The sequence below is a fragment of the Panicum virgatum genome, chromosome 5N (assembly GCF_016808335.1).
Source record: "Panicum virgatum strain AP13 chromosome 5N, P.virgatum_v5, whole genome shotgun sequence".
Classification (NCBI taxonomy): Eukaryota; Viridiplantae; Streptophyta; class Magnoliopsida; order Poales; family Poaceae; genus Panicum; species Panicum virgatum.
Genome location: NC_053149.1, coordinates 509,646 through 580,217, shown reverse-complemented (window position 1 = coordinate 580,217; position 70,572 = coordinate 509,646). Strand labels below are relative to the sequence as shown.

The following is a 70,572-nucleotide window of genomic DNA, read 5'->3' as shown; positions in this document are numbered from 1 at the left end:
AGATGTTGCATATTTACTCAAGGTAGCCCCTAAACATGTTCCATTCACATTGAGTATTTTTTGACATGTTACTAAACAATCTGTCTTTGTTTGCAGGAGATTCGAAAGGTGGTGGAAGAGATTGGACCGGAGAATGTCGTGCACGTAGTCACCAACAATGGCTCGAACTACAAGAAAGCATGTAAGGAACTACTAAGTGAGGTATATGAACACATAGCTTGGACACCTTGTCTAGCACACACCGTCAATTTGATGTTGAAGGATATAGCTCGAAGGCCTGAACATGGTGTTATGATCAAGCAGTGCAAGCGAATTTCAAATTGGTTACACAATTATGGTCAGTGGAATACAATGATGAGGAATGCAATTAGTGGTGAGTTGGTCAAGTGGAATGCCACTCGATTTGGAACCAACTACAAGTTCCAAGAGAGCATCTATCGGAAACGTGATCGTTTCATGCAGTGGATGGCATCTACTGAGTTCCAACACAGCAAATGGGCGAATACCGAAGATAGTAGATGTACTCATGCAAGTTTTGCAAGTATGGAGTGGTGGGATGCATTGAAATATATCATCGACACGGTTCAACCAATATACAAGTTCCTTCGCTTCGCTGATCAGGACAAGAGGCCCAACATGTGTGAAGTTGTGATGGCCTACCAGACTATGAAACAGGAGCTGCGGTCTTTATTTGGAACAAATGTTTCCACACTGAAGGAGTATATTTAGGTGGTGGACGAGAGGTTGGGTGACGTGTTCATAGGCATGTATGTGGGTCCAGGTAAGCACACACGAGTCATCTATTTTTAAGCTCTATTGACCTTATGCTTATTTGAAGTGATTTATATTTTGTAGATGTTGTCCTAAATCCGAGGTATGCATATACGATGGATCCAACTCAAGAAATGTTTCGTGGACTCAAGGAAACATTTCCGCGCATGACGGATCTCCAGAGCCGTGCAGGCATTGTAGGAGTTTGACGTGTTTCGGCAGAAGGTTGGCGAGTTTGACAGTGAAATGGCAATGCAGATGGCGATGGAACCAAAGACATCCCCATGTAAGAGTTACTCGGTACGACATTGTAGTGCTGGTGATGCTGCTGGTGGTAGTGGTGGTGATCGTGGTGCTCGTTTCACAGGTATACATTGCACATATAAATGCACACATATTTCTGACAATGAGTATTGACTACTAATTATGATATATGGTTGATTGCAGGGGAGACTCAGTTCACACATGCTACTCAGGACACCGACCATGGAGCACCGCAATGGCAGAGGAGAACAGGTGGACCGACGGATTACGACACTCCACAGTACTCTTCTTCCTCCTACAGCGATTCCTCGCAGTCTTTTTACTACCCCATTCCTGACATCAATATGCAGCCACTGACGAGATGGGTGTACGAATGGGAAGACCCCCATTTTTACACTATGTTAGTTCAGGAATGACAGACAACATCGGCGTGGACGGGCCAAACTTGGCAACACTACAATGCTGAGCTGCTTAGAGTGCGAGGTATCGCTTTGATGTCCACCGCCGAATACCAAACCACATCCCAAATGGGGGTCTTTCCATTCCTACGTTGAACTTTTATTTGATGTGTATAAGTGTATGACTCGGTATTTGTATGCACGCTTATTACTATTGTATTTGTATGCATGATTATAAATTGTTGTTTTGGTGTGGTCATTTACATTAACATGTGCATAGCTCATGCCGAAATTTCTTTTTATTTCACACTGGGGAACCACTTTTAACCGTTGAAAAATATCATTAAATCAACGGTAAACCGGCCAAACCGGTCGGTAAACCGGTCTAACCGGCCGGTGTACCGGTACGAACCGGTTGCACTACGACTTTTGAATTCAAATTTGACTTCAACCAGTTTGGACCGGTTTCCGGCCAAACCAGTCCGGTATACCGGAACCGGACCCCGCCGGACACCAAAGGCCCTCAACTAACTGAACCCCATCTTGAATGACGATGGGACGGCGCCAGCACGCCAAGCAACCGCCGCGCCACTCAGGGCACGATCGCTGCACGACCCACCAATGGGAAGCAGCCCCGAACGGGGGAAAACAAGGTGTCCGCAGTACAACGATAAGATGCGATGACCGGCCTCGAGATTCCACGGCCCTTCAGCTGGCGCGGTCCGAAAGCTGAGGGCGCGGGCAGTTGGATGGGACACCCAGGTCAGGGGTCATCGAGACCGAATCGAGCGGCTCCATGATTATTAAAATCGCAGAGCCGCTCGGGGGGCCTTTGACGGGGGAGTAAATCCAGGGTCCCTGACAGGCCTGACTCATGTAAAGGGAGGCCCAATAAACTTACTGGGCCGAGAACGGGATAGCCCGCTAACCGGCACGGGGAGCAGCCTTCGCTGCTAAGCCAACGAGTCCGGGAGTCCGACCTCCTGGGACACGTGGCGGCCCCCGACCTAGCGCCCCAGGTCAGAGCCATGCCGACGACTCGGAATGTGCGCTCCAAGAACGCCGCGCCTCCTGACAGCCATGCCGGCCAAGACAAGCCTTGTGCGGGCTCCGGGACGCCAGCTCCCCTTATCTTGCGGCAAGGGCTTAGGCAGCTGGACTCCCTGACAAGGGGACAGCGCTGCTCGCGCAGATTCCGCAACACAACGGGATGGGGTGCCCACAAGCGCTGCCTCCACTCGTCGTAATGATAGTTGCCTCTACGCACCATTTCATTACGCCAGCGAGTGTGACCGAACGACTGACAAGGACGAACAGCACCCCAACGGTGTCAAGACACAGCGCTAGATATTTGTAAATGGGGGCCTCACCTTGGACTATAAAAGGGAAAGCCCCCCACGTAGGAAAGGGTTGGACTCCCAGGGGTTCGACACTGCTTGACCGGCTTGTAAGCTCCCCTCTGAACTTGGAGCACCCGGGCTCGAGAGCAATAGTGCAAGAACACCACCCCCATACTGGACGTAGGACACTTTCGGCCTGAACCAGTCTAAATCCTCGAGTCTTTGCGTGCTAGACCATATCCGATCAAGCGCACAACAAACGAGCAATCGAGTAGTTTTGTAGTCGCCCATTTCCCGCAGCGATATTATGCTATAGAAAGATTGTTGGTAGTTGATCTATAACTCATGTTATATCCTACATGGACATCACTATAGAGAGTATGATGCTATAACTATTCGGATGCCATTTTGCTTCGCTCGCGAACCCAAAAAAAAAGCTACCCCTAAGAGGAATATACCTTCGGATTCCGGGATGAGCTGGAGCTCGGGCGGTGAGGAAGGAGACAGAGCAACATGGGAGGGTGGCTACGCAAGTGAGCCCCGGCGGCATAGTGGGTCCGGGTGGGGGGCCTTGGCGGTGCAGGGGAGGTGGGCGGGTGAAGCGTAGGCGGCCGCGCGTGCAGAGGAAGGATAGGGGGTGGAGAGCCGCGGCGAACTGGGGCAGAGTGCACGAGGCCATGGCTGTGCAGTGTGAAGGTGGGTAGAGGGCGGAGGGACTTGGTGGTGGGGAGGATCGGGGGCAATTTGGCCTACTGCGGCGCAGCAGGGAGTGGGGCTAGGGAAGGGAAGAATAGAAGAGAAATAGTGGCTGATAGACGGATCCCATGTCACGAAGATTGTCCCTCTATCGGAACCTCTATCGGAACCACTCCATCCTCTCCAACTAAATACTCCCTCTGTATAGGAAATAAATGACGTTCTGCCCCACCTGTGGTTTGCGTTAAAAAAATGTCGTTTTGGAGCGCAGCCTGGAATGTGAATGTGTTTGCCCTTGGCTCTTGATTGCTGCACCGTGCAGTTACTCCGCGCCGCGCCCGCTCGCCTCTCACCTCTTGTCCGCACCCGCTCTCATGAGCCGCTCGCCGCGTGCCTCTTGCTGCTGGCCGCTCGCTGCTTGATTGTGTCAACGTTGCCGCTAGCGTCGCGCTCGCCGCTCATGGGTGACCCGCTCGCCTTGGCAGAGATGCACGATGGCGGACACCATGGATGCGTCGCCGGTCACTACAACACAAATCTAATTTAGAGACACTTTTGTATAGACATTTTACAATTTGTCTTTACAAATATGTCATAATGTATTATAAAGATACTTTTTGTGGCACTTTAGAAAATGTCATATGTATTAAGACACTATTTGAGAATTTTAAATTGTATAGACAATTTTTTAAGTTATTTCATAAAATGTCAATACATATTATTAGGGGCAAGTTTGAGACGCTTTAATTGTTGACGTTAGCCTCATAAAGGCATATGTTGAGTCCTTTCTTTTAATATCTTGAGACACTATTTAGATTATTTAGGCACATTATTGAATATTCATAAGAATCATACTAGTATATACGTAACAATTGTTGTAAAGTTGAGATGGCTAGCAAGTTGCCAATTATGTAATATGGTGTGAGATCTTGAGTTTGAAGCATAAAAAAAATCCAAGTATTATCATGTTTTTAATATTTTGTAGTGCACCTAGAGGGTAGAGATATAATAGTATGTCATCACAAGTTATCTTAAAGAACATCGAGACAATTAACAAAGTATCTCTTCAATCGAAGAGACACTGGATGTGGTGGCATCTCTACAACACAGTGAAAAGTGACTCTACGATTACGTAAAGTGACTACGATTACGTAGAGACAACGTAAAATACCTCTAGAAGCCAAAAATAATATATCTACAAGCATATTTTATTGCAATGTAGATTCCATGGATGCGGCGCATCGGCCAGCACGGGAATGGAGGTCGACGGCGCGGCCACCGGCCTCCGCGTCTGCCAGCACGGGGAGCGGCCGCCGGACTCCAGCAAGCAAGCAAGCGACGAGGAAAGAGTAAAGGGAACGAGGCGTTCTAAGGGCCCCTTTGGAGGGCTTCACCCGGACGGCTCCGGCTCGGCACTGTGTGGCACTGTAGCACGGAGCTGAAATGAACCAGCTTTGCCTGCGGGAGGAGTGAAGCCGCTGGAGCTAGGAAAGGGTGGCTTCACCGGCTCCGCGCTACAGTAAACGAAGCCGGAGCCGGTGAAGCCGTCTCAAACAGGCCCTAAGCGGTGCGTAGATGCACAAGCAAGCAACAATAGACCAAGCATCCAATGGAGCACTCGAAAAAACGAACGAAAATGAGCGCCAACGAGCTCGCACTGCGGACTGAGCGATAGCTCAGCTGGCAACTCCCGAGGATGGGAGGCTGCCGGCGGGGGCTTCCGACTCCCGTCCCGCACCTAGGTGCTGAGGCCGCCTGCGTGTGTGCTGGTGTGGGTAGAGTGTGCGTAAGCCTCGGTATTGCGCATCCCGAGAATACTCACGCAGGTTTGTTTGTGTTGAGTCCGGTTAGGCGTCCAAAATCTTATATGACTCCTAATGCTTTTGGGTGCTTTAAAAAAACAAAAAAATAGGGAAAAAATACCTTAATCACTCCATACAATTTAGAACAGAATCAATCTATGGCCCTCCAAATAAACGCTACGTGTTTGGTTGAAAACTATTTTGTGAAAATTTTCGCAGCTTTAATCACTAATTAGAAGTACTAAATAAAATATAATTACAAAATCACATCCGCAACTATGTTATGTAGAAGCTGTTGTATGTAACGAGGTCTTTGAACGTATAATTTGCGGATGACTACAGTATGGTTACTATAACACTACGGTATCTAATCACGGTTAAATTAGATTTATTAGATTCGACTTGCAAATTTGTATCTATATGAAAAAAAATTGCAAATAGATTTCGTGAAAGAATGGGGATATTTAGGGGGTGTTTAGTTCATTTTGCAAAATTGTGTAAAGATGTAAAGAGGGCATTTGAAGTACTAAATGAAGTCTATTTGCAAAACTTTTTATATAGATGGGTTGTAAATCGCGAGACGAATCTAATGATGCTAATTAATTCATGTTTAATTAATAATTAGCGGATGGTTACTGTAGCATCACTGTTGCAAATCATGGATTAAGTAGGCTCATTAGATTCGTCTCGCGATTTACAGCCCAACCATGCAAAAAGTTTTGTAAATATACTTCATTTAGTACTTCAAATTAATAAAATTCCGTTTCAATTTAATGCGTTTACGACTTTTTTTTCGTTTATATGTAAAGATAGCCTTACCTTAAACATGCCCCGATCGTGATAAATGAATGAGCGACGTCAAGAAACACACACCGACAGTCGGACGGACAGCCGAAAGCAAAGCGTTGAACAGAGCAGAGCAGAGCACAGCACAGCAGCGGTTTGACCCGTGGGTCCCACTTTCCTTTTCCCACCTTTTTTTTTGTTTGGAATGAGGGGTTGTTTGGTTCCAGGGACTTTTTTTAAGTCTCTGGAACTTTTTAGTATTTAGAGGTATTAAATAAATGTTAATTATAAAACTAACTGCAGAACCCTGGGGCTAAACTGCGAGACGAATCTAATAAGGTATCTTAATCCATGATTAGTGAATAGTTACTGTAGCATCACTGTAGCAAATTATGAATTAATTAGGCTCATTAGATTCGTCTCGCGAAAAAGCACTCAGCTGTCAAAAAACATTTATAAACAGATTTTATTTAATACTATAAAATAATAAGATTCCTTTTGATGTGATAGGGACTTCTAAAAAAGTCTTGTAGCCAAACAAGGCCTGAAGAGCGAAACACGACGCAGCGACAGACGGACACACACGCAACGCAGCCGTCAAACCACGGTCTCCGCCCCTACTATTTTACTAATATTTATTTATTTATTACGGCACCCTCACTGATCAGTCAATCCTCTCTTCGCTACTCTGCCCTACTACTCCCTACCAGCAGCAGAAGCCGCCATCCCCAGCGGAACCGGTTCCTCTGCAGTACTGCAGGGAACTCGGTGCCACTGACCTGCGGGCCTCGTGATTCAGGGGGCCACAAGTCAGTGGGAGAGTCTCCCTGCAGTACTGCAGAGGAGACTCATCCATCCCCAGCAGACAGCAGCAGGCTGACGGCAGGAGGCGCCCGCCCACCCAGTTGCTTTCTTCCTCATTCACTCATCACTCCTCCCCCATGGCCATCTCCATCCATCCCCACCCACCACCATCCCCAACAGATTAGCTGCAGACCGCCGATGCCGACGCCTCCTCCCTCCCCGCTTCGCCTTCTCTAACAACCAAAACTCAACCACCGTGTCCATGGCCGCCTCCTTCCTCCTCCTCCTGCTGCTGCCGCTCCCGGCGCAGGCCTTGAGCCAGGACGGCCTCCACCTGCTCGACGCCAAGCGCGCGCTCACCGTCCCCGCGCCCGCGCTCGCCGACTGGAACCCGCGCGACGCCACGCCCTGCAACTGGACCGGCGTCGCCTGCCACGACAGCGACGGCGCCGTCACCGTCATCTCCCTCCCCAGCCTCAACCTCGCCGGCTCCTTCCCCGCCGCGCTCTGCCGCATCCCGCGCCTGCGCTCCGTCGACCTCTCCGACAACTACATCGGCCCCGACCTCGACGTCGCCCGCTGCGCCGCCCTCCAGCGCCTCGACCTCTCCATGAACGCGCTCGTCGGCCCGCTCCCCGACGCCCTCGTCGACCTCCCGGACCTCCTCTACCTCAACCTCCAGAGCAACAACTTCTCCGGCCCCATCCCGGAGTCCTTCGCCCGCTTCCCCAAGCTCCAGTCGCTCTCCCTCGTCTACAACCTGCTCGGCGGCCAGGTCCCGCCCTTCCTGGGCCGCGTCGCCACGCTCCGGGAGCTCAACCTCTCCTACAACCCCTTCGCGCCGGGCCCCGTCCCGCCCCAGCTCGCCGACCTCTCCGCGCTGCGGGTGCTCTGGCTCGCCGGCTGCAACCTCGTCGGCCCCATCCCGCCCTCCCTCGGCCGCCTCACCAACCTCACCGACCTCGACCTCTCCACCAACGCGCTCACCGGCCCCATACCGCCGGAGATTGCAGGCCTCACCAGCGCCGTCCAGATCGAGCTCTACAACAACTCCCTCACCGGGCCCATCCCCACGGGCTTCGGCAACCTCCGCCACCTCAGGGCCATCGATTTCGCCATGAACCGCCTCCACGGCGCCATCCCGGAGGACCTCTTCCACGCGCCCAGCCTCGAGACCCTGCACCTCTACGCCAACGTGCTCACGGGGCCCGTGCCGGAGTCCATCGCCAGGGCGCCGTCGCTCGTCGAGCTGCGCCTCTTCGCCAACAGCCTCAACGGCACGCTGCCCGCCGACCTCGGCCGGAACACGCCGCTCGTCTGCCTCGACATATCCGACAACGCCATCTCAGGCGAGATCCCGCCCGGGATCTGCGACCGCGGCGAGCTGGAGGAGCTGCTCATGCTCGACAACATGCTGTCCGGCCGTATCCCCGACGCGCTCGGCCGCTGCCGGAGGCTGCGCCGGGTGCGCCTCTCCAACAACAGGCTCGCCGGGGACGTGCCCGACGCGGTCTGGGGCCTCCCGCACATGTCCCTTCTCGAGCTCAACGATAACCACCTCACCGGCCAGATCTTCCCGGTCATCGCCGGCGCGGCCAACCTGTCCAAGCTCGTGCTGTCCAACAACCGCCTGACCGGGGCCATCCCGGCGGAAATCGGATCCCTCTCCAAGCTCTATGAGCTCTCCGCCGGCGGCAACATGCTGTCTGGCCCGCTCCCGTCCTCTCTCGGCGGCCTGGCGGAGCTCGGTCGCCTCGTGCTCCGCAACAACTCGCTCTCCGGCCAGCTGCTTCGAGGCATCCAGTCATGGAAGAAGCTCAGCGAGCTCAACCTCGCGGAAAACGGCTTCACCGGCTCCATACCGCCGGAGCTTGGTGATCTGCCCGTGCTCAACTACCTCGACCTCTCCGGCAACGAGCTCAGCGGCGAGGTCCCGGTGCAGCTGGAGAACCTGAAGCTCAACCAGTTCAATGTGTCCAACAACCAGCTCCACGGCCCGCTGCCGCCGCAGTATGCCACGGAGGCGTACCGCAGCAGCTTCTTGGGCAACCCTGAGCTGTGTGGGGAAATTGCCGGGTTGTGTGGCGGCGATTCACAGGGAAGGTCCAAGCACCAGTCTGGCTTGGCCTGGATGATGCGCTCCATCTTCATATTTGCGGCTGCCATTCTGGTCGCCGGAGTCGCGTGGTTCTACTGGCGGTACCGGACCTTCAACAGATCGAAGCTGAGAGCCGACCGCTCGAAATGGACATTGACGTCCTTCCACAAACTTTCATTCAGCGAGTATGAGATCCTGGATTGCCTTGACGAGGACAATGTCATCGGCAGCGGGGCATCTGGGAAGGTGTACAAGGCGGTGCTCAGCAACGGCGAGGTAGTCGCCGTGAAGAAGCTGTGGAGCGCGGCGGCGGCAAAGAAGAATGGCGGTGGCGAGGGCTCAGGCTCAGCTGCGGACGACAGCTTCGAAGCCGAGGTGAGGACGCTGGGCAAGATTCGGCACAAGAACATTGTGAAGCTCTGGTGCTGCTGCGCCCACAAGGAGTGCAAGCTGCTGGTGTACGAGTACATGCCCAACGGAAGCCTCGGGGACGTGCTGCACAGCATTAAGGCGGGGTTGCTGGACTGGGGAACGCGGTACAAGATCGCGCTGGATGCAGCAGAGGGGCTGTCCTACCTTCACCATGACTGCGTCCCGGCCATCGTCCACAGGGACGTCAAGTCGAACAACATCCTCCTGGATGCGGAGCTGAGCGCCCGGGTGGCCGATTTCGGGGTGGCCAAGGTGGTGGAGGCCAAGTCCATGTCGGTGATCGCCGGCTCCTGCGGCTACATTGCGCCTGGTATGATGGATGATCGTCATATATACGAATATGATTGCTGCTGCTGCCGCTGATTTCCTTGTCCATGAATTGCTGTGATCATCAATATATTGGTTGCAGAGTATGCGTACACGCTGCGCGTGAACGAGAAGAGCGACACTTACAGCTTCGGCGTGGTCCTCCTGGAGCTGGTGACCGGGAAGCCGCCGGTGGATCCTGAGTTCGGGGAGAAGGACCTGGTGAAGTGGGTGCGCGGCACGCTGGAGCAGAAGCAGGGGGTGGAGCACGTCCTGGACAGCCGGCTGGACATGAGGTTCAAGGAGGAGATGGTGAGGGTGCTCCAGATCGGGCTGCTGTGCGCGAGCTCGCTGCCGATCAACCGCCCGGCGATGCGGAGGGTGGTGAAGATGCTGCAGGAAGTGCGGGCGGAGGGCGGCAGGCCGCGGGTGGACAAGGACGGGAAGCTGTCGCCGTACTACTACGAGGACGCCGAGGGTGGTGAGGTTCATCATGCCAGTTGAAATTTGAGAGAAAGAATTTCTTTTTTTTTCTCTCTCTCATTCCGGAAGCAAAGCAAGCTGGGTGACTGGGTCCGGCCGGCAATGGCGCCGGCGGCCGTAGTACCAAGGAAGTTGTTGGTACCAGTGGGGTTCGTTTGACGTTGGTGATTCCTTGCGGTGGATGCATCGCGACGCCAACGCTGATCGATCGGAATCTCATCAAATGTAAACAGTTGGTAGTCATGACTGATTGCTGGTAGCTGCTGATCCTTGCCTGCATCGATCGGCTCGGAGACTGGCAGACATGGGACACATGTTGGTGGTTTCGGGAACTCGAGATTCGTGTGGATGGATAGAGTAGTTCTCAAGTGAGTGAGCATCGAGGATTGGGGGCCTGCTTGGATTGGTCCCAAAATTTTGACTAGCCAAATGAAATTTTGACTAGCCAAATGTTGGGCAAAATATTTGTCCATATTTTGGTAGAAAAAATGTGAGAGGTGGGTAAATTTTGACACAAAACCAAATAGTGGTTAAAATTTTGACTTGCCAACACTTTGGCATGTCAAAATTTTAGTATCAATCCAAGCAGGCCCTGGATACTGGATACGGATGAAATTGAATAAGAATTCAGATCTGGATATCTTGTCGATTTGATTGATACATAACGCCAAATGTGTGTATTAATTTATTTTATCAACAAATTTTTAGTATATTGGAATACTTATACATGTAGAGAGTAAAAGATTAGAAGATAACTAATAAAAATATATTTATCTTTATATAGCTTTTATATTAAATCTATAAAACTATTTTAAATGTAAAGTAAATAAATATTTAAATACTTAATAATTAGGATATATAAAAAGGATTTTACCATTAAATAAATAAGTAAGTTGACTCATATAAAATTATTTTATTATTAAATAAATATATTAAAATAGGTTAGATTTAATTTTTATATCATTAATAATATTAGAATTAACATTATTAGTCATCTAGTTTTTTAAATAATTTAAATAATGTACAAGTAATTAAATATAGAGATTAATTTAAGATGGTTTCTCTAGTTATTTTTTTGCGGATGCGGATATAGTCGGATATTATATATTTATTTTGAATACGGATATGGAATCGGATAGAAAAAAAATACTGAAAAATGAATTGAGATACATCCATATAATATCTATATTAAAATCGGATATGAATAAGGATATTTATATTAGTGTTTTAAGCGAATATGAATTCGGATAATTCGGGGATGTTGGTCATCGGAATCCTTATTTTTAGAACTGAGGAGTGTCTTGTGTTTGACAGCCAGTCAGACTCTAGACCAGAGACATTGGGTCTCTGCATGACATGATGATAGTCGTACCGAATCGAATCGACTCCAACAAAATGAATGATTTATTTATTTTTCCTAGACTAGAAAGAGAAAATGCCATGGTTCCAAACCTGTTGGATTGTTGGGCCCATCAACACAAGATGTCTGTGCAAAATAATGAATGAGCCAGGCCCAAGATAAATATCTGGTGGTCTTGGGCTCAAGTAGGATTTATGTGGTCGGGGCTGCGACGGCCCAAAGCATCGCGTGATTCGATTCGGGGGTGCCATGCCATCCTCCTGCGGCCGGCTGCCGTTGCCGTGGCCGCCCGCCGGGGTGGATGAGGACGAGAACAAGACGACAAGCTAGAAAGGCTTCCTGCCCTGCCGTCGGTTAAAAGCAAAACCAAACCCCTCCCTGCTCCTGCCTCCTGCTGCAGTGCAGTGCTTCTTCATTCCATTCCTCAGGCGAGCGAGAACGATGCCGACCTCCGCGCCTCCTCCTCCTCCGCCGTCCTGGGTCATTCTCGGCGCCATCCCGCGGGTCTCCACCGACCTCTCCCTCGACCTCGCCGCGCCCCCGCGCGTCTCCCTCCTCACCATCCCCAAACGCATCTTCCCGGACCAGGGTATCACCGACACCAGCCCCCCCAAGATCCTCGCCGCCGACCCCTCCGGCCTCCTCCTCCTCCACGCCGACCAGGGACGCGCCACCGGCCCAACCGTCATCGACCGCCCCAACCACCAGTCCTTCTGCTGGCGCCAGTTCCTAGCAGGATACTTCGTCCTCAACGCCGCCGACGCCGCCGCCGCGCTCCCCCTCCCCGAGCCCGAACTCATCATGAACGCCGCCAACCTCGGCATCATCGCCTCCCCCACCGCCTCCGGCTCCTACATGGTCGCCGAGCTCCAGCCCTTCGTCGGCGACGACCACGCCACCCTCCTCTGCTTCTCCTCCGACGTCGGCGAGTGGGTCGACAAGACCGTCAACTACCCGCTCCCCGCCCGACCCTTCTCCTCCGACGCCGTCCTCTCGCTCCATGGCAGGCTCTGGTGGGTCGATCTCTCCTGTGCATCCTCGCCTGCGACCCCTTGGACGACGACCCGCACCTCGCCGTCCTCCCGCTCCCGCCGGCGGCCAAGGCGCTCAATTACGGCCAGGCTGCCGCCGTGCTCGACAGGTACCGCGCCCTCGGGGTCAGCGACGGCAAGCAGCGCTTCGTCGACATGTACAGAAACCGGGACCCAACCACCGGCGCGCTCCAGGTCACCGTCTGGACGCTGCCGGACCCGGACTCCACCCTGTGGGCGCTGGAGCACCAAGCCAGCTTCCACCACATCTGGGCTCACCCCACCTACAAGGCCGCCGGACTCCCCACCAAGATCCCCGTCCTCGCGCTCATCCACCCCAACAACCCCGCCGTCGTCTACTTCTTCCTCGACCACCACCTCTTCGGCGTCGACTTGCGCGACCACACCGTCGTCGCCTGCGACCTCTACAACCTCGTCAACCCGCCCACGGCGGATCTTGTCTCCACCAGCTTCGTCCACGCCTGGCAGCTGCCAAAACCTCTACCTCACTCCCCTTCCCCAGGCCCTGCAGGTAAAACCTTTAATTTTCTGCGTTGCATTGCAATAACTGTAGTTTAGGCATATATATCGGTCACCCATGGAATGGATAATCCATCTCTCATACAAATTTAACTTCTTTCTCAGACGACAAGTAGCCAAAACGCAACCCCAGCAAAAATAAAAAGTTTTTCTTCCTTGGTCTTTCATTCAGAAAACGGCAATTTTCATCATGTAAAGCTTAATTTGGCCTGATGTTATATATACAGCTGCCACACACATATATGTGGAGATGTTTCTCGGTAGTAGTAGTACAGTATATATATTGCTAGGCAGTTTTCTCTTGCGTGATTTTTTTGGGTAAAAGGATAATGGCAGGCATTTCATAAACATTGTGATTCCTGTATGCAAGACACGCATACTCCCTCCGTCCCAATTTATTAGTTGTTTTGAGTTTTTTCTAGGTGTGTAGATTTTGCTATGTACCTTGATATATATTATGTCTAGATGCATAGTAAAATCTATGTATCTAGAAAAGTCAAAACGACTAATAACTTGGGATGGAGAGAGTTTTCATTAATTACAAGTGAACAAATGAGGTAACTTTTGTATTGTCGATACATGTTTACTTGATGAAGAAAGGCTTAATTCTTTTGTGGATGCAAACATGGAAATTGAATTGGAACACTTTTGTTGCTTGCTCATATCTCAACATGTGTCATATCGTACATTTTTTCTCTTGAAATTAAATGGAGTCTTGTAGACTTATAGTATATATGCCCATATTTGAAATCAGCTCTTCTTACTTATCACCTACTGAATAGCTTGGTTGCATCTGAATAATTGAAGACCTCCTTGTAGGATGGATGCCTAATGTAACCATCTGATCTGATATGATGCAAAGTTGCTCGACATTATTATGCCATCTGATTAGTCATGTTAGTTGTTGGATATATATAATGCACTATAAAACAATTCTCACATAAATTGGACAATTGAACATTTTGGCTATACTTTGGCTGGCTTCATCTGTTCTGCTCTTGGGAAATCTGGCATGTAAATTACTGCTCATAAGATCTTACTGTAATTAGGATGCTTCCCTACTTTTATTATTGTTACTCCAATGTATTGCATCATATCAATGATTTCATATGCCTGACTCTGCTGAGTGAATTTTCTGAAAGCATTCCGGCCTTTTGACGTAGCATTCATTATATTTCGAGCTGATTTATTCCTGTATAATATTTTCGATTTGCTGGAAATTGTCGCCTTTTTCAATCTATTTGTACAGTTTGGTCATAAGCAAAGATCGATACTGTCTTCAGTTTGTAGCTGCAGCATCAATAATGTATAATTATTTTCAATAACATGGCATAAAACTCATATATCTATCCTGCATGAGTGATTTGCTGTGTCTGTTTTGTTGAATATATACATGCATGTTTCCAGTCGATCGGATTGCATTCGTAAATTAAAGCATGATTATTTTTGAAAATAAAGATGGAATGTTGTTAAGTTGTAACTAAGAAGATATCATTATGTGTTTGAAGGTTTTGCCAAGGAGGATACTGAGAGTGAACCGAATGACGTGGGTGCAACAGCGTCAGTGCAAGTCTGATATGAACACCCGAAGTTAGGGCCCGGCAGGGAATAGTGGTTATCCTTTTGTTCCTGCAGGTCGAGGATACATCAAGTTACTAGCTAGAGCAGTACGTGTGGCGCATTTCATGAGGCTCGCAGTAGACTAGAGACTTCAATTTTGTGATGGTTTGGCTTTGGCATGGTTTGGTGGTTGCTTTCATTTGTTGTTGGTAGAAGTTGGCAAGTAGTAAGCAGGAAGGCCTGAAAGAAAGCAGCAGAAACATTTGCCTCTGAATGTGAATTTGGAGTGATCGCTGTCGGCTTAATGCATGATGAATCTTGAAGGACCTGCGGTCAAACCAGTTTTGGACGTATGGCATTGTTTGATTGTTTCATGTTTATAATAATTGACTGGAATAATTGCATGTTACATACAGACAGTAGTATATTTGGAAACGGCTGAAAAAAAGAAGAGAGGAATGAAGAGGCAGAAGAGCAGTGCAGTGCAGGCCGAGTCGCGTCGCGGCGCTGGCAAACAGGCAAAGCAAAAGGCACGCGTGTTGTACATGTTAGTTGTGCTCTGAAACTAGTGATCATCCCTGGCTCGCTGCTCTGCTTTTCTCGCTGCAAAGCTTCCAATCCAACCTCGACGTGCTTTGTATTTTTAAGTGAATATGTATGGAAAAATTAAGTTTTTAAACTCCAATGCGAACCGGCAAATATTGGTAGGTAAGTACAATAAGACAAGTGCATGCATGATTTAGGAAATGAATTCGTCCATGACCGAGGGATCTGCATGCATGTATATACAGCTCATGTTTATTTTTTTTATTTTATTCGCTCTGGATTTATAGGAGAGGAGTCACGTAGTAGAGCATTATATAGTATCAGATTTCAGCATTTTTTATTTTATTTTATTTTTTGCAAAAAACAATAATCTATAGTTTAAAAAACATATATAAAACCCCTTCTCACGTTACATCATATCCATACTATGTATATATATAGCAACATTTAGGTGTGCATATATATATATATATATATATATATATATATATATATATATATATATATATATATATATATATATATATATATATATATATATATATATATATAACTGTCGGCCTGCAGGCAGTCCGGCCGGCGGCTAATAATTTGACAGCTAAGAATTAAGCCCCGGTCCGGGCGATCCGATCCGAGCATGGAATGGATGGAGCTAGAAGAACACTTGGTCGTCGGACGACGCCGGCTCGTCGTCGGCGCCTCTGACCATCATCATGCAGTTGGCGCGCTTGCTGCTGGGCTGCAGGAGGTAGAGCTCGTCGATGGCCTGGAACGAGAGGTTCCTCTTGATGGAGTCGAGGACGGTGACCAGGGTCGCGCTGTCCCCGCCGCCGGCCACTGCTGCTGCAGAGGCGCCGGGGTCCGGGGGTGAGGCGCCGCCATCACTGCCACCGCCTGCTGCTATTAGGTAGTGCAGCAGCTGGCCGTCGATGTCGGCGTCGTAGGCGGACCCTGCTGGTGGTGGTGGTGGGAGGACGACGTCGCGGCGGGTCGTTGGCTCGGATGGTGATGATGATGAGTTGTGGACGACGACCGCCCAGTCGTGGTGGTGCTTGTTGCGGACGCGGCAGAGGACCCAGTCGTCGAGCCTCATGGAGTTGGTGGTCGGCCTGCAGGTGTTGAGGCGGGCGGCGTTGGTGTCGAGGAGCCGGTACTCGTGCATGACCCACTCGGTCTTGGCGCCCTTGGGGGAGCGTCCCTGGTAGAAGACGAGGGCCTTCTTGACGCCGAGGCAGTGGGCGCCGCCGGGAGCCAGGATGGGCTTGTCGGTGCCGGTGGCCTTCCAGTAGCCGGAGCCGGCGGTGCGGTTGGGGCGGGCGCCGTTGGGGTACTTGCGGTCGCGAGGGCTGAAGAAGAACCACTCGCCGTCGCCGAACACGGCATTGTCTGCTGAGTTAAATTAATTAATTTGCATGCATATATATATATAGATATATATATATATATATATATATATATAGAGAGAGAGAGAGAGAGAGAGAGAGAGAGATCCAGCGGACAAGACAAAGAGAAGAGACGCTAGATAGATAGATAGATCGAGGACGCTGCTGGCTGCCTTGTTCTCAACGACGACGACGACCGAAAATCATGTTTAATATAATTAGTAGAGTACGTATTCATGCATCTTCTAATCATCAGCAAGCTAAGCTAGCTAGCTAGGGAAAATACTGGATCGGCCCGGCCGGTGAATGATCGATCGACGTACCCGGGAGCTCCCATGGGTCGAACTTGTAGATGTCGACGTCGGCGATGATGGAGGTGACGGCGGCGGCTGCGGCGGCGATCTTCTTCTTGAGGTAGTAGACGATGATCTCCTGGTCAGTGGGCTGGAAGCGGAACCCGGGAGGCAGCGGGCACCCGCGGAACACCAAAGACGATGCTGCTGCTGCTGCTGCTGCTTCTTCTTCTTCCATCGATCGACCTGCTATTATTTGCTAGCTATCAGATTTAATTTTGCAGCAATAGCTAGCTAGCTCTCGATCGATCTCGATCAGCAAGAATATCGATCTATCTAGTATCACATATACAAGCTAGCCAGGTGCTTGCTTGTATATATATACACACCATCGATAGCAGATACGTACATACATATATGGCGCGCGTGGCGTGTGTCGTTAAGATACCGAGCAAGCAAGGCGACGCGTGGCCAATCATCGATCGGCAATAAGCTAGCTGCTAGCATCCATGATCCTTCGATTCCATCATGGAGATATATATGCCCTACGGTTAGCTTAATTAGCTGTATATAAGTATAGGAGAGACGCGCCAATTTTGCTGACGCCCACCCGTGCGCCCAGGCAATCACTAAAAATTACTCCCATCCGATCCCTTCCTTCTAAAATTTACTTAACCCTCCATTTGCTTAAAAACTATATATAGTAGCACGTAGTTACTTAATTTGTCCATTATATCACCACCGGATTTAGCGGCTCTGCCGAGTGTCGGATACACTCGGCAAAAGCAGATATACGGGCACTCGGCAAAGAGGTTGCCGAGAGCCAGCGGAACTCGGCAAAGTTGCCACGCGGGGGCAACCGTTGACGGCGGCTTTGCCGGGTGTCTAACGGCAGGCACTCGGCAAAGTTCAAAACTTTGCTTTGCCGAGTGCCAAAATGCGGCACTCGGCAAAGTATTCCTTTCAAAGATTTCGAAATTTTGAACCACATCTAATTTAAAAATAACTTCAAAGAATATTCCCCGCTAACAGAAAAAATAATAGAATATAGTAAAACAATCAATAAAAGTATCATATGCTACCATAGATTAACTTTTCAAATTTGAGTCGAGAATAAAAAAGTTTGAATGCAAAAAAAAAAAGAAACTCTTTGCCGAGTGCCAGGTGCCTGGCACTCGGCGAAACTGGCTTTGCCGAGAGCCGGCTCCAGAAACTTGGCGAAGTTAAGTCTTTGCCAAGTGCCAGCCATGCAGCACTCGGCAAAGCTAACGTCCGTCAGCCGGCCGTTAGGAAGGTGCACAGCGGGCGCTCGTGCTGGGCACGTGCGCCCCCTTTGCCAAGTGCTGGCCCAGCGGCACTCGGCAAAGATAATAAATGATGCCGAGTGCCCTTTCTTTGCCGACGGCCGGCACTCGGCAGAGGTCGGGAATACCGAGTGCCGGGTGTTTGCTGAGTGTGGTACCTTGGGCACTCAGCAAAGAGGTACTTTGTCGAGTGCTCGTGTGTTCGGACACTCGGCAAAGCGTGGTTCCACTTCCACCAAGCAAATCTATAAAAAAAAGTAGCTATTAAGCTAAAATTAATTATCTAAAAAGTACCTTAATACCTACGGGTGGCACTCGATCGCCTCTTGTTGCATAGTGGTCAAATTTGGGATAAAAAAATCGAAAGAATTATAATTCGGAACAGAGGGATCGGAGCAGTGTACTCGGATCGCCGAGTGCAATAAGACCTTTGCCGAGTGTTTCTGACACTCGGCAAAGTACTCGGATCCGGTAGTGGTAGCTAGTCGTCTTTGACCTGCAAATAAATTTTATTTCAAATAGTGATATTAATGCTATATACTAGTACCTGGACATTATTTTTAACCCCCGAAACATTAATCCGGCCTCATTCGATCAGGAGTGGTGAGATCCAAGTCATGGAATATATATAATAATAATAATTATACACTAGCGGATGCAGTCGTAAGTCGTAACAACGTACGTCTACCTGGTTTAGGAATCTCCACTGACTGAGATATATACAATAATTATTAATATAAATTTCCAGAGGAAAATAAACCAGAACAACACAGGTGCCTGCAATTGCAATGGCTATGCATGCAAGCAGAAAAAACTGTGTAGCAAGCAGAGCTGAACCTGAATATACTGAATATATATATATATATATATATATATATATATATATATATATATATATATATATATATATATATATATATATAGTTAGTTCATCTTCAAAAAGAGCTTCAGTTGCCTCTCTCTCTCTCTCTCTCTCTCTCTCTCTCTCTCCCCTCTCCTGACTTGCCCATTCAAAACAATGCAAAAATGCAATGCAAGGACACATAATTAAAGTACATCGATAAATAGAGCTAGCTAGCTAGCTAGCTTAGCATGCATTCACTGATTATATTGGAACTTTGTGCATTGACGACTAAACTGACCAAATGCGACGGGTATACTAAGTAGGATTATATATATTGCAATTCCAAGCAGAGGCGACAGGTAGCTAGGTGAAAGATACGTGGGTCGTTGTTGCAGAGTTACACACGGGATGACTTCGTCTGAAACGTTCATTTGCATGGGATGAAAACGAGTTGCTCCCCAAAGTATGCTTTTCCCATTGACACACACCAGCAAGTCATCCATTTTGTTTGTCCATATACCATTGCTTCGTCTTGGTCTGGACAATTCTGTGACCTCACCTGTCTGACACGTGGAACCATGCAGGGAGTGAGCTAGAATTTAGTCTCATCCGCCTGCATTAATTGGGGTTGGTTTGCTTGCATTAGTTCATAACCTTGTCTGGTAATTAAATCAATTACTAAATCTCTGCAGGTCCACAAATAATGAAAAATCAATATAATAAATAATATATGCTGGGATAACAAGTGCCTAAGCATATTTGTGTGTAGTGATGTTTGTGAGGCATATATAGTTACTTAATGTATGTACATATGTGTGACCTAATAAGCATTACACTGATGCATATGAAGATAAATATGACATGTATATACGAAAGGCAACTCTTTTCCTTTTTTTTCTTTTGACTATGATGGGCATGTATGTATATTCTTCATCAGATTGACATGAAACAAACACTGCATGAAATGCATTCGAATCGCTTTATATTTGTTCCAAAAAAGATTATGATATGACGTTCTAAAACCATACTTAGAGATTAACATGAACCTCTAGCTAGTCGTCTAGTACTGGAGTAATCTCCAACTTGGTCTAGTACGTAGTATCAGTTTGCACTCTGCTGTTGAAATCTTTCCTTAAACAAACACGAATGTCGTACCACCAGAATCCAATGTCCCTGTCAAGGTATGAAAGTCTGCATGATCTCTGCTAGCATACCTTTTCTGATTTCTTACACTACTTGTTTGGTCATCACAAACCTCTCCTCACCTTCCATAGCAGAACGCACATGGTAATATGCTACAGCCAGTTTATCCAAAGTACAATTAATAACCCAGTGATGGTAAGATCCTTCCATGGATCGAACACCCTTTCTCTTACTGGTGATGTATCTTAGCAGCCACAACATATATCGTTTCTGATATCAGGAACATCCATGCCATCTCTCTGCCTAATTAATATACTACCCTATTAGAGAAAAATACAATGAGAAGTTTGAAAAAAAAAACTAGAGGCCAGAGCATCTGGAGTAGTAAATTAATAAACTAGGGAATACTACCCTTTTGTTTTATTTTTTGTGTTTTCTTGTTTGAAGTCTTCTTCCGGATTATATATATCGGATATCCTAATTGTATCAATTTTCAGCAAACACCGTTTGGACTGGGAAAACCTCACAATTCAAAGTCAATTTCTTCCACTTTTAATTTTTAGAGCATCCATTTTATTAATTCTTGATTATATATGCCATCATTAAGTAGAACTAAATCACAACATATAGTTTGCAGATTGAGATTTGATTGGTACTATTGTCAATAAACCAAATGCATTTATTGGTACTAGAGCAGCTTCAGCAAATTACTTATATCTCATATCCAGTAAACCTGTCTCTCCATAATCAATAACTAATTTTGCGTTTTTTTTGTAATGGTTGTTGCAGCAGAATAGCAGACTACCAAAAACCTAATCACCAAGGATATACAGTCTAGAGGAATGAATTCCCTTGGGGTAGGTAAGAGGAAGGTATGTTTTGGTAATTACCAAAAACTTTTTAGTAATAGGAATTGGATTGGTAATAATAATCTGCTGCTCCATGCACTAAATGGGTAATTTTTTGATATTAGGGCTGAAGATGCTCGTGATCGAGCAGCATGGTCATTTTCATGTATGACGTCCTTTTGAGCGCCAAATGTGCCGGGAAAGAAACTAACGCAACCCTGCCGGCGACCTGTCCTCTCCCTCACTAGTCAACTAAGAACGCCGTGTCAGATTATTCCAACCAAACTAAATAACCTGATGGGATGGGAATAATAGGAGGACACACACAACTTAGGCTGATCCGGCCCATGGATACAGAGTAGGAGGATTGACAAGCCAGCCCAGCCCATCAGCAGGAACGGATGGGGTCATCATCTATCTGCCGGCCTGGCCACCTTGATCATCCATCCATCAATCAGTCTAAAACTAAAATAATTAATTCATTCATGAATGCGGTCAACTTTGCAATGATCCTTCCAAAAAAAAAAGGAGACGTTGCAATGGTAGTGATGAAGCCCACGTGGAGTGAGTTGAGCGTACAAGCAAAGAGGCAGATCAAGGTGAAGAAGAAGAATAAGAAAGCGATGCGATATACTCAATCCATCCTACTATATCATGTAACATCATTACTTATTAATTAGCCCTCCATCGGCTTGTCTTGCTTGTCGTCTTAATTCAGGCCACATCAATCAGCAGGCACATGATTTCATATGCCTGACTCTGCTGAGTGAATTTTCTGAAAGCATTCCGGCCTTTTGACGTAGCATTCATTATATTTCGAGCTGATTTATTCCTGTATAATATTTTCGATTTGCTGGAAATTGTCGCCTTTTTCAATCTATTTGTACAGTTTGGTCATAAGCAAAGATCGATACTGTCTTCAGTTTGTAGCTGCAGCATCAATAATGTATAATTATTTTCAATAACATGGCATAAAACTCATATATCTATCCTGCATGAGTGATTTGCTGTGTCTGTTTTGTTGAATATATACATGCATGTTTCCAGTCGATCGGATTGCATTCGTAAATTAAAGCATGATTATTTTTGAAAATAAAGATGGAATGTTGTTAAGTTGTAACTAAGAAGATATCATTATGTGTTTGAAGGTTTTGCCAAGGAGGATACTGAGAGTGAACCGAATGACGTGGGTGCAACAGCGTCAGTGCAAGTCTGATATGAACACCCGAAGTTAGGGCCCGGCAGGGAATAGTGGTTATCCTTTTGTTCCTGCAGGTCGAGGATACATCAAGTTACTAGCTAGAGCAGTACGTGTGGCGCATTTCATGAGGCTCGCAGTAGACTAGAGACTTCAATTTTGTGATGGTTTGGCTTTGGCATGGTTTGGTGGTTGCTTTCATTTGTTGTTGGTAGAAGTTGGCAAGTAGTAAGCAGGAAGGCCTGAAAGAAAGCAGCAGAAACATTTGCCTCTGAATGTGAATTTGGAGTGATCGCTGTCGGCTTAATGCATGATGAATCTTGAAGGACCTGCGGTCAAACCAGTTTTGGACGTATGGCATTGTTTGATTGTTTCATGTTTATAATAATTGACTGGAATAATTGCATGTTACATACAGACAGTAGTATATTTGGAAACGGCTGAAAAAAAGAAGAGAGGAATGAAGAGGCAGAAGAGCAGTGCAGTGCAGGCCGAGTCGCGTCGCGGCGCTGGCAAACAGGCAAAGCAAAAGGCACGCGTGTTGTACATGTTAGTTGTGCTCTGAAACTAGTGATCATCCCTGGCTCGCTGCTCTGCTTTTCTCGCTGCAAAGCTTCCAATCCAACCTCGACGTGCTTTGTATTTTTAAGTGAATATGTATGGAAAAATTAAGTTTTTAAACTCCAATGCGAACCGGCAAATATTGGTAGGTAAGTACAATAAGACAAGTGCATGCATGATTTAGGAAATGAATTCGTCCATGACCGAGGGATCTGCATGCATGTATATACAGCTCATGTTTATTTTTTTTATTTTATTCGCTCTGGATTTATAGGAGAGGAGTCACGTAGTAGAGCATTATATAGTATCAGATTTCAGCATTTTTTATTTTATTTTATTTTTTGCAAAAAACAATAATCTATAGTTTAAAAAACATATATAAAACCCCTTCTCACGTTACATCATATCCATACTATGTATATATATAGCAACATTTAGGTGTGCATATATATATATATATATATATATATATATATATATATATATATATATATATATATATATATATATATATATATATATATATATATAGACCGGCGCGCGCCCCCTTTCCCTCTCGCGTCACCGGTTTTTCTCAGGCGCGCAGGGATGGCCCTTCCTTTCAGTTCTGGTCCCCTATGTTTTTCCGGTTTTGTAGGGTTTTGTTTTTTTCTCTCGTCGAGGTACGCAGCACCGTGGAGGAGCTGTTTTATTTTTTGTTCGCTGTTTTTTTTCTCGTGGAGGAGGTAGCACCGTCGCAGCTGTGTAGATGCTGTTTTGGCGGAGGACGTGAAAAGCATTTTCAAGCTGGTTAACTTCTCAATGGCTGAGATGAGTACTAGCCGTAAACAGATGCCGTCATATTATAAGCGGAAAAAAATAATTCTCTTGAGCCTTGGCACAAGCATGATTTCTTTGGAACACATCATCACACCACAAGGCTTAGAAAGAATAACATCACAGGCATGCAAATGGATGTCTCAGAGAGACATGAACCATTACTCTAACAAGAGTTTTATACATCGATCACTGCTTGCGGCTGGCCGGCCATGCCACAGGTGGTCTGTCGCTCTCCATCAAGCAGCTCCTCTTGTGCACGCGATCTCCAGCAAGCAAGCAACTCCAGGCTTCATAACGGGTGATCTCCAGCAAGCAAGCAACTCCAGGCTTCATAATGGGTGATCTCCAGCAAGCGAGCAACACCGCCAGCACGTGCAATCTCCGACAAGCAGTCCTAGTATCCAACTTGCTGCACAAAATACAGGCATGATTGATGAGCTGGCAGTTACCCGTTGCTACTGCTACTGCTATCCTAGTGCACACAATTCAGATAGAGATGCCTAGCTATCTGCAACTATTTGGCAGGCCTGCGATCCCTCTCCAGCCAGCAACCTTTGCAGATCCCATGTCGTTTCACTTGGCAACCTCCCTGATGGCCTTACAACATTCTTCTCCTTGCTCTGCACATCTGTAGGTAATACTGAAATCAGTAATTTGATGATGAGAAAAACCCTAAGGGATTTGAGATGTAGCAAGATTTCAGTACGGGGACATTTTTTAACTGATGCTGGAGATATGGTACAGAGGTTGGAATGGGCAAGGAGTAATAAAAATAAAAAGAACCACTTTTGTTCATACTAGGAATATCTGATCTGAATCATGGGTAGCGTGCTTGAGATCTTTTAGTAAACTGTCAACTAAAAATGATTGTCAAGAAGGAAAAAAACAGCACAGTATAATCAGTACAAACTACATGAACATGAGACAGAGCATGCAGAAGGCTTGGTTACATCGAGATCACAATTCAATGTTCACAGTTGGTAGTGTCAAAAGCATTAGGCACACGAGATTTACCCAAAACTGGGTGCAGTCTCGATTCAAGTATCAATGCATCCAAATAGATGTGCAGATACATTGAGCTCCAACACCAAATGAGATCTGGCTCAATGTGCTTTCACGGGAAAAGAATTAATCCAGCTTTCTACTAGATTATTACTCATCAAAATTGCTGTGAAAAGCTGAATTCGTGATTGTTTGACTGACCTGCTAGCTCAAATCCTCCATCCAGCATGTGTACTAGATCTCAATTGCAGACGAATCTATATGTGCATATGGAACAAAATGCGTTGATGCATCTATTTACCAGCGATTCAGCTTCCTCCACGCCGGACTGGATCTCGAACAGCTTTTGCTTCCTTCTCTGCGGAGATTCAACCTAATCAGCGAAACAATCAACAAAAGCTGGGGCTCCCCAACGGAATCAAGATGGGGAATCAGATTAAACAGGGGAAGCTTGCTTACCTCCATCGAGGGCAGAGGCAGCGGTGCACTTGCGGGAGAGGGAGGCCGCGGCCACGCAGTATTGCCTCTCGCAGCCCTCGAACACCTTGCTCATGGCTGCTGCTCGCAGCTCGCCTCGATCTCGGAACGGGCTCGTGGAACGGGGTCGGGATGAGGGAGCACCGTCGGAGGAGGGGAGTGGCGTCGACCCCGTCCCCACGCCGCCGTGCCCACCGCCGGCGGTGGGGGCCGCCGCTGCCGGCGGGGGAGGAGGAGGAGGCGGGGAGGCTGCAGTTGTAGCGTCGTCCCGCGCGTCCGCGGCGGCGGCGGGCGGCGATGGAGGAGCTGCGACCGGCAGGGTGATGAGGACGGGAGCTGGGCGGTTGGGCGTGGATCCGGCTCCTGCTGCTCCTTCCTCCCATGAATCAGGTGCACCGGCGGTGGGGCCACCGCTGCCGGCGGGGGTGGAGGGGGCGGGGAGGCTGCGGGCGCCTCGTCGTCTCGCGCGTCCGCGGCGGCAGGGGGGAAGCTGGGCGGTTTTTTTTTTTTGATGAGGGGAGCTGGGATGTTGGGCGTGGGGACAGGGGTGGAGGTGGTGGGGGATGTCGCGAACCGAACCGATAAACCGGCGATCGGAGCGACGCGGATCGGGTGCGCCGACTGACTCTGGTATGGAATTGCTTATTCCATACTAGGGTACTCAATAGAGCTATTATATATATATATAAAAGTAATATGTATGATGATAGTTGCATTGCAATCAATCATGTGCGAGATCGCAATGATGGATACCATCCGATGTGGCCGCATCCTCAACTCAACCGCCATCTGATCAATCAGGTCAAGTGAAGAGGCCAGCCAGTTGCGGTTGCGGTTGCGGCCCAACAAAAGAGAGGCAGCAGAGCAGAGCAGATAGCTCCCCAATCCACAAGAAAACAAGGAGGCAGCTAGCTCGACAAGCGACCCGTCATCTATCCATGTCGTCCTCCATGAGCTGCTCCCCGCAAGACGGCGACCACCACGGGAGGTGGAGGAGGCCGCCGGCGCCGCTGGACCTGCTGGACGAGTACTGGTTCTTCAGCAACACCCTCGCCAACAGCAACAAGCCGCCCAGGTCGTCTGCCAAGGATCGGGAACAGCACAAGCAGGGCTCCCCCTCGGCGGGGGGCCGGAGGCTCCTACTCCGGACTCCGTCGCTCCCGTCGCCCGGCGTCGGGATGATGGAGGAGATACCCAACGGCAAGGACGACGACCTGCTGCTGGTTGCTGGCAGTGGCCGTGCCAATCGACAGCAACAGCCAGAGCAGGTGGAGGTGGACGACGACGACCTCAACTGGAGCTCCATCTACGAGGGCGTCCTGCGCACCAGGATGGCCGAGGGAGGCGCCAGCGGCAGGTCAGCGCTGCGCCGGGCGCCGTCCATGCCCGTCCCATCCTCCGACAAGCCCCCCTCCATCTCCCAGGAAGGCGCCGGCGGTGAATCACGGCGGCGGCGCGGCGAGGTCCGCTCGCTGAGCACCAGCCAGCAGCGCCAGCACCAGCATCCCGTGCCCGTCCTGTCGCGCTCCAGGAGCGTGTTCCAGAGCTCCAGCGACCTGGAGTCGATCGAGGTGCAGGGGTTCAGGGACCTGGGCTTCGTCTTCGACAAGGAGGAGCTGAGGGAGAGCCTGGCCGGCGTCCTCCCGGGGCTCAAGCAGGCCAAGAGCAGCCGCAGCCGAAGCAGGCCTTACCTGTCGGAGGCGTGGCAGCGGCGGCCGCCGGCGCCCGTGAGGGTGCAGTCGGAGGCGAGGTCCGCTGCGGAGATGAAGGACCAGCTCCGGATGTGGGCGCAGGCCGTCGCGTGCAACGTGCGAGAAGAGTGTTAGCTGGCTGCTGCAAACCCAGCCAAGACCATACATCATCATCATCATGATACTAGTTACTTGGAATCAGTTTTGTTACTACTTACTATATATATAATTACATTTAGATTGGATCCTCGTCCTCTTTTCTTTCAAATTCCACGCGGATAGATGGGGATGGCTATGGGTACTTAGCTTAGCTAGCTGTGCTGCTGTCTCTCTTGTGATTCATTCATTGGTGCTCTTGATACATTGTGATGAACAGAACAGAACAATCTGATTGATAGAGTAGATCATGGGGACCAGGCCATGTGCACACCAGCAGGCAAGTCCGAAAACAAATGCATGGAATCTGGCCAGTAACATGGAGAGGAGATCCAGCCACCAGGTGCATCAGCATCGTCAGGTCAGGTGTGTCTGCTCGGCGCTGATTGCGGCCGGCTTGCTCTATTTTTGCTGCTGACAATGTGCCATGGCCCATGGCTTAAGCCACCCCATACTCAAAGCTAGCTGCCATAAACCTAAACAACCACTGCAAGCTCAGCATACATAATGGTAGCTGGCGATGAAACGACTTTGTGCTGAAGCATCAAGTCTATCTCCCATAATAGAGCAAAGCCTCTACTATACAAAAACCGTCTGAGCATTTCGCTGTTGCCCAGTCTGTGTCACCGGAATAGCGCTGCAATAGATACTGTGCCCCTCAATCACTGAGCAGAAATGTTACCATCGCCACCAGTTTTTTTGAATGCTGCACCTTGCAGAAGATACGAAGCCTTGTTTCTAACCTGCATAAAACATCTATCCTTGAGCCCAAGCAGAGGAAATGGCACGCCAAAAACTCAAACCAATTATATATATCTTTACCTTTGGAGCGTAGAATACCCAGTTTGTGCATGCAATCTGCGTGGAGCAGTTGCGCAGATAATGACGCCAAGTATCAACAATCTTAGTCTTATCTCTGAATGCATCACATGCGAAAAGTAAGTTGTCCATCAATACTAGATACACATAAAGCCTGAAAAAGTCACATTCTTTCTCCTTCACGTTGATGGATGTCACTAGCTTCAAAATCTTTTCAACACTCCCCACCTATAAACACAGACGGCAAACAGTCACTGCATAAAACCAAAAGGGCACAAGGCAGCACATGCATTTTTAGCACTCTCATTCTTACCTTAAGGCCAAAGTTAATCTTCAGCAGCTGAAGTGCCAGCTGACCCCTCAGGAATTTGCTGCGCTTATTGGTTCCAGGAATGCAGTCGACTATCCTTAAACAATTAAGGTCCATACTGACCATGCCATGTTATGAAATTCTAAAGAGAAAACCTTTAATCTGTATGCAACTTTAGCATGCCCTAAATGTAACACAGACGCTTGAAGTCCTAATTGTAGGCCCATATTGAGGTACAAGTTGTAGATAACTCCTACTCAGTCTCTCATGCATACTTTCATTACTCCACAATTCCTGGGTTGTGCAAATGAATATAATTTATAGCAGATAACCATGCATCTGCAAGAAAAATATTACCTCTTGGCGATTGACTCAGCTACCATCACGCAACTACTTTCCCACTCACTTGTATCGAAGTATAATACAAGTGAATTCAGGCAGTCTCCCAAAATAATCAGGAGCCCTTCAAGGCCACGGTCCAAAAGGAGGGAAATGACAATAATAAGAAGTTCTTCTGCCTCAGAAGCCGAGAAGATGGAACACACTTTTCTGTACATTAAACAAATGGAATAATAAAGTAGAATTAGCGAGGTAAGCAAATTCAAATCTTTGGTAACATCATTACATTTATCATATTTCTTAAGGATCAAATTAACAAAGAAATGGAGATTACCATTGCGGGGGGGGGGGGGGGGTCATTATCACAGATTTTGGAATCATAGTAAATACAGACACGTTGCAACAACAACAACAACGTCTTTTTTCCCAAGCAAATTGGGGTAGGCTAGAAATGAAACCCGAAAGAAATAAGTTCAAGGTTCAGGCACATTGATAGCTAGTCTCCAAGCGCTCATCCCACGTCAGTTTAGGTCTACATCTACCCCTCTTTACATTATCGACCCGCTCAAGAACCCCATTACGCACCGGCGCCTCAGGAGGCCTTCGTTGGACATGTCCAAACCATCTCAGCCGATGCTGGGTAAGTTTCTCCTCAATTGGTGCCACCCCGACCCTATCCCGAATAACTTCATTCCGGACTCTATCCCTCCTTGTGTGCCCGCAAAACCACCGCAACATCCGCATCTCTGCTACACTCAATTGCTGGACATGTCGCCTTTTTGTATGCCAACATTCAGCACCGTATAACCAATAAATACAGACACGTTGCAAATTTGGAAAAAAGAATAAAACTTGAAATGTCCATTTGATTGGTACAACTGGGACTCCATTCCAGGCAAATATATTTATAACATCATAATGTCAGACAAAAACATATTTGACCAATACAACTACTGCACTGGGCATTCTACTGCAGACAGAACTTGGCAGCACAAAGCACAAAAGAGAGTATGCTTTGAATTTCACAAGCAAATAATTAAAGATGTTGATTTTACATTGGTGTCTACCAGTTTAAGTTTTATAAGGGAACAGCCAGAAGAAATACTTAATAACAATATCCAGTGTGTTAAAGATTATACCTGATTTTGCAGCAAGCAGACACAACTCTTAACCATGCAATTATGTTATGAGGTGGACCAGCATCAGAGCTATCTGGTAAATAAATAACCATAAGTTTAATTTGAAATATGAAAGGTATCAGATAGTCAGTGGCGGAGCCAGCACAAGAATTCACCTAGGGCGGAATTATACTATAAGATTTTGTCTACCAAATCCTCAATGGGCCAATCTCCAATCCTCTATGGCCACCTGGCCAGCGGGAGGTGCCCTGCAGTTGCGCGTGGCCTGCGGGAGGCGCCGAGGGACTGCAGGCGGAGCGTGCGGCCGGCGGGAGGCGTCGAGGCGGGCTGCAGGCGCGCGCGGCGGGAGGTGCCAAGGCGGCCGGTGGGGGCCGGCGGCGGGTGGCTGCAATCGGAGACGCGGACGAATGGGGCGGGGCTGCGGACGGGGGCGCGGTCGCGCAGATGAACAGGCCCCGCGCAACCCTATCGGCCGCGCTGGGCTGAAGTTTGAAGAGGCCGCAGCCCACGGATCATGAGGCCACGAACTGACGAAACGCAAACGACCCAACATGGTCGCCTCTCGCCCTCTCGAATCTCACCGTCGTCCTTGCGTCCAGGCTCCTCGGGCGCCACCACGCCGCCGTGCACCCATGCCGGGGTCCCAGACTGGGGACATCCTCTGCAGCTTGGCCGAGGGGACCTAGGGCGGCTGCCGTAGCTCGCCCTAGTGGTGGCTCCGCCCCTGCAGATAGTATTTACCAAATGACCTGAATATTTTCAGAATTGTCTCCATCCTGAGGGTGGCAATTCCAAAAATGGAGTACATTGCATATAAGTGACAACTAATTAGGAAAGAAAGAAAAATATTGTATGGAACCAACCTGCAGTGGCACTTTCAGAGGTTGAAGCTTTAGTGCCAGTATTCTCAAAAAGATACCCGTAGCTAAGTATAGCACATTTTAGAACAGAGTAGCTAGGAAAATACCCAAGGTTGACCAGCAGTTTATCATTCTGTAAAAAAAAAACTATTTGCAGAAGGTTCAATGGTAGAGTAAAATGAGAACACATTTTATCATTATTTTACCTCATCTAGGGAAAGAATACTATCCCAAAAGTCAGTTGCAGAAACTTGTAGCTGCTTATTGGATGAATACAACACTGACAGGTAGTGGCACAAGTAAGACAACAAATCATTGATCTAAACAGAGTTCAGAAACAAATTCTTACACTTAAATCCTTACACTTGGTTAGCGTCCACGATGCTATAGAGTCTTCAACAGAACCACCTATGCGAACCAACTTCAGAAGCCATCCATCCATCAACATGCTTTCAAGAAACTCCTCTCCTACAAAATAATATGAGGAAGATGCTGAAATTAACTGCAGGTAACAAAGCCAAAACCTGGAACAGGAAATGGATAGAGACAAAGACAGATGTAAATGTTGAAGTAATAGAATATGTGAAAGAATGCCAAACCATATAACTATACTGGCGGAGTCAGAAAAACAAAGGTTCAGCCAATTCAAACACTATAAATGTATAACAGACTTCAGTTAAAATTCAGAACAACACACACTGGGAACAGAACAAACCATGTTGATCTCTAGATCGAAACCTAGATGCTCACTCGCACAGAATGATTACAAAAGTTGACAATTTTCGACTCCCATATCGCTAAGGTCTGAGGAGGCCTTCTGCAAGGATAATTTAGTGGTCAGAAATAAAAAGGGAAACTATCTGGAGGTCAAGTCCAAGAACAAACAAACAGAATAAAAGCAGCCAAAAATTTGTTGACCCCATGGGGGTTTACATCGTCTCTAGCATCCAAACCTTTGGCCTGCAAACTCAAACATCACATTAAGGGGGGGGGGGGGGGGGGGGGGATAAAGTGGAGGTAGGGATTAGTAGTACTCAAAATTGAGAAAGAGGATGTGGTCAGACAATTACTTTTTCCTCACAATCCTCAAATATTTTGCAAATCTCGTCCTCCCTAACCTTCTTGTCTTCCTCATCTGAATCATGTGGGCCATGCTTAGTCTTGGCAGCCTTAACTTTGCGCAAACCCTTACCAGTTTCAAAGTAATCCATCAAAAGATCATCCAAGCCGATAACCTTCTTCCTGAAAGTAAAGAGACATCGGTAAGCTTGGTAAATCACTGAAGGGGGTATCTACCTAAGCACCTCGAGGACTTGAGAAAGTGAGTGTGTTCGTCCAAAATAAAATTGAGACAGTAAGTGCAAACTTTTCTATTGCCCTGCAGTGCAGACCACAAGGGTTCTACGTTTCTGAAGGCCTATTTTGAATGGCCCCGTGATTACATATTACTAGTATATGTCATTTCGGAGCTCCTACAATTCCATTAAAACCCTAAGTCGCAGCAACCAACGGATTGGCCCAACCCCAGCAATGCCGAGCATCCACAAGTCCCCATGTACGCCCATGATCCGGTCGCAGCAACTTTTTTCCTTTTTTTTTTGAGAGAGGAAGGGGTTGTTCCTTTCTACACGTGCCGAATACGCTTCCATGTACAACGGCCCAACTACGGCCCAGCATCTGGATGCTTGGGGGCCCACGCCCAGCACAAGGAGGATCTTTCTTTTTTCTTATATAAGTTTTCTAGCCTTTTTCCGCTATATAATCCTTGTGGTCAGTTTTCATTGAATTTGTGGGGGATTTTTTGCTATTCGATGTGGGATATATAAGAATAAAATATCCATACATGTCTTTAAAAAACTCATATATGAATGGAATGCAGGATAGACAATGAAAAACATCCATTACTACCATCATCTATCCATTTTGTTCGCTCTATGACGGATAGCATTTAGGCTCGATTTACACCCTCATATAATTTTGATTTGTCCAATCTAACCCCTAATGAGATTTGTCTTTTTTTTGTTTCTCCATATATAGTTAAAGTTTTAAGTTTAAACTTTATGAGTGGATAGAGAATATGATGCCTTATGTAAGAAAAATACACTAAGAATCTTAAACGGTTATTTTCATATGTCAGGAATATTTAATATTAAATTGATCCTAATAATACAAATTTGCAAGAGAGTAATTATGGAAAATTTCAAAAATATTTTTCTAACATTGGATATCATGTTATAAGTCACCATACAAATTTTGAACTTACCAAGCAGCGAAACAAAAAATAGAAATCTCATTAGGGAGTATATTGGATCAATTGAAAATTGAAATAGATTTAAATTAGTAAATCGAGTCTAATTTTATTTTATTTGGAAGGGGGTGGGGTGTTCAATAAGCAGACATAGTGAATTGGTGAGGCTAATAAAATGGTCTTTTTTAATAAAATATCTACACTTTTTACCCTCCTCCATTTACCTATTGCATAAATCAGTGTCATTCTATGTTAGATTGTAATTCAAACATATAGCTAGTGACATTTTCGTCAAATATTTGATTCACATTATCAAAACATACAATAGCAAGCATGTTGTTGTAGCATTACATGACCTTATACTTAGTCTTATTAAAGGGCAAAAATTTCACACAAATTTGTTAGAAGCTTGGAACCTTTAAAATAAATTAAATTATATAGAGCTGCTGCATGCACTTGTAGTTGTTACCGTAGGACTTGTTTGTCTGCCATATTTTTAGCTTAATTATATATACATATCTGTTGGTGTTATCATGAACTATGGCCTCCAATGTGTTTGTCTCTGATGTGCATTTTGTTGTTTTCTTGAAAAAGGATAAGCCTTGAGGAGATTATGACACTTAAAAAGGACACTAATTTATTTGTATCTACTGCTGGGGGCTATAGTATATCGTGGCATCTAGCTACTCGATCCATCTGACAAGATAAAGAGAAGAGACGATTAGGGATGAAAGCAGGAAGAGGAAGATCCCGTACCGACCAGTATCATATTCATTTTTTACCGATCGAATACCGTATTTTCTTGAAACAATGAAAACTGAAAAAAAATCAGGAAAATCCGGCGAAATTGATGTCGAAATTGCTCCAACTGAATTCACAGATCCTGTATTTACTCAGGAAAATTCCTATCGATATTCCCGTATTAGGAAAGATCCCAACTTCAATTCAGCCTGCAGTGGCATAGCCAATATTCCAGCTGGCACAGCTCCGGCTCCCCGCAGCCCGCACGACCTTGGCCTCCCAACCCTAAGCCCGACCCCCTCGGGACTCGGTTTTCTCTCAGATCTCACTCCTCCCCTTGGTCGCCCTGCCTCTACCTGCGCCACCGCCACCCTCTAGGTTCGTTCCCTCCATTGCTCCGTCCCTCGGTGCCAGCGGCTTGGCCTCTCCCTTCGCGCACATGTGTGTGCCATGCAAGCGCACTATATGTCGGCGCGCCGTGCCGCCCGTGCAAGCCCGCGGCTGCCTGTGTCGATGCACCACGCTGCCCCTGCAAGCCCGTGGCCGCCTGTGTAGACGCGCCGCGCGAGCGCACCCGGGCCCACTTGCATGCTCACCTGCTCCGCATGCCAACGCATGCCAGCGTCCTCACACCCAGCAACCCAGGATTGAGCCTGGGAGCCCAAGATTGAGGAGTTGCTTCAGTCTCACTGTGGCTAGCTTTGCTTGACACACTACTACATAAAACTTAAAGGCGAGCAAAACCGATTAACAGAGAGGGTTTTCGCAACCGCCTCAGAGCAAAGGTCACAGAAAATGACCTATTTTTTGAGGATGTTGTGTGCCCGCCTCAGTTAATAAATTAAGAAAAATAGAAATTCGTGACGAGCCCGGCAAAGGCCATCACAGGTCCGCCAAAGCCCATCTGAGCCCCGGCAGCCTCCCGCCCACTGCTGGAGAATGTTATATTGGTACCAGCACGTTAGTGCCGGTCCAATAGGAGCCGGCACTAACGTGCCTGTACAGTACAAGGCGGGCACGTTAGTGCCGGCTAGCAACACCAGCCGGCACTAACGTGCCATCCCCCAACGGTCCGCTCGCATGCCACAACGGTCATAAGACACGTTAGTGCCGGCTGGAAAGTCTAGCCGGCACTAACTTGGTCAATTGCAAGTTAGTGCCGGCTGGTAGTTCTAGCCGGCACTAAAAGTCCACACTTAGTGCCGGCTAGAACCACCAGCCGGCACTAAATTGCCCTGTATATCAGGCACTCCTTCTTCCCCAGCCCGACCATTTCATTTGGCCGAGCTCCTCCTCTCTCTCATGGCGTGTTAGAGGGGAGGTGCTGCCCATTTCCCTCCAAATTTGTGAGGATTTCACCCATCCAAGTGCACCAAAGGTTAGTAGCTTCTTCCACTCTTCTTTCACGGTGTTTATTCTTTGTTTCATGCTTTCTAGATAAAGAAAATAGTGATTTTAAGGTTGAGGAAAAATGAGCATAATTTTCCGATTTGTTCATTAATTTGAGCAAAATAGAATCGATTTGTTACTTTTTAGAGAAGGTTTTCTAGATAGTTTGACTATGACACATTTAGAATGATTTTTTTTGAATTATTTCACGGGGACATGTATATATGTTATTATGCAAAATTTTAAGGATTTTAAGGATGAGGGAAAATGGGCATGATTTATTAATTTGTTCATTAATTTGAGCAAGGTAGAATTGATTTGTTGCTTTTTAGAGAATGATTACTATATAGTTTGACTATCACACATTTAGAATGTTTTTTTTGAATTATTTCATGGTGACATGTGTATATGTTATTGTGCCAATTTATTTTGCTATTTAGTTTAAATTTACTAGATAGGTGGCCTATGACACATTTACATTTATTTTTGAATTACTTCATAGTAACCTGTTTTTACTTTATAGGGATAATGAGCATGATTTTTTTTTAATTTGTACAGATGGACCGGCAATGGATGCACGGAAGCCGGAGCACCTCGGCGTGGATTCAGGGTTTAGATTCTTTTCTCAAGGCGGCAATGGCAAATAGGTCGCCAAAGGGTTTAATGTGTTGTCCATGCAGTATTTGCGAAAATAAAAAGGAATTCCGAAAAAGAGATACTCTATGGAATCACCTGGTCTTGAATGGTTTCATGAGTAACTATAGCCTTTGGACTAAACACGGCGAAGTTGGAGTTATGATGGAAGATAATGAAGAAGATGACGATGGTGATAACAATCTTCCAGATTGGGCATGGGTTCATGAAGCAGGTGGCTTTCAAGATGAACCAATGGACGAGGGTGAAGCAAATGTTGCACAAGAGGAGCCACCTGACGAGCTAGGTCAGGCGTTGCTTGATGCACAGAAAGACAGTGAAACTGTGAAGGAGGCATTAAAGTTCGAGAAGATGTTGGAGGATCACAAAAGGCCGTTGTTCCCTAATTGCAAACCGGAGCAAAAGAAGTTGGGTACCACGCTGGAGATGCTGAAATGGAAGGCAACTAATGGTGTAACCGATAAGGGATTTGGTGAGCTATTAAAGATTGTAAAGAACATGCTTCCTGAGGGTAATGAGCTGCCGTCAACAACATACGAAGCTAAAAAGATGGTTTGCCCTCTTGGATTGGACGTGCAGAAGATTCACGCATGTCCTAACGACTGCATCCTGTATCGCGGCGAATACGAGAACTTGGAAGCTTGTCCTGTTTGCAGCGCATTGCGGTATAAGATCAGGCGAGATGATCCAGGTGATGTTGATGGGCAGCCGGTAAAGAAGAGAGTTCCCGCAAAGTTGGTGTGGTACTTCCCTATAATACCACGTCTGAAGCGCTTTTTCAAAAACAAGGATAACGCCAAGTTGATGCGGTGGCACAAAGAAGACCGTAAGGAGGATCACATGATCAGACACCCAGCAGATGGGTCCCAGTGGAGAAACCTTAACCGAGAGTATCCTCAATTTGACAACGACCCAAGGAATATAAGATTTGCTCTAAGTGCGGATGGAATGAATCCGTACGGTGAGTTTGGCAGCGCTCATAGTACATGGCCCGTGACACTATGTATGTTCAACCTTCCTCCTTGGTTGTGCCTGAAGCGTAAGTTCATCATGATGCCGGTGCTTATAGAAGGGCCAAAAGAACCTGGCAACGACATTGATGTGTTCCTGCAACCCTTGATGGATGATCTCTTACTACTCTGGAAAGAAGAAGGTGTACGTGTGTGGGATGAGTATAAACAGGAGTCCTTCAACCTCCGAGCTTTGCTTTTTGTATGCATCAATGATTGGCCTGCACTTGCAAAACTTTCGGGACAGTCGAACATGGGATACATGGCCTGCACCCACTGTTATGACGAGACCGATAGCATTTATTTGAAACACTGTAAGAAGTGCGTATACATGGGCCATCGTCGATTTCTTCCTACCAATCACCCCCTAAGAACCGAAGGGAAGCATTTCAAAGGAGAGCCCGAAACTCGTCCTAAGCCTCTATTCCGTAATGGAAAGCGTGTGTTCTCGATGATCAAGGATGTGAAGGTAGTATTTGGAAAGGGTCCCGGTAGCCAACCTGTTCCCAAGGATGACCAGGGACATGTTCCAATGTGGAAGAAGAAGTCTATATTGTGGAACCTACCTTATTGGCAAGTCTTACAGGTTCGCAACGCAATTGATGTGATGCATCTGTCGAAGAATCTTTGTGTGAACCTACTAGGCTTTCTGGGAGTGTATGGTAAGTCAAAAGACACATTGGAAGCAAGGCGCGACATGCAGCAGCTAGCTGAACGACAAGGCTTGCAACCCGAGAAGAGAGACAAAGGATGCCACTATTTAAAACCTGCCAGCTATAATCTGAGCAATGAGGAGAAGGAAAGTATGTTCGATTGCTTGAACAGTATCAAGGTCCCGTCTGGGTACTCCTCAAATATACAGGGCATAATAAATGTGAAAGAGAAGAAAATCCAAAACTTGAAGTCCCATGACTGCCACGTCCTGATGACACAATTACTTCCGGTTATACTGAGGGGTGTTCTACCGGAAAATGTGAGATTGGCAGTTGTAAAGCTTTGTGCGTTCATGAATGAAATTTCGCAAAAAGTAATTAATCCAAATAATCTAATAAAGCTGCAGAAAGACATTGTCGAATGTCTTGTCAGCTTCGAGATGGTCTTCCCACCTTCCTTCTTCAATATTATGACACACCTTCTAGTTCATATTGTGACAGAAATAACTATCTTGGGTCCTGTTTTTCTACACAATATGTTCCCTTTTGAGAGGTTCATGGCCGTATTGAAGAAGTATGTGCGCAAACGTTCTCGCCCAGAAGGATGCATTGCTAAGGGCTATGGAACAGAGGAGGTCATTGAGTTTTACGTTGACTATCTTCCTGATCTCAATCCGATTGGGCTCCCCGTGTCACACCATGAGGGGCGACTAAAGGGAAAAGGCACACTAGGAAACAAATGTAATATGAACATCTCTTGTAGTGAATTCAGCCAAGCAAACTTCACGGTTCTTCAGAATTCATCCAAGGTGGCTCCATATATTGATGAGCACATGAATATTATACAGTCTGAAAATCCACAGAAGAATCTTGCTTGGATTACACGGCAACATATAAAAACTTTTGACGGTTGGTTCAGACGAAAATTATTGGGCAACAATACAGTTGATCAAGAACTTCAATGGCTGGCTAGGGGACCGTCAATCACTGTCCAGCAATACCAAGGGTACGAAATAAATGGGTATACATTTTATACGAGAGCTCAAGACAAAAAAAGCACCAACCAAAACAGTGGTGTCCGTATGTGTATAGTAAACAGTAATGGAGAAAAGAACAACTACTATGGTGTCATAGAAGAGATATGGGAACTTGAATATGGACCCATAGTTGTCCCTTTATTTCATTGTGAATGGGTGGCTGGAGGAGGCGTAACGAAGGACCGGTATGGGATGACCATAGTTGACTTTAAAAAGATTGGATATAAAGATGAACCATTCGTTCTAGCCAAGGATGTGACACAAGTGTTCTATGTGAAGGACATGTCGAGCAAACCGAAGAAGAAGTCGGATAAGACGCCTAAAGCAGACAAGGCTGGAAATGAGCCGAAACGGCACATAGTTCTTCCCGGAAAAAGAAAAGTAGTTGGAGTTGAGGATATTTCGGACAATTCGGAAGATTATGACCAGATTGATAACCTTCCTCCATTCTCAGTTGACGTTGACCCTAGTATCCTCTTATCCAAAGAGGACACACCTTACTTACGTTGTGATCACGCTCAAGGCACTTTCGTCAAAAGGAAGATTATCAATGTTCCAGTAGATAATAATAATGAGTAGTAGTTTTATATAATTTATATATTGTATTTTCTCATTCAGTGATGTAATGTAACGCACCACATCGTATTTATCTCAATTCTCGATACTATTTGTCCAATTAGGACACAATATTATCTTCAGATAATATTATATTTCTGCATGGTATAAATATTATTTATGTTCACTAATTTTGCATTACTAGAAGCATTGAAACATTAAATTACAAACAAATAATCAAGTAATATGCGAATTGATTACATCATTGCATAGGCTAGTATTGAAAGGTTTTTTGAATATTTTTGCATGGATCAAAATGAAATGTTTTCGATTTATTACGAATAACAGAAACATAAACACATATAAACCCTATAAGCTACACAAAATTGATAATGATTGCATATTCGTTAATTTACTTCAATTACTATTAATATTGTGTTGATATATTTAATAATATGCTAAAAATTAAGATATAAATTTTGTCTATATTATTCTAATTATTAAGCCTATTATGAAGGAATTAATCAATAATAAAAATTTATTGTAAAAGAGAATTGACAGGTAAATTTTTGGTTCCCGCCGGATGAAACACATTAGTGCCGGCTGGTGAAACCAGCCGGCGCTAACTTTGAACGTTAGTGCCGGCTAGTGTCACCAGCCGGCACTAACGTCGCAGCGCTGACATCACGGAGGGCAGGTTAGTGCCGGCTGATAAGGCCAGCCGGCACTAACCTTAACCCCCTCCTCCCCAAATCCCCTTCCTTCTCTCCCACTGCTCTCCAATTTCAGATCGACGTCCCGGCCGTGCGCGCCCCTGCTCCCGCGCTCGCCCGCTTGCGCCGCCGCCGCCGTCCCCGACCGCGCGAGGGTCCCCGGCCGGCCATCGCTGCCGCACGCCGCCGTCCCCGGCCGCGCGAGGGTCCCCGGCCGGCCATCGCCCCGCGAGCTCCCGCGCGTCGCATCGTCATCCTGGCCCGCGCTGCCGCACGCCTCGTCATCCTCGCATCCCCCGCGCCGCGTTGGTGCCGGCCTCCGCCACGACGCGACGCCTTCCCCCGCCGCCCCGACTCGTCGTCCTCGGGCGTCCCCGGCCCTTGAGTCCTCGCGTCTCCTGCCTTGCCGGTGCCTCGTCCCCGGCGGGCGCCACCCCGACGCAGGGCCCCCCTCGCCGCCCCGACCTCATCGCCATCGGCCGTCCCCGGCCCTTGAGTCCTCCCCCACCATCCCCTCGAGGTGGTCCCCCGCCGTCCCTGGCCCGCTGTCCCCGCACCGCCTCGACCTCGCCGTCCTTGCCCGCGCCGCCCATTCATGTAGAGGATTTCTTTTTCCCTGTGATTCCACCCTCCCCATACATGCATGATTCTTTGTGAGAAATGCAAATCATGTTTCCTAGTCAGTCAGCAATGCACATACTTTAGAAATTCATAAGATGTGAGATATACTACAGATCGGTTGTTTCAGCGTCGAGACCAATTTTGGTATTCCTTTTTTATTTGTTAGATGTCTCCAGTCAATAGATTCATCACCCAATTTCAGGTAGTCTTTACTATGACTATTACAGAACTCATACCTCCTGGGTAGTTGAATGCTCAAGTATGCTCAAATGTTTGATCTTTGTGTGTAGTATCATATACAATAGCTATATCTTTTTTTTTTGTTTCAATCCATTTATTTTACCTGCATCTCACTGCACTGCATAGATTTAAGATTATCGTTCAGGTTCATGGACTTCGAAAGATTTGATGTTTTAGATGGTCGAAGCTTATCTGAAACATTTCCTCTCTCAGGTTTATGCTAGTGAAATTAGCAGAGATACGGAAGGAGGTCTAGTGCCCTATCTGTTGATGTGAGAATATCTTTCTGAATTTTCTCAGAGTTTTTGATATCACATGGTATGATGCATCCCTTATGCTTGTATACATATCTGAAGTTTTTTTTATATCACTTCATTATTTAACCTTGCATATTACCAAGCCTGATTGTTTCATTAATACAATTATGTATATTTTTTGTCACTAGTAAATGGTTATCTGCGCACTATTGTTGATAAGACTGCTCTTTATTGGCGTCAACTAGTTCCATCTATTTTCAGTCAACTGGATGCATCTCGATAAATAAATAAAGTCAGCGAATGACTGTCATTTGAGATCACCTGATGGTCTCTCATTCTCAATAACCTTCCTATCAGCAACTTGCAGCACTTTGAATTAGTACGCCTGCCAGCCTCGACATCCCCCGCCGACACCGCATGCCCTGCCCCCGCCGTCCCGGCCGCCCCGGCTGCCCTTGACGCGCCCCCCGACCTTGTCGTCTCCTCGCTCCGGTATATGTAACATATGGCTTTGTGAGTTCACTCAAGCATAATTTTTGTGTAACTACAGATTCACTTGAATTATGAGTAGAAGACTTTATCATCAAATAACCAGGTGATAGAAATTCTAGTTTGTCATTTATAAGTTCTAACTACATATTTGTCGATTCCAAATACAAAACCTGAAAACTTATGAAGTTTATGTCACCACATCAAAGGAACTTTCTTCTTTATGGTAGACAACCTAGTGACATTTCCTTAAGCTCTATCACCCATGCAGTGTTCTGATGGTGCTTCATCTGTCATTCAAATCTTCTGATATTTGAATGACAGAAAGCATGAAAACATCAGATTTATTTCAAAGGCTGCCGGAACCTGAAATGTTGGAAGGAAATCTCCAAAGTATTTTTTGACATGGAAAAACAAAATTACCTTCTGTTGACAAATTAATTAGCTAGTTCCATGTGGCCGCCGCCCACTCATTATTTGGTTAATTAGCTAGTTGCATGTGCCTCTAGTGCTTGCTTGACTACTTGTGCATGACTCTGCTCTGCCATTTAAAATCATCTCATACCATCATATGTTAGTTGCTCTGTGATTTGTGCCCCTGTTTTTTACTAATTGAGCCATGTGATGTTTGCTTTGTGCTATGGGCTAGCTAATGTAGACTTTATGCTATTGTCAATCGGTTGTGTTGAAAATGCAATCTGTTGTCCCTTATTTGCTTAGAGCTTCAAGTATATATAGTTAACTAAATTTAATTAACTTCCAAAGGGTGACAGATAATGGGAGATTATCCATGGCAGTTGACAACTGGGCTTATGCACTCTCTTTGTTTTTTATTGTTTCAGGTAGTGGAAATGGATCCTACGGACAACCAAGACGAGTTAATGCACGAGCTCATTCGTGGTAGTACTGGGCACATAGCTCCAGAGTTTGATGAGGACGAGAACGATGGCAGCCAATTTTCAAACTTGCATTATCATGGCGACGAGGAGCAAGATATTAGTGGGGAGGAAGAAGAAAATGTCGAGGAAGCCGAGGTATAAAAGTTTAGTGATTCTTTCAGGCATCAGGATAAATGTTTTGTCAATATATATGTTAGGAGCAAGATATTGTTTGTGACACAAGCGGCCCAGCTGCGAACTATTTGTGTTATGTTGCTAGCTTTGTTGATGATTTCAGTCCTTGTGTAAGGAGTCGTGCTCCAGCTAAAAATTCTTATGAATGTTTCAGTCAATAAGTTACCTAATATCATGATAATTTTTGATCTGGAACCCTTGCTTGCGGGTTATGAAGGTTACGCATACCTGCCGCGACGTCCACTAGTTGCTAGCAACCCGCTTGATAAATTTGCGATTCTTTCAGGCATCAGGATCGACGAAGCCTAAACGGAAACGTGGCTCCAAGAGGAAGATGGTAGGATGTACGACCATCACGGAGATCAACGAAGCAACCGGCGAGCCACTAGCTCCTGGTCAAATTAAGATAACATTTGTAAATCAATTGGGATATCTTGTTAGAGAATCTGTCCCCATAAAGTATAAGCTTTGGAAGAGAAATAAAGTCTCTGATCGACCTGAAGATATCGTGCCAGATTCAGAGAAAGATTTGTTATGGAAAGAGGTGTCGTTGCACTTCAACTTTCCCCCAGGCAAAGCTGACAAAATAAAGGGATGGGCATTTAAGAAGATGGCAATTCAGTTCGCCTCGTTCAAGAAAAAATTGGTGGCAAACTTTGTCAACAAGGGCCTCACACCAGATTTTGATAAAGTCTGGAAGAAGCAACGAGAGTGGTGGAATGAATTCGTGAATTACAAGCACAGTGCTGACAGCATGGCAGCCTCGATTCAAGGCAAAATGAATGCTAGCAAAAAGAAAAACTTCCATAGACTTGGGCCCGGAGGTTATAAGGTTGCCATTCCGAAATGGGAAAAGATGGAAAATAATTTAATTGTAAAAGGAATCGTACCGCAAACCTTGAGTTGGCCCAAACGAGCAAGGTATTACTTCTATGCTCATGGAGGCACACTAGACCCCGACACTGGAATGTTTGTGACTAGCGACGTACTAAGAGAGGCTGCTCAAAGACTCGAGGACGCAATGAGGCGTACCGAAGAAGGAACCTTCCAGCCCAACAGAGAGAATGACGAGCTGACTTACGCTCTTGGGAATGCGGAACACACTGGATGGACCCGAGGCGTGGGCGTAGTTCCATGGAAATATGGCTTTTTCGGAGATCTCGAAACCTACCGAAGCCGATGCAGAAGCAAGGCAGTAGTGGCTGAGAAGATTCATAGCCTAGAAAACCGGATAATGTCACTTGAGGCAGCAGTTGGGCAACGCTCGGACCAACCAGCTGCCAATGTGGAGATCAGCCCCTCTTCTCAGCGTCGTAGCAGTGTTGCTTCCACGGAGCACCCTAATTTGGGTGCCGACAGGCCGAGGGACCCCATTGACGACATCACCGTTAGGACCCAATGTGAGCTTCTGGTTCTTTATGGGAAAAAGCTTAAAGTTTGTGCTGAGGGTTATGCGGAAGTCCAAGAACAGGGCGGGACAATACATTGCCAGCCGATTCCTGAAGGATTCGCCAGAGTCTTTGTTGACCGAATTACTGAAGAACGCTGGGAAGACATGGACCTCCCGATCCCTATAAGTCCTGAAGAAACAGAACTACAACATGCCGTACACACATGGATCGCGTGGCCAAAGCGCGACATAAGATTGGTGCAAGCAGACACAGATTCCGCTCGGTGCTCAAGGCAAAGATCACCAACGCCAGCTGACAGGAATCCTAGTGTTGGCCCACCTTCTCCACTGCCTGCACGGGACGCCAGCATGGATCCCCCATCACCAGCCGCACAAAGTGAGCCAATTCCGGCATCATCACCAGCCGCACAACAGAATCAGAGTCAGCGACAGAAGGCATACACGGTACCTTCGGTCCAGCCATCTCAAAAGCAGCAAAGAAAGAAGAAAAAGAAGGCTCCAGAAGAGGAAGAGGCAGAAGAATCATTTCAAACCTTCTTGCTGAAGCGCAAGCTACTGAGGGAGGCTGCGAACAAGAAGCCAGAAATAGATCCGGTTGCAAAGGCACACTTTGTTAAACACTTCATTAAAGATCCCACGAAGGAGAAAGAAAGAGAGTCAGATTATGATCGGCAGATCAGAAAGTGCTACAGCAACCCCAAGAATCGCCTGATTAATGCAAAGACCGTTCCCCAGCTCGGAGAGCAGTCCAAACAATCGATCCCTCCATTGATAGTGCCGCATGAAGACTGTCCCGATGAATCAAGAGATCCGTTGACCATGGCTGGGATGATATTACAAACTGATCTAACAAGGGCTCAATTGCTTGGGGAGGCCCTACAGAATGCCCGCGGCAGGAAAAAATTTGTACTTGGCGAACCTTTGATATGGCCAGAGTTGCTACCATTCCTACCAACGAGAATGGCCGAGTTACACAAATGGTATGCCGTGCAATCTAAAGCTAGTAAATTAGAGATGTTCCCAGCTCGGATTAAAGATGAGCATTTCTGGCGGGGGGCAGATGATGTATATATCGAGTTTGCATCACTCTACGATTTATACCATCAAGATGCCCTTCACAAGTCCCTCGTCAGTGTATGGTGCATGTAAGTATTGTCTCTCGTTTCATTATTTTAGCCTTGTGTGTTGACTGATCCCCGTTTTTCTTGTGTCCCGTAGGTCAAAAATTCAAATTTGCCGAAAGAAGAACTTCCATAACGTCGGGTTCTTCGACCCCGATATTATACACGAGAAATCGCTAGCGCTAAATCCTGGAGACATAGTCAATGTTATATATAGGGGGTTGCGTAAAAATAGCATGTGTCCCTTCATTCTCTTGCCATACAACCATCAGTGAGTCGTTCTTTGTTAGACTTTTTTTTCAATCCCTTTGTATTAATAATACTATTTAATAACTATTATAATCAACATTAATTGGTTATGCATATGTATATGCACAGCTTTCATTGGATATTGCTTTGTATTCGGATTGAGGAGCACAAGGTCTTGGTGTACGACTCGTTAAGGCAAGATAAATCAAAGTACCAAGATATCATCGAGGTAGTAAATACTGCATGGAGTCGCTACCTCCACAAACACATAGGCTTGCCCATAGGTGAAATCGAGCCTCTTCATTGGGTGACTGATTTTCCGGTATGAATATACTCTCGCTACTAATGTCATTCGCAATAAACATCAGAAAAATTCTATATCGTAACCCACGTTTGTCCATAGTGTTGGAGACAGGGCCAAGGAAACAACTTATGTGGATACTATGTATGCGAGTGGATCAACTCTTTTGCAAGTGAAAAAGGGCAAATGACAGTGGAGGCATTCAATGTACGTGAGCACAATCACATCTGCTCATTATTTTAATTCATTATTTTTTATTCTCATGTTTTTATTGAAAAATGTGACAGCGTTGACGGATGAAAGAAGAACTCATTGAAATCGCTCGGATCAGGGCAATTCAAGAAGCTATATGCGGATTTCTACTCGATGAAGTCATAAATCCTAAGGGCGAATTTCATGGCGATCTCCGTCTAAGCGTCGCCCAAGAAGATCCGACGACGAGGAAGTTGATACGTTATTATAGTTGATGTGCTTAATAATTTGTAATATCTCATGTACTTTTGAATTCCTAAGTGTTCCATACATGACAAATATATATATATAAATATATAATGTTAGTGTAATATTCTGTTCTAATAATACTGTGCAATGCAAAGAGTACGACTATATAGTCACATACGGTAGAAATACGCATAGCCATACGTATAAAAATTAAAAGAAAAGAAACATAAAGAAGAAAAAACATTTAGTGCCGGCTAGTTATATCAGCCGGCACTAACGTTGCAGTGAGGACTCGGGCGGGGTCGGGCACGTTAGTGCCGGCTGGTATTTCGGACCGGCACTAACACGCGCGCGTTAGTGCCGGTCAGAGTGGCCGGCACTAACGTCTGTCACGTTAGTGCCGGCCATTTAGTGCCGGCCACAGGGACCGGCACTAAGCCATCCTGTGACCGGCACTAATGTGCCGTTCTCCAACAGTGGCCGCGCCGGGGCCACCGCTCGCCGCGCCGGAGCCCGCCGCGCCACCTGGGGCCGCCGCGCGCTCGGGGCCGCTCGCACCGCCACCGGTGGATGAGCGCGCCGCCGCCTAGGCCAGATCCGGTCGCTTCCCGCGGCCCCTGCGCGACGCCGGTGGTGGGAGGGGAGGGAGCGCTGAGGAGCAAGCGTTGGGGAAGGAGGGGAGGGAGCGCTGAGGAGGAGAGGTGGAGGAGGGAGGGGAGGGAGCACTGCCTGCCGCCCGTAATCCTAACTTTCCTATATATACAAAGAAGGTTCTCGGGCCTAGCCTGGGCCGAGTGGGTCTCATTTTTTTCTGAGGCGGGTAATATAGTGTGCCCGCCTCAGTTAATATATTAACTGAGGTGTTTGTCGTAAGATGACCGCCTCAGTCAATAATGATTAACCGAGGAGGATATTTTAATGTGCCCGCCTTGGTTAATCAATTTTGAGAGACGGTTTTTGACAACCGCCTCAGTTAATGATGGGCATTAACTAAGGCGGTTAGAAATCGTGCCCGCCTCTAAGGCTATTTTTAAAGTTCGCAGTTAATATTTTTTTGTAGTAGTGACAATAAAGATGCTGATGTTGTTAGGAATAGGAGGCTTTTGCTCTTTCTATTTACTGAACTTTATTACTTTGTCAAGTATCATATGTTGGTTTAATGATGTGTATGTGAATGTGACACTCTATGGACGTTCTGTCAAATATCAACTTTATTACCTTGTCAAGTGTCATATGTCAGGAGCCATGTGTTTGTGTCACCGTGGTGCTCTACTATCTACCTATCTATGGACAATAGTTTTATTTGCCTATGTATTATGTAGGTATGGTTGAATCTGTTGTGCTGAGTTTAACGTTTGAAGTGGTTACATATGTTGATGGTTTCTGCTTTTAAATACCGCTGCCCGACTGTTATTGACATGTATCTGATCGAATTGTTTCGATTTCAATTTCCTGTGTAACTGATTCCGCTTTCCTGACCGAGCTCCCTCGTTCCCGAATAAAAATATGAAACCAAAAGTGGTTGAGGTATTTTCACAATTGTTCCCGACCGTTTTCAACCATCCTACTATGCCTTTACATCAGAAGCTCATTCCTACCTGTTGTTAGTTGCTCCTTCATGGATGACACCTCCGCAAAGCCCGCTGGTTCTCCCCTCCCCCTCCCTTCAGCTATCTCTCTGAACAACCGGAGAGGCTCAGAGACAAGCCTTCTCTCCTTAAACCCCAAACTTGAAATCTGATGTTCATGGCACGCTAGGATTTGGATACTATCAAGGGAATGGAATTTATCATCTATTGTTTCCGAAACCTAGCTAGCTAGTAGAAGAAACAGGTCTGGTCCATGCTTGCAGTGGGCAAGGTCAATCCAAGCAAGCAAAAGCAAACATACCCATGGTGACAAGGCTTCTCTTTTTCCCAAACCTCAATGTTAGTTTTCTTTTCCCAAAGTGTGTCTCACTTCTCCCACACTACACCTACTCTAGTAGCACGCAAAGGAGAGAGAGGGAGAGAGAGAGAGAGCAAAACATTTTTAACTTGGAAAAAAAAGGAATCTTGTGCCCGCCCGTCCCTTTAAGAAAGCTAAGGCTGTGGTGTAGCTGCTGCTGCCCTTGGGGCATGCAATTGCAAATGCGTGCATGATCGAGGAGAATATCCTAGGCTTGCTAGAGTTCCTACGCTACAGTCCAAGGGATTAGCGCTAAACAAAGCCCAAAAGCAAAAAAAAAGCCCAAAGGCCAAAAAAAAAAGGCTCATTATTATCACGCATCCTAGCTAGCTAGCTCTCTACATACTATGCATGCAATCTGCGGCTGGGTTAGTAGTAAGTCAGCTCTCGCAAGCAGACGCCTTCCCACACTTCCAAATATTCACCTGCCACCTGATCGACTTAGACTTAGCTTACATTGCGATTTGATATTGATCGATCCACCAGCTGATGATCTGATTCATCAGCCTGCTAGCTAGTTGCTGATCAGATCTCACTCTCTCTGACTGCTGCTTTGGAATTCGATCGCATCTGCAGCCTGTAGACCCTGCATCAACAAACACGTTGCCACTGACATGCCATGTTCCTGTCACTCGCTGATATCTTACTCACTTATTTAGACTCAAAACAAAGGACACATGATTAATTGCATGCATGTTTAATATCTTGATCGATATATATGTATATGTATTGGCTGCGCAAGATACTGATGGCGGTGTTTGTTTTTCTTCCTTCTTCGTTAAGTTAATCGGCATAAATAATTAATCCGATCATAATCCCTGTTACTCCCTCCGTTTCAAATTGTAGATCATTTTGACAAATCTAGATACATAATTTTTATTATGTATCTAGATAATATTTATCTGGATGCATAGCAAAAACTATATATTCAAATTTGTCAAAATGATGACCACAATTTATAATGGATGGAGTAGACAAATCTGCACCCGGCATGATCATTAACCCTGCTAATGCTAAGTAAGTACTCCTAAATAGCTAGCTTGAATATATAATTAAAATGACGAGAAGGAAGGAAGCTAAGCTAGCTATAGCTATTAGCTAGCTTCTGTTAAGGTCGGACAATCAAGAGACGACAGTTGACGCCCTTTACTGGCGACCTAGCACCTCTGCTCTGACCAATACGATTAATGTAATCTTACTGCTCCGATGCCCGACATATATGCACGGTTTCTTTGAATCCTTGGAAAATAAAGAAAGGGAGGAATCTGAATATCTAATCACTACGACTACATGCATGCATGTATCAAGCCCTCAACGATCTCATTGAACACGCATGTGACGATCGACTAATAAGCGCTACTCCCTCCGTTATAAGAAAGGGAGCCGCTGGAATCAGGAGCACCGGAAGAACTGATGTCTAAGCATCGGTGCATCCGACGCTTGTCGGAAGAACCGACGCTATGATGTTTGGTGCAGGAGGGAATCGAAGCCAAGTCAACCTATAGTCACCGGTTGAACCGACGGTCCAAGAAAGGGCATCGGTGCATTGGGCGTACTGTGTACCAGAGACGATGTCTAGTGCCCAGGAGAAGTTTCTTCAGCACCGGTTCAACCGACGGTGCATCGGAGTATTGCATCGGTGTAATGACGTCAGCGCCCAGGAGAAGATCCTTGAGCACCGGATGAACCGGTGATGCATCGGTACAAAGCATCGGTTCAACCGGTGATCACCGCGTCAGCTGTCAGAAGTTCAACGGCTACTTCGGGTTATGAGTGACCAGAAGAACCGACGCTACCTCAGCCAAAGGCATCGGTTCATCCGATGATACGCAGATTTTCTGCTGACCATTGGAGCAATGGCTACAAGACTTGGTGGCCTATATATACGCCTCACCCCGGCCATTTGAAGATTGCTGGAGTTGCTGGACATCCCACACACACCCAAGAACATCTCCAAGCCATACAAGAGCATCAAGATCATATCCTTAGCCCTTAGCACACTTTGAGAGTGTTGTGTAAAGGATTAGCTCTTAGTGAGTGAGTTTGCAAGGCTTCGAGCCTTTATGATGTGGTTCATTAGCGAACCAAAACAAGAGCTTGGTGCGCCGGCACCTTGGAGCGTGAAGCTCGCCGGCAACGTCATCGACCCTTCAACTTGGTGTGGAGCGGCGACGACATCTTTGTGCGGGGGACGTGGAGACCCCCATCCTCTGTGGAGAAGCTCTTTAGTGGAACCCGGGGCCAAGGTGACCGTGATTATGTTCACGGAAGAGACTTGGTGGCCGAGTAGCAATACTCTTAGTGAGTGCTACAACAACGTGGATGTAGGTATGCCTTTGTGGCTAACCGAACCACGGGATAAACACCCGCGTCAAGAGTTTGCTATCTCCTATTCCGCTCTTTAAGCTTCCGCATTTCATACTAGTAATTTGTGTGCCTTTACTTTCATAGAATAGTTTCTTCATAGGAAATGCTATAGGTTGCTAAACTCTTTTGGGATAGGGGTTTCACACTAGAACAACCTAGTTGCACATCTAGATAGCATGTTTTAGTTTAAGTTTTGTGCAAACTAGTTGGAGCCATAGGTCAAAGTTTTTATTAGTGCCTAATTCACCCCCTCCCCCTCTTAGGCTAAAGCACCCGATCACTTACAGCGGCGGCGGCGCGTGGCGCGGTGCCCTCCTCCAGTGGTGGCGGCGCGCAAGGCAGACGACGCGGCCCCCTCCTCAGATCTGGCGGCCGGCGGCGGCGGGGAGCGGTGCCCTCCTCCAGTGGTGGCGGCGCGCAAGGCATGCGACGCGGCTCTCTCCTCAGATCTGGCGGCCGGCGGCGGTGGGGAGCGGCTGCGGCGGCCGGCGTGGGCAGAGCGGGGTCGGGGGATTTTTTTTCATTTATTCAAAAATTTCTTTGCTGAGTGCTGAGGTCGACACACGGTAACTTCTTTGCCGAGTGTCCTACAGAAAACACTCGGCAAAGAGCTCTTTGCCGAGTAAAAGGTTGCTGTGTGGTGTTTGCTGAGTGTAGCCGAGTGTTTTTAGGCTTTCGCCGAGTGTCTATGGCACTCGGCAAAGCGCCGAAATCTAGTAGTGTATATGTTGTATGTCGTAGTTGCGCATAATATGCATGCATTGTAATAGTAGTGTAGTAGAAGAAGAAGAAGAACCAATTCAAAGCACTAGTCTATCAACCCGTGCTCCCACACGGACTAATTAGAATTAATATAAAAATAAGATCAATAATTATAATTATCTATCTCACGCCCTTTTCATCTATTAAATATTCTAACACATACTCTAAAATATATATTTTTATTATTTAGTTACAATAGATTTCATTTTGTGCACCTCCATATGTATTCAATATATGTTTAGTTAAACTATTTGTTTGTGAATTGGTATTTTTATCTCTTCCATCATACATGAATATATGGTGACATATATCGTAGGTAGTATTTTTATATAAATAACATATTAATAATGATAGAAATAGTAATTTTAGAATTTTATATTGGTGCACTTTAATATATTATTATAACTATATAATTTAGATTCAGATTTATGAGTAATTTAACTTATAATAATAATGACATAATTGGATAATTTATATGCAAATTTAGGAGGTATTTATATTATTTTTATAATGTCATAGGTGGGTAATTTACACAAAAATTAGGGGGTTACTTTAGATTTTTTTATAATGACAGAGATGGGTAATTTAGTTAAATGTTTAGGGGGTTACTTTAGTCTATTTTCATAATGGCAGAGGTGGGTAATTTATTAGGAAAGATAACAGATCTGATGGTTATTATAATTAGAGTTATTAGATTGATGTCATGATGTTTCTGATTTTTGTGAGAATTTATAAAATTTCTCTATTTTTTCAGAGTGTCCACCTAGTATTCTAGATGGCTTCACGTGAAGATTCCAAAGGTACCTCCAATTAGTAATAGTAAGATGGATTGCAAGGCCGGACAGATATTCCATTTCCTGTCGTTTCTGGCGTCGCCTATCTACATGGGCGCTAGTATGTGTATATAGCTTCCTCCTCGATCTCCTCAACAGATTTATTTGCATACTATGCATCGATCTCGCAACGCATGCACTGCACGTGCCCTGCCCTGCCCGTGCTCGCCATTTTTTTTTTGCCTGGACGCGCGCGCCTACACAACACGTACACGTATATATAGACACGCACGCACGCATAAATAGCATATCAATAATCTTTTAGTTACTTGCTAGTATACATATGTATATTTATAAATATCAATCATCCCAGTCCCTAGTATAAGTAGTAACACTTTTGTGTGTATTATGACAACATATTTGCTGGAAATCACCACATTCGTGTAAACCACGGCAAAAAAATCGTCTAAATTTACTAAAAAAATAGCATATCAATAATCTTTTAGTTACTTGCTAATATAAATATGTATATAGACACAGACGCACGCACGCATAAATAATCTTTTAGTTACTTGCTAATATACATATATATATTTGTAAATATCAATCTCTGTCGCACATTGCATCCCAGTCCCTAGTAAGTAGTAACTCTTGTGTGTGTGTGTGTATCTAAGGCAACTTTGTATATACATAGGATGATCGTCGTCGATGGGAAGGGTGGGCATCCATGTGCGATGGAGAGATTGAGATGAGACGATTGACATGCAGAAGGCATCACATTATGGGCTAATGATGCCAATTGCAAAGGCACCAAGCCACAGCTTTTTACCTTTCCCCATCTTTCTCCTCATCATATGTGTCATCATGGATTCCATTGCAGTGCACACCCACGGTCTCTGGTCTCTCTGCACAAACACCTAAACGCTAGCTACACCTTTCAACTTTCACCTCGATCTGCACAATTTTTTTTAATTATATATTCCCTTCTTTCTCTCTAGTAGTAGTGGTAGTAGTAGAGTACCAGAGTTCTCCCTTGGTGTCGATCTCTATTTATCCTCTTGCTTCTGCCTCTTGTTGCTGAATTAGCGTCTTTTGTTGCATTGGCCTGCTTGTGTAATGACCCACACACCACCTAAGAAGTAAGAACAATAGTTGGATATATAGCTTCGTTCTGTCCCTCCAAAATAATCAAGGGAGAGAATTAGTTGTTGTTCCTTTTATTTGTTGCTACATAATCCACATAATAGCTAGATAGATAGAGGCATACAAGATCGATCAACGACACGCCAAGAGTGCATTATTCTTCCTTCTTGGATCGAATTAAGATCGATCAGGAGAAACTAGTAACTGAACAAGTCAACAATGGCAAGTAGTGAAGCGGCATCATCCATCATCTCCAGCAACAACCCCTTGGTTGTGGCTTTGGCTCCTCTCACCAACCTGCAGCCGTCTCATCAACAAGCAGCAGCAGCAGCCGAGCAGCCGCCGCCTCTCCCTCCTCCGGCCAAGAAGAAGCGCAACCTCCCGGGCACACCAGGCAAGTAGTCTTCGATCTTGTTGTTTGGTTTGGTCTCCGGCCGGCCGCTAATAATGTCCATGGACGATCGATGCTCGCTATAGCTAACGTGCTGCACTGCATGGTGCATGCCCCCGGCCGCAGACCCTGATGCCGAGGTCGTCGCCCTGTCGCCGCGGACGCTGCTGGCCACCAACCGGTTCGTGTGCGAGATCTGCGGCAAGGGCTTCCAGCGCGACCAGAACCTGCAGCTCCACCGCCGGGGGCACAACCTGCCATGGAAGCTGCGGCAGCGCAGCGGCAAGGCGGAGCCCCGGAAGCGCGTCTACGTGTGCCCGGAGAAGAGCTGCGTCCACCACAACCCGGCGCGCGCGCTCGGCGACCTCACCGGAATCAAGAAGCACTTCTGCCGGAAGCACGGCGAGAAGAAGTGGAAGTGCGACAAGTGCAGCAAGCGCTACGCCGTGCAGTCGGACTGGAAGGCGCACTCCAAGACCTGCGGCACCAGGGAGTACCGATGCGACTGCGGCACGCTCTTCTCGAGGTAAAGCTCTTCTTCTTCGATCCGTCGATCTATCTATCGTTGATCCATTCATCCATCATCTCCAATTCGATCTATGCATGCATCCTCGCTCTCCAATTCATGGCATGGCATGGCATGGCAGGCGCGACAGCTTCATCACCCACCGCGCCTTCTGCGACGCGCTGGCGGAGGAGACGGCCAGGCTCAGCGCCGCCGCGCCCGCGCCCAGCACCGCCGCCACGTCGCTCTGCGGCCAGGGCAGCAGCAGCTACCTCTTCGCGGGGCAGGCCGTGCGCCCCAACATGATGGCGGCCCTCAAGCCTGCCGCTGGGCTCTCGCTCTGGGGCGGCAACACGCTGCCGTCCATGGGCGACATTAATGGTGGTGGTGGCGTCCTGGCCGGCGGCGGTGCGCCAGTGCCCCCGCACCTGTACGCGGATCTCTTCGCGCCGACGGCGGCGCAGCTGGGCTGCTGGCTGTACGGGAACGGCAAGCCGACGACGGCGACAACGGAGGCGGCGTTCAGCGGGCAGCAGCACGCGAAGCCCGCGGCGGCCACCGACATGTCCGCGACGGCGCTGCTGCACAAGGCCGCGCAGATGGGTGCCGTGACGTCCATGTCCGACGACGCTGGAGGAGCTATGTTCCAGCACAGCGCTAACAGCAAGCAGCTCACCGGCGGGAACGTGGCCTACGACGACGACGTGTTGTCGGCGGCGGCGCGCCACATCAAGGACGCCGTGCACGTGGGGAGGGAGGAGACCAGGGATTTCTTAGGCGTTAGCGTGCAACCGCTGTGCTCTCCGTCGCTGCCTCTGCAAGGCTGGATTTAATTAATTATTGCATCATCAATTTGCAGGCAATAATTATTGATTGATCACGTATGTAGCCACTGAGCTGAGAGATGATCATCAGTCATTAGTTGTGCATGTTAATTATATTTGAAACCGATCGATATGCATGCATGTGATCGACCGATATATGGAACAAGACCAATGCATATGCATTATCTATATAATATATCCAAGTTCTCACAAACGAGCGATCAATTTAGTTTCATTTATTTATTTGCTATAATTGCTTGCCTTGGTATATATTATGCATGTCATGTTTTTTTACAGTAGGAGTATAATTGATCTTGTTAGTTAAAAGAATGATTATATTTTTGACAAGCAAACATGAAAGAAGAGAGCGGACCAGGCCGGCCATGATCAATGGCGACATTAATATTGGCCACCTTAATTACATTTGCCTCAGCTTAGTGTAGTACTAGATGCAATGGAACAACATGTGTGGACGGAGCAATGAGATGGGAACTGGCAAGCCAAAGGAGGCCACGCAGGCATACTCTCACCAAGCCAAGTGCAGCACTGAACGATCAAAGACTAGTTAATGTTGTATACTCCCTCCTTCCCCGTTTATAAGGCATACACGTATATCAAGATTCAAACCTTCTCATCTTTGACCAATAATTTGACTATTAAATTTTTATTTTTATAATGCAAATTTCATATGATTGGATTCATAATCAAATATAGTTTACAATGATTATAAGTTTATAATCAAAAGTGATATAATATATGATAAATAAATGGTCAAAGTGTTGTTTAGAAGACCGTGTCATGTTCCACCATGCCTTATAAACGGGGAAGGAGGGAGTACATATTAACATATATTAAATCGATCACCATATGCGACGCCGGGCGCTTTAATTTATTTACTACTTTATTATCGTAATGCAATATACTTTTTTTAAGCTTTTCAGTGCACGTTAATATTTAAGGAAAAAATTAAGTAGCTGAATTGCTGTGCATAGCCAAATGTCACATGCATTGGTCACATCAGGTTGAATTAATAAGGCAAGCTAAAGGAAACACGCCACAAGACAATGGGGTGCCCAATAACCTGCCGCCATCAACATATGATTGGCCACTTCCACATACATCTTCATGCATTATTATTGCTAGTGCTGGTTAATAACTTAGTTGCGTGTATGCTCAGTGCATTTTGGTTGCAATGGGACATCAATTGGTGGAGCAGGAGTACGAAGAAACAAGCAGCAGGAAACAGTTTCACTATTTTTTTTTGGTTTACATATATTAAGAGTAGCTAGTTTCAGAAATTGTTTTCAAGGGAGGAAGAATTTTTTTTACCTTTTTTGGGCCCAGCCCAGACACAATCAATGCATTCCATTAGCATCTAACCATCATCCATGATACTAGTACTAGTGTTTTTCTTTTTCCTGGTCAGTCAGAGATCAGATCAGATCAGATCAGATCGTCTTCTCAGAATGAGATGTGTCTAGTCTATCCTAGGTCTAGGTCATGTGGGGATTTGCCGGTCGATCATCTGAGCCATTCTTGAAGCAGGCTTCCTTCAATTCCTCCTGCCGCCAAGTACAGGAGATGAGCGGCGGCCAGGTCCAGGAGGAGGAGGAGCACAAAGGAGCAGGGGGCTACGGCACCTTCCAGGGCCCGCCCAGCTACCCGCCCCCGCGCCCGCCGCCCCTCGGCTATCCCCAGCCCGTCCGCGCCGCCGCTCCTCCCGCTCCCGGTAATGCTTCCTTCTCTGCTTCTTTTCTTGCTAAAACAAATTAATTTCCACTGCCTCAAGGATCCATCTCATCGCCTTCCCAAGCAGGCCGTGTGCGTGGACATGACCGCCTCCCTTGTTGCGGCATCGGTTTTGGCTGGTTCCTGGGAGTCATCAACATCATCCTTCTTCTTCTTTTTCTTCTTTTGTTTTTCAACAATCATTCATAGAGTTTTATTATCATTGGATTCACACTAGGTTCATAGTCGGCTTCTTCCTTGGTGCTATTCCCTGGTATGTTGGAGCCATTCTGCTGTGCTGTTCCAGAGTGGACCACAGGGAGAAACCAGGCTATGTCGCATGCACAATAGCTGTGAGTAAACTTGAGCATCGGATCTAGTTAGTTTGCATCAGATTCATATTAGTAGCCAAGTTTCGTCTCTATGCTCTCATGTCCGATTGTGGCATTTTCGGTTTGAATTCAAACTATGCACGTCCATCTAAGTATTTCCTCCAAGTTTTATCCACCTCATGAGCGAGGTTAGTGTTTGAATCCAGTGTGCTTCTTGCCTCCTAAAGTATTCTCTAGGAAATGATGGTTTGACTGTAGAAATGGACCAAATTTCTTTTCTGCAATGTTTCTTCGTGGCTGCTCAGATGCTGCTCTGCTAGTAATAACCAATCAAATAATTGAGAAATGCCTGAAGAAAAATAATGAAGAAACCGTAGTTCACAGCAACAAGTTCGTTGGATTTCCACATGCTTGACTGAACCTGTATCATCGTAATCATTTCTACATCTGTATAGCAAGTGATCCACATAGCAAAAAGAAGAGCGAGGTTACACGATTAAAAGAAATAAAAGAATGTGTCTACGATTCTCTTGGCTATCTTTTTGAAACAGGTTGGCAGGAAATCTGCCGGACTTGTCTTAATATAGGAGTTTCTGAGCAAACAACCAAAAGCAAAAGCAAGCAAATAGGAGGAAACAAAAAATATTTACATCCGGCCGGTCGAACTCCAGTTTTCATCACCTTTTGCATCAATCACTTCTAGTGTCGAATCATGGGTTACTCTAATGTGAATTTCTTGGTATAACAGGCAGTCCTCGCTACAATTGCTGTGATCGTTGGGGCGACTGCTGGAGCTCATGTTTATTGATTTTTTTTATTTACACTATTGTCATTGTACATAATATCATCTCCAGTTCTTCATTGTAATGGTCATTTTGTTTTGCATTTCGATTCTTACTGTTTAACGAGGAAAAAAACATTGCTATGGTCATAAATAAATCAGACTGAGATGACTTTGCCTAGTGAATTCTGGAACAATTCGAGTCTGCAAAAGAAATTGCATTTGTTTTCAAAGCGAGGCATGTTCCCATTTCCGTTATGAACGAAAAGTCCAAAAGTATGTTTATAGAGACGAGATTGCCATACAACAAACTGCCTAACCCGATTCAAGCGTGCTGAACTATAGAAAGGAGGGCCCAGGGTTCCAGGCATACAAGCTGCAAGGCATCAAAGCATGCCCAAAGAAGCATAAAAAAGAACGAGCTACTTCCAACATTTTACCAACTCAAACAGGGGGTCAAAAGCATCACATCCGACAAGCTTGACCAGCCTAAGAGCAATTTCAGCAATACCCTTTAAATCAGACCTTCAAATACGAGGCTGCCTCTATTTTTTAAATTTTCTTCAACTCCAGCAATAGCCCCGATTCTAATTAGTAATTGAGGGCTTCCTAGGGACCCCTTATGAATGAAGGGTGGAGAGGGGATTTGGAGGTCTTTCCAAAATAGAGGGCTCTGTAGGAGATCTGCTGGACTGCAACTTCTTTTATTTAACTCTCTAAATTTAAGATAGGGGGCTGTTTAGAGGGTCTGCTCTAACGAGCTTCACTCCTCCCCATCACTGTCTCGAGGGGCATACTGTGGTGCAAGGACGTTATATGTGGCGTGAAGCATCACCTTGGTGTCCTCCAACAGCTTCCCCTTTAGCTACGTGCTATACAAATGAAAAATGAACCGGGTTTCCGAAAGGAGAACCCGACTCCCTATATCGTCGTGATAGTCCTTAGATCAGTAGTTATCACATACTGAACTCATTTCAATTACATATCACAGACATACTTCTCGATGAAATCATTACAAGGGCGGTTTATTTAATACATAATCCAAAGGATTGTAATACAAGTTTCGGGGTACAAGCCCCTGAAGGCAGAAGCGGTAGCTAAGCTTCTGGGCCATCCCTTACGATCACTTCTCCACAAGAAAAACTTGAGCGTAGCATGAATTGTCCTTAGCTTCATTCATTGTCGTCGGGCTTGATCTCAAGTCGGATCCTGTATCTACCAATCTATCTCCAAGAACGGGATAGGCTCATGTCACCATCCGTATGTAGCTTTAAGTGGACTACTCTACGGATATAAAATAATTCAAGGATAGGTACGGGTTTCCTATGCGCAAGAAGCAACACAAGAATATCAACCAATCCTCCAGACTTGGGCCGTTTCGGCACCCCAGACTCCCGATCTACTCACACCTTCCAAGTCCATAAAGCATCAAGTCGGTGCGAGAACTCCCTCTCCTCGGACCTCATATGTGCGCCGGTAAGGAAAATATATGTTATCGCCATAAATTAACAGGGTTAATTTAACAGGGTTAATTTATGGGCCGAAAGCAAGATGGGCTTAAAGCAGAAGATCAAGAAGACTTGTAAATCGGCTCCTGCGTGAGCATCTGGGCCACATGGGCCATGTATCCTCAGATTTGAGATTAGAGATAGAGTCCAATCGGGACAAGATTAGCTTAGATTGTTTCCCAAGTCTCCGGACTATAAATATGTACCCTTTGTTATTCGTAAAGGAGAGCGTCATCACGTCTAGCAAACAACAACTCTCGGCGCATCGCCACCCCTAATCCTAGGGTTTCATCCAAGTAAGTGCCATGTTGCCCTGATCGCTTCTCGCGATCAGGGCAGCGTTGTTCTTGCTTTTGCCTTGGTATTACTCGTACTGAAGCGTTTTTTATGGCGAGTAGTACTAGTTATCCTGATGTTCGTAGCATGGCTTTTAGTAGATCCATCGTGCTTTGTTGCTTATCATCTACGAATATTATGTTGTCTCTGTGCAGTCACGTTTCAATCTTATGCTAGTTCTTGTCGCATATAAGGCTGGGCGAAAAACTCGAAACTCGCTAGCTCGCTCGACTCGCTCGTTAGTAGCTCGGCTCGAGCTCGACTCGTTTTATAATGAGCCAGCTCGTTTTATAACAAGCCAGCTCGCTTTATAATGAGCCAGCTCGAGCTGGCTCGCGAGCTGCTCGCGAGCCATAACGAGCCAAGATAAATAACAAATATTGTATGAATTAGTTGAAACGATCAACGAATAATTGTTGATCATGGTCATGGATGATAACATACTTATATTTTTTATTATAAAATTCACATTATTTTATTTATTTCACTTTAAATATGCATGTGATGTGTTTTTTTATAGATTTACGGTTATCATCCCTATGTAAATATTTTTATACTCTGGCTCGCGAGCCAAACGAGCTAGCTCGAGCCACTAACGAGCCGAGCCGAGCTAGCTTTCTGGCTTGTTTGTATAACGAGCTATAACGAGTCGAGCCATAACGAGCCGAGCTATAACGAGCCGAGCCACTAACGAGCCGAGCTGGCTCGATATCCAGCCCTAGTCGCATAGAATTAGTTGCACAGTGGCAACACCCTGCTTCTTTTATGTCTAGTAGATTTAATCTGTTATGGTTTGCTCTTATCTTAGGAGTTTGCGTAATATCTGCTAGGTTAGGCCTTGCAAACGGATTGGATGATCCGGTGGTGTAGTAGATGCTTTATTTTAGCCTTAATAGGGATTGTTCCGGGAATCGGCTCTTGCCAGTTATTAGGCCTCTGTTTTGGGTTACGGTTCAGTTGTCTGTTACATTCATTAGGCCTAGTCACGTGTAGGATGTTCCGATCTAGCAGTGAAGCTGTTACCATCGTGGATTAGATTAATTAGATTTAATTGAAGCAGTTTCATAGTTATTTGCTTTATTTATCATATCTAGATACAATCAGATCCCATCTGACACCGGGACTCGATTGGCTCTTTAAAGCCGATGCAAGAGTCATCCCGGGGAGCCGACCACGGCTCGGACTTACGTTTACATGTGTCTTTGTACGCAGGAAACTGTTCGGAGCACGTCTACACCCTCCTGATCGGGTATAGGTCAGGTGGCACGCCCGGCTTGCACACATTCTCCGGGCGCGTGACGGAATTGCGGGCCGTCGACGAGGGAGCAGTGCCTGCCAGCGCCCCAGCAACCTCCCGGCTCTTCGTGTTGCCCGTCGCTGCTCGCCGGTGGGTTTCGACCGACAACACATTCTGGCACGCCCGGTGGGACACACGTCGGCAACAACGTCCACTGCAACAATGACCGGAGCTCAAGATCAAGAACCCGTTCCCAAGCCCGTCACGTATGAAGAGCTCTCTCCTAAGCACAAGAAGAAGTATGATGAGATCAAAGCTCTGCTGGAAGCCGATCTCATCGGCTCTTTTGAGAGGACCCGCAACCATGGCATCAGGTGGAAGGGGTTCTCGCCTGAAGGCGCTCTCGACAACGTGGACTTGTCTGTACCATCAGAGGAGCGCACCAGGGCCCTGCGTCAGGAGATGAACTATATGGTGGCCCATACGCTTCATCGGCATTCTCATAGCCTGATGAACGAGCTTGAGCGCATGGCGCATCGCGTCATCCAGGAGATAATCAAGAATCAGTACTCTCCATCGGGGCCAACCCTGGGGAGTCACACAGAGGAAGCTACACTGCATTCTAGACCGGTGTTGCCGTTCTCGTTTGCGGCCCCAAAACCACAAAATTCGCCGATCTACGTCGTCCACAAGATCGGCGGCGATCCTGGAGAAGGCCAATTCCTCACCGAGCCACCCAAGGAGATCCCGCACGGTTACATGTGCGCATACATCCCTGACAGCGTCAATCCAACACGCTCGGTGCAGATGGCAAACCCAGGAGCTTCTGGAGAAGACGCGGAGAAACAAGAATGGCTGGCAAAGTACGCTACTGGGCCGAGTGCTGAGCCATCGGCCCCAGGAGTTCTTAGTGTGGAGCAGGTCAGTGCAATACTGAGAGACCAGTTCGGCATCCTGCCCAAGAGGAAAGCGACTAGCTATTCCAAGCCGTATCCAAGCGACTATGACTTGATCCCACTGCCGCCCAAGTATCGGCTTCCTGAGTTCACCAAGTTCAACGGGTCAGAAGGAGCCAGCTCCATCGAGCATGTGAGCCGATACTTAACGCAGCTCGGGATGATCTCAGTGTCGGATCCGTTGAGGGTCCGGTTCTTCGGCCAGTCCCTTACAGGCCCAGCTTTTGGATGGTATGCATCACTGGCCCCGGATTCGATTCGGACTTGGAGACAGCTTGAAGATCAATTCCATACCCAGTACCACTCGGAGGCTGCTGAAGCTGGAATTGCCGACCTCGCCCAGGTCAGGCAAAAGCGAGGGGAGACTGTGTCGGAGTATATATAGCGCTTCAGAGAAGTCAAGAACCGATGCTACTCGTCGCGCATCACAGAGAAGGAGGCAGTCGATCTGGCTGTCCTCGGGCTTGCTAAGCCGATCAAGGATGCGGCTTTTCAGTTGGAGTTCACATCTCTGGCGCACCTGGTGCAGAAGCTTGCAGCATACGAGCATTACCATCCTGAGCTATACCAGGACAAGTTCAAGCACCATGTAAACATGGCCCAGGCAGAAGAATATTATGACTCTGGTGAAGAGCAAGAAGTGGCCGTGGCAGAGTGGACTCGGGGGGCAAACCCTGTCCCGTGCAAGTGGATCAAGCAGCAGGGGTTTGTGAAGGGCTTCGACTTCGACATGACCAAAGCAGAGCAGATATTCGATCTGCTCCTCAAAGAAAAACAGCTGAAGCTCTCAGAAAATCACAAGCTACCGATGGCACAAGAGCTGTAGGGGAGGCTGTACTGCAAGTGGCACCACTCGTTTACTCATGCCACGGGTGAATGCAAGGAGCTGCGTCGTCAGATCCAATCGGGTATCGAGCAAGGCCGATTAATGCTGGCTCAACATACGATGAAGGTTGACACAAAGCCCTTCCCACAAGCTAACATGGTGGAGCTGTCAGATTTCGGATCCAAGGGCCAGAATTTGGCGTTCCAGATCAACATGGTGGGACCTATGCGCCGCCATGATAAGCAGAGGAGAGAGGCCGCTTCTGGTAAACGGCCGTAGGATGAACGCGAGATGGAACAGCAACACGTAACCGAAGAGCAGGTGCGTCACATCCGCAATCAGCTCCCAGCTTCTAATCGGCTTCTGGAAAAGTACCAGTACCAGTACAAGCTGCGTCGCCGATACGAATCGGAGGAGGACGAGTACGAGCACCGCACAGGGAGGACACTGGGGAGACGCCAGGCTATACGTGACCACTGGCACTGCCCGTTCTTCAGGTATTGCTGGAATTCCGGCATGAGCCGATTGCCTACTATAGATGATTGCTTGGAGTGCAAGCCTCGAGGATGCCAGCAAGACGAGGCATCGGTGTTCCGGCGCTTAGGGCCCAGAACGCGTCAGGATGACCATGTGAGGCGCCCATCCAGGGGTGATTCTGAGCCAGAAGAAGAAGACAGGTACCATTGCCCACGGTGGTGTCCTGACGGGCTCAATCGCTCGCAGAAGCGCAGGGTGCAGCGCTTGCGCAACCTGGAAGAGGCAGAAGCAAAGTACATCGATGTGCTGAGGAAAGCGCGTCAGGATCTCGCGGAGCAAGTCAGACGACCCCGAAGGGAGGAAAGGCGCCCTCCGAGAAAAGAGTGGCGCCCCAAGCAGACAAAAGCCGATGAGAAGCCATCGGCTGATGTGAACATGGTGTTCGTGCTCCCATCAGAGTTTCGGGCACCCCAACCGGAGGAATTGGCCATCGCGCAGCTGGATCTCGGCCCATGGCCAATCATTTTCGAGAAGCCCAAGGAGAAGAGCTACAAGCACCTGAAGGGGTTATATCTCAAGGGCTTCATCAATGGCAAGCCTGTGAACAGGATGTTGGTCGACACTGGTGCCGCAGTCAACCTGATGCCATACTCTGTGCTGCGCCGATTGGGTCGTTCTTCTGCCGATCTGATCAAGACCAAAGTGATGCTTAATGACTTTAATGGACAGCCATTAGAGGCGATGGGGGTTCTTAATGTGGAATTGACAGTGGGCCGCAAGACTGTACCAACATCGTTCTTCATCGTTAACAGCAAGAGTACATACACAGTGCTGCTTGGGAGGGACTGGATTCATGCCAACTGTTGTATCCCTTCCACAATGCATCAGTACCTCGTCCAATGGGATGGCGATGAAGTAGAAGTGGTCCCTGCAGACGATTCCAGCGAGGTCTCTCTCGCAGATATGAACGCCTGGGATGCGGAAGGACAAGAGCCGATCTCAGGGATCGCCCTGGAAGACTGTGATCGGATCGAGGCGACAAAAAACGGACTGAGGCTGGTCTTATCCACTGGCCTCACAGAATAGATGCATCCTGGCATGCCACGGGATGTAATAGAGATAAAGAGGCCGGTCCCAGTGATCGGCCCCAAAAAATAGAAAAATTCTGTTTAGGTTCGGAATCGTTACATCATGTACACACGATGGCCTGCTCTGGCAGTTGGCCACTCATCGACTATTTGGTTTCGAATGATAATAGAATTATGGAAGCGGCCAGCCCGTGCGGTTGGCCAAATAATTTTTCTTGTCATCTCCCTGTGTTTGCCGCTGATCTTGTGGATAACGAAGACTCGCTTGCATTCGCAGATGATTTTTCAGACGACGGCAAACTTGGATACGGGTTCACGTCAGCTGATGACTTGGAAGAGGTTGACATCGGTCCTGGGATAAGCCACGGCCAACATTTATCAGCAAGAAGTTGGATCCGGCTTTGCGAGAGGAGATGATTGCGTTACTGAAAGAATACCGGGATTGCTTTGCATGGGACTACACCGAGATGCCCGGACTGGATAGAAGCATCGTCGAGCATCGGCTCCCGCTCAAGAAAGGGTTTCGGCCGTTTCAGCAATGAGCACGTCAGATGAAGGCCGAAGTCCTAGAAGAAGTTAAGAAAGAGGTGGAGAAGATGCTGGACGCTGGGTTCATCAGGCCGTGCCGGTATGCAGAATGGATCTCCAGTGTGGTACCAGTGCAAAAGAAGGATGGCCGATGGCGTGTTTGCGTCGATTTTAGAGATCTCAACAGAGCAACACCAAAGGACGAATACCCGATGCCTGTTGCAGAAACATTAATCAACGCAGCTGCTGGCCACAAAATGATGAGTTTTATGGATGGCAATGCTGGTTACAACCAGATCTTCATGGCCCCAGAAGACGTGAACAAGACTGCGTTCAGAGTACCAGGCGCAGTTGGCTTGTTCGAGTACTTGGTTATGACCTTTGGACTGAAAAATGCCGGTGCAACGTACCAGCGTGCCATGAATTATATTTTTCATGATCTCATCGGCAAATTGGTAGAGATCTATATTGATGATGTTGTGGTCAAGTCCAAATCGGCTGGGGGCATCTAGAAGATCTGCGTCAAGTTTTGGAGCGGACTCGGAGGTTTGGGCTCAAAATGAACCCAAAGAAGTGCGCTTTCGGTGTGTCGGCCGGTCAGTTTCTGGGATTCCTGGTGCATGAACGGGGAATAGAGATCGGCCTAAAGAGTCAAGAGGCTGTGAAGACGATGAAGCCACCTACTACAAAGAAGGAGTTATAGAAGCTCATCGGTAAAATTAATTTTGTCAGGCGATTTATTTCTAATCTGTCTGGACGCATTGAGCCGTTTATGGGTTTAGTGAAGATCAAATCCGATGATGAGTTTCGCTGGGGGGCAGAACAGCAACAAGCTTTCGATGAAATCAAGGAATATTTGTCAAAGCCTCCAGTGTTGGTTCATCCTCAGCAAGATAGGCCGTTCTACGTGTACCTATCCATGGGTGACACTTCCATTGCTTCGGTGCTAGTCCAGAAGCATGACGGCCAAGAGAGGGTGGTTTTCTACCTCAGCAGATGCATATTAGACGCCGAGACCAGGTATCCTGAAATCGAGAAGCTTTGTCTTTGCTTATACTTTACATGTACAAAGCTTTGCCATATTTTGCTCTCGGCGGAAACAACTGTCATATGCAAATCGGATGTCATAAAGCACATGCTGTCGGCTCCTGTCCTGAAAGGCCGACTTGGAAAATGGATGTTTGCATTGTCAGAGTTCGATATCCGATACCGGCCTGCAAAAGCAGAAAAGGACAAGCTCTGGCGGATCTTGTTGCAGACAGGATCAGCACTGATATTGCTGCATTGTTTATTCGTGCTTGGGCTATGTTCTTTGACGGATCGGCTTGTGATGATGGGTGCGGTGTGGGAATTCTGCTGGTATCGCCTCGTGGGGCGACTTACTCCTTTTCTATCAGAATGACTGCCCCATGCACGAATAATTTGGTGGAATATGAAGCCGTTCGCAAAGGGATGGAGTTGCTACTCGAAGCTGGAGCAGAAGCGGTGGAAATTTTTGGAGATTCGAAGTTGCTGATTTCTCAGCTCACGGAGGAATATAGATGTGAGAGCGAAGCTCTATTTCCGATATGGATGCAGTGCCGTGAGTTGATGTCACAATTCAGGTACATCAATTTCCACTGGATACGCAGGACTCTGAACAATGAAGCCAATGATTTGGCGCAGATGGCTTCCGGGTACAAGGAAGCAGCCGATGGAGTCGACGTGGAGGTTCAGTTTCTAGAACCCGGAGACTGGAGAGCCGATATCTTCAATTACTTGAAGGATTCGGCTCGGGGGGCACCCAGAAGGATAAGACTCAAGGCCATGAAGTATGTTCTGATAGGGGATGACATGTTCTACAGAACCTTGGAAGGACTACTACTTAAATGTCTGGGACCTTCAGAGTCAAATAGGCTCTTGCATGAGGTTCATGAAGGAGCTTGCGGTACTCACCAATCGGCTCATAAGATGAAGTGGCTGATTAGGCGATCGGATTATTACTGGCCCACTATACTTGAAGATTGTTTCAAATATTATAAGGGATGTCAAGCATGTCAGAGGTTTGGCAAAATTCAGATAGTGCCAGCATCAGTGATGAATCCTGTCATCAAACCGTGGCCATTCAGAGGTTGGGGTATGGACATGATTGGACAGATCAACCCGTCGTCTAGCAAGGGTCACCAATGGGTCTTAGCTGCCACAGATTATTTCACAAAGTGGGTGGAGGCAGTGCCCATGAGGTCGGTAGCGTCAAGAGATGTGATCAGCTTTGTCAAAGAGCACATCATCCACAGATTTGGGATTCCTCATACCATTACGACCGATGGAGGATCGGTCTTTATATCAGAGGAATTCAGAAAGTTTGCCGATGACATGGGGATTAAGCTGATCAGATCATCTCCATATTATGCCCAAGCTAATGGACAGGCTGAAGCATCCAACCAGAGCCTCATCAAGCTCATAAAGAGAAAGATCGATGAATATTCTAGGCGCTGGCATGAGGTGTTATCAGAAGCTTTGTGGGCATATCATATTTCGTGTCATGGGTCCACCAAGACGTCGCCGTACCATCTAGTCTACGGCCAGGATGCTGTGCTACCATGGGAGATCACGGCCGGATCAAGGCGTGTTGAGTTTCAGAATGATCTACCTGCTGAACAGTATGAAGCCTTGATGAACGATAATGTGGAGGACCTGACAGAGCTAAGGCTTTGGTCGCTGGAAAAGATCAAAGAAAATAAGGCTAAAGTTGCTCGTGCATACAACAAGAAGGTCAAGCCTAAGGATTTCCAGGTGGGAGACTTGGTTTGGGAGGCAGTATTGCCGTTGGGAACTAAAGATAAGAAGTTTGGTAAATGGTCTCCAACTTGGCACGGGGCGTACAAGGTTGATCAGGTTTTGCCTGGGAATGCGTACATGCTCGAGGAATTGGACGGCGTCAAGTTTCCTGTTGCTGTCAATGGTCAACATCTCAAGAAGTATTTCCCGAGCATGTGGGAAGGCGACTAATAAGAGCCGATGAGATCCATCTGGCTGCAGTGTAATAGGCCAACACGTTGAGTTGGCCGGTAAAAAAAAAGAGATAGGCCAACACGTTGAGTTGGCCGGTAAAAAAAAAGAGAGAGAAAGGCCAACACGTTGAGTTGGCCGGTAAAAAAAAAGAGATAGGCCAACACGTTGAGTTGGCCGGTAAAAAAAAATATGTAGTAAAAATATATATGAGAAGCGAACAGCCGATGTGTAACCATCGACTTAAGATGTTTTAAGACAGTTGCAAGTTTCAGGTTAACAGGTAGTATTAATTCTCTCTTGAGCCTATCTACTGGTTCAGGAATTCTTCTATGGCATGGATGGCTTCAGTACGGACGGCGTCTGCTCGTGCTACAATCGCTTCGTCATCCTTGTCACTGCCTGTAACTATCTGCCGACTCAAGGTGCTGATCTCTGCAAACTCTGCTTGTATCTGCTCGGCTATTTCCTGGGTTTCTTGTTTGGAGTTTGCAATGGAGGTTTCCTCGGCCTGGATGAGTTCCTTGGTGGCGCGGACCTTTTCTTCGAGTTCCGCCAATTCTTTCTTCAGGAGGTCGAGTCGATTCATGTTGGCAGACACGTCAGCTTTGATGTCTAGAGTTGCCTTCTTCTGGTTAAGGGCCTTGCACTTTTGGGTAATATCAGCTTTCAGAGAAGCTTGAGAGCGACGTGCTTCCATCCTTTGTTGTGCTTTATTCACTTCTATCCGAAAGAATGGAAGGTTGCTGGCTGGCCAGAGTTTGATTTGCAATGGCTCCGGGAGTTGGGATTCTATTTGCTCGAAAATGTTTTTTATCTTGCTGGAATCATCAACCAGAGCAGTGATTGGAGCAGATAGAAGATCCTTGATGAGTTGAAGCTGATGTGCCAAATTAGCCGATTGCTGTAGAGATGATGTTTCTGCTCCAGGAACAATCAGACCCATCGATGTAGGGTCAAAGGAAAGCAAACCTGAAATGTCAAAGTCCTATGGACATATCTGGAGTTAGAACAAGATGCATTTATGAAGCTATCGGCTGGTTCAGAATTGGTTTTGGAATGTTACCTGTTCTGAAGAAGAGGTGTTGGACGGTTCTGGAGCAACTGTCCTGTTGGAGCTGGTGTTGACATCAAGAGTATCGACTGCATTGGCTTGTTCTTCATTTGTCTCCGTCAGTGCATCAGGAGTAGCAGTCATCCCATGTTGTACTCGGCTTTCTGCATTGGGGATGTTTTCAGCTGCATCCTGAAAATATAATTATAGTCAACCAGGGTACATATGTATGAAATAAAGAAAAGTTCTTGAATGATGAGTTACCTAGTTGGTGTTGGACTCTGATGGACTCGGAGAAGATGGTACTGGTTTCTTGATGACACGCCTCATGATGATCTTCCTTTTCTTGGTCAAGACTCGGGGGGCAACGCTTGCAGAAGTTTGTCTTCGCTTGGAAGCCGACTGGAGTAAGTCTGGCTGAATAGTTATTATTACTTTCTTCATTGGTGGTGACCCTTTGCAGAAGAGTACATCAGGAGCAGTTGGAAGAAAGTGGAATGGCTCCCCAGTGCTGTTCGTAGGATCTGGACCATCTTGTTGCTGCTAACAGAATGAGCAAGATTAGTCATGCAAAGGTTGGAGAACTTAGAAGGATGAATGCATAAATTCAGTACCTCTTCCTCAGGGATTACATATTCAAGATCGATTTGCTGCAGTCGAGGACCGAGAGCTTTTCTGAAGACATGAGTTTTCCAGATATTCCACCAAGTATCAAAGCCGATTGATGAAGAGGTGAAGGACAGATCGGCTGGTATTGGAATTTGGAGATTATCAAACATGCTGTAGCATCTCGAGCTGGTGAGACCATCAGGCAGATCGGCTCTGCTCTCCACCAAGTGGTGAATATGGAAGTGGGGAGGGTCCTGTCATAGGCCAAATTGCCGAGCTGCTATGACTGGTTGGTAGGATTCATAACATGGCTTGATAATTCTATTAGAAGTGCTGATGCCAACAGGAAGGAAGCCGGGTCGGATCATCAAAGAATATAGATGCCGAGTGCTGTCATCATCAGCAAAGTTATCTAATCTAAAGGCAGTTGGGTTCTCAAAGGATTCAGAGTCAGTAAATGGGAAATAGAGAGGATTATCTAGTCCTTTGTAGAAGACTTTAAACCAATTTGCTGCATTTGCTGAATTCAGTTTACTGTCAGGGAGACTGAACAAAGCTTGGCTGTAACTAGTACATCTGATTGGTTTGCCACTCTCACCAGGAAAGGAGTTCTTGGTCAGGCCTTGGAAGTTGGGAATATGATGCTGGAAGTACAGTTGTGTCCATAACTGAATGAACCACCAAGAGCCTCCAGTTCTCAGTTTCTTGTGGTTAAGCAGGTTAGATGTCGTCAAATGGAGATATCTGTAAATTTCTCCAAGAAGAGTTTGCCTAGGCCGGTGTGATTACCATGGGCCAGGTGGTAGGCCAAGGGAAGATAGTTCTTAGTTGGAGCTAAGGAAGGGCCACAGAAGATGAAGTGCTCTAGCCAAAGATTTAAGAAGGCTGTGTGTTCCTTCTCAGTCACTGGACCTTTTGTTTTCATGTGCTGACTCATGTAAGTACCCTAGTTTGTGCAGTTGACTTTGGAAGAAAGATTGAATGGCACTTCTGCCATTTTGTGAGCAGCATGATTAGGAGAACTAATATCTAGGCCAGTGATCATGGTGACATCCAGCAGGGTAGGGGTCATGGGTCCATGACCAAAGAGGAAACAATTCAAAGCATCAGACCAGAAATAGCCGATGGTTTTCAGAAGATTTTCATCTTTGTCAAGGGGTGACAGTGATAAGCTAAGTGCATCGGCTATGTTCAAATCTTGCCACAAGGGCATGTGAGCTTTTGCTACTCTGTTGTACCATGTGATCCAGCTTTCAGGTGGATTAGGCCAGGCTCTTAAGCAGTCGGCCCAGAGGTTCAAATCGATGTTTTGACTCACAAAAGGGATCCTATTTGCTTCACAAGAGATCAAATCTATGGGGTTTTCATGGGTTTGTGGGCCAAGACAGAAAGATTTTGGATCGGAGGGATGCGGCAGAAGGATGTCTGACACCTGAAGTTCAGAAATTCAGAAGTATGCGTATGGTGTCATATTCAGAGTTTTAGTTTCAGAAGCTTAGTAAGCTGAAGAAAACTAAAGGATTATGCCGAATATTACCTTCAGGCCGCAGATTGCTGTATCATCGGTTGCGGAGCTTGTCGTCTGAGTTGCAGAATCTGCCATGGTTCAGATCTGTTGACTTAGGGTTTGATTGCTGTAGGCTCTGGTTCGAATTATGGCTGCTTGGAGAGTTTTTGCTCAGATTTGTAGAGTTTGGTTTTCGAATTACACTCGAATTTGAGAGTTCGTCGAGTTTGGTTCAAGCTGGAAGCGATATTCTACTCTTGTGCGGGTTGCTCCTAGTTTGAATTTCGTCGGATCTTG

The 70,572-nt window shown here is 46.7% G+C and overlaps 6 protein-coding genes and 2 pseudogenes across 13 annotated transcripts; 5 read left to right on the top strand and 3 right to left on the bottom strand.

Moving 5' to 3' along the window:
- Positions 1-6,943: 6,943 nt before the first annotated feature.
- Positions 6,944-10,838, top strand: LOC120672869 (receptor-like protein kinase HSL1). Its single transcript, XM_039953475.1, has 2 exons — positions 6,944-9,701; positions 9,801-10,838. Exons 1-2 carry the CDS (start codon positions 7,124-7,126, stop codon positions 10,199-10,201), a joined length of 2,979 nt encoding a protein of 992 aa, XP_039809409.1. The 5' UTR covers positions 6,944-7,123; the 3' UTR covers positions 10,202-10,838.
- A 1,057-nt stretch (positions 10,839-11,895) lies between these two features.
- On the top strand, positions 11,896-15,082 carry LOC120676446 (annotated as a pseudogene).
- A 1,089-nt stretch (positions 15,083-16,171) lies between these two features.
- LOC120672800 (NAC domain-containing protein 18-like) lies at positions 16,172-17,130 on the bottom strand (the record flags this gene model as incomplete). The annotated part of the gene is made up of 3 exons (XM_039953392.1): positions 16,923-17,130; positions 16,264-16,603; positions 16,172-16,202 (listed from the first exon to the last, which is right to left on the bottom strand). Coding segments are annotated over exons 1-3 (579 nt in total), but the record flags the coding sequence as incomplete, so codon positions are not given.
- Positions 17,131-23,608: 6,478 nt separating this feature from the next.
- Positions 23,609-25,861, bottom strand: LOC120673655. Of its 8 annotated transcripts, none has more exons than XM_039954604.1 (4): positions 25,071-25,861; positions 24,913-24,984; positions 23,953-24,018; positions 23,609-23,912 (listed from the first exon to the last, which is right to left on the bottom strand). In XM_039954604.1, the coding sequence occupies exons 1-4, from the start codon at positions 25,469-25,471 to the stop codon at positions 23,846-23,848; spliced, it is 606 nt and encodes a 201-aa protein (XP_039810538.1). In that variant the 5' UTR covers positions 25,472-25,861; the 3' UTR covers positions 23,609-23,845. The 8 variants fall into 8 exon arrangements, 2 of the variants coding, with proteins under 2 accessions (XP_039810538.1, XP_039810539.1); XM_039954605.1 differs by having other exon boundaries at positions 24,913-24,969; positions 25,071-25,750; XR_005674721.1 differs by lacking the exon at positions 23,609-23,912 and adding an exon at positions 24,162-24,237 and having other exon boundaries at positions 23,974-24,018; positions 24,813-24,969; positions 25,071-25,601.
- Positions 25,862-25,890: 29 nt separating this feature from the next.
- On the top strand, positions 25,891-27,026 carry LOC120673654. The gene has a single exon (XM_039954603.1). The coding sequence runs from the start codon at positions 26,027-26,029 to the stop codon at positions 26,912-26,914; it is 888 nt and encodes a 295-aa protein (XP_039810537.1). The 5' UTR covers positions 25,891-26,026; the 3' UTR covers positions 26,915-27,026.
- Positions 26,968-31,222, bottom strand: LOC120673653. The gene is made up of 9 exons (XM_039954602.1): positions 31,118-31,222; positions 30,766-30,870; positions 30,609-30,682; positions 30,406-30,535; positions 29,543-29,615; positions 28,422-28,613; positions 28,068-28,161; positions 27,758-27,982; positions 26,968-27,678 (listed from the first exon to the last, which is right to left on the bottom strand). The coding sequence occupies exons 2-9, from the start codon at positions 30,848-30,850 to the stop codon at positions 27,598-27,600; spliced, it is 954 nt and encodes a 317-aa protein (XP_039810536.1). The 5' UTR covers positions 30,851-30,870; positions 31,118-31,222; the 3' UTR covers positions 26,968-27,597.
- Positions 31,223-52,491: 21,269 nt separating this feature from the next.
- On the top strand, positions 52,492-54,531 carry LOC120675637 (zinc finger protein MAGPIE-like). Its single transcript, XM_039956841.1, has 2 exons — positions 52,492-53,514; positions 53,636-54,531. The coding sequence occupies exons 1-2, from the start codon at positions 53,099-53,101 to the stop codon at positions 54,324-54,326; spliced, it is 1,107 nt and encodes a 368-aa protein (XP_039812775.1). The 5' UTR covers positions 52,492-53,098; the 3' UTR covers positions 54,327-54,531.
- A 1,127-nt stretch (positions 54,532-55,658) lies between these two features.
- Positions 55,659-57,210, top strand: LOC120671968 (annotated as a pseudogene).
- The last annotated feature ends 13,362 nt before the right edge of the window (positions 57,211-70,572 follow it).

Coding starts and splice junctions, on each gene's coding strand:
- LOC120672869 (XM_039953475.1), top strand. CDS start 7,124: ATGGCCGCCTCCTTCCTCCTCCTCCTGCTGCTGCCGCTCCCGGCGCAG. Junction 9,702..9,800: donor CTGCGGCTACATTGCGCCTG/GTATGATGGATG, acceptor TATTGGTTGCAG/AGTATGCGTACACGCTGCGC.
- LOC120673654 (XM_039954603.1), top strand. CDS start 26,027: ATGTCGTCCTCCATGAGCTGCTCCCCGCAAGACGGCGACCACCACGGG.
- LOC120673653 (XM_039954602.1), bottom strand. CDS start 30,850: ATGTTGATGGATGGATGGCTTCTGAAGTTGGTTCGCATAGGTGGTTCT. Junction 27,983..28,067: donor AGATTAACTTTGGCCTTAAG/GTAAGAATGAGA, acceptor CTGTGTTTATAG/GTGGGGAGTGTTGAAAAGAT. Junction 27,679..27,757: donor GGGTATTCTACGCTCCAAAG/GTAAAGATATAT, acceptor TGTTTTATGCAG/GTTAGAAACAAGGCTTCGTA.
- LOC120675637 (XM_039956841.1), top strand. CDS start 53,099: ATGCCCCCGGCCGCAGACCCTGATGCCGAGGTCGTCGCCCTGTCGCCG. Junction 53,515..53,635: donor TGCGGCACGCTCTTCTCGAG/GTAAAGCTCTTC, acceptor ATGGCATGGCAG/GCGCGACAGCTTCATCACCC.
- LOC120673655 (XM_039954604.1), bottom strand. CDS start 25,471: ATGGGAGGAAGGAGCAGCAGGAGCCGGATCCACGCCCAACCGCCCAGC. Junction 24,019..24,912: donor TGGAGGAAGCTGAATCGCTG/GTAAATAGATGC, acceptor TATTTTGTGCAG/CAAGTTGGATACTAGGACTG. Junction 23,913..23,952: donor GTGTTGCTCGCTTGCTGGAG/ATCACCCATTAT, acceptor TGCTTGCTGGAG/ATCACCCGTTATGAAGCCTG.